The 72089-nt window shown below is 38.3% G+C and overlaps 3 protein-coding genes across 3 annotated transcripts; 1 reads left to right on the forward strand and 2 right to left on the reverse strand.

Annotated features, from left to right (window-relative positions):
• Positions 1-10077: 10077 nt before the first annotated feature.
• Positions 10078-21920, reverse strand: LOC142161782 (autophagy protein 5-like). The gene is made up of 8 exons (XM_075249458.1): positions 21618-21920; positions 20057-20181; positions 19290-19356; positions 16780-16869; positions 16106-16193; positions 15774-15917; positions 12108-12236; positions 10078-10580 (listed from the first exon to the last, which is right to left on the reverse strand). The coding sequence occupies exons 1-8, from the start codon at positions 21738-21740 to the stop codon at positions 10231-10233; spliced, it is 1116 nt and encodes a 371-aa protein (XP_075105559.1). The 5' UTR covers positions 21741-21920; the 3' UTR covers positions 10078-10230.
• Positions 21921-25971: 4051 nt separating this feature from the next.
• Positions 25972-28934, forward strand: LOC142176373 (uncharacterized). The gene is made up of 5 exons (XM_075243787.1): positions 25972-26092; positions 26992-27449; positions 27534-27669; positions 28030-28688; positions 28785-28934. The coding sequence occupies exons 1-5, from the start codon at positions 25972-25974 to the stop codon at positions 28932-28934; spliced, it is 1524 nt and encodes a 507-aa protein (XP_075099888.1).
• Positions 28935-30665: 1731 nt separating this feature from the next.
• Positions 30666-35578, reverse strand: LOC107810643 (expansin-A13-like). The gene is made up of 2 exons (XM_016635432.2): positions 34744-35578; positions 30666-31304 (listed from the first exon to the last, which is right to left on the reverse strand). The coding sequence occupies exons 1-2, from the start codon at positions 35211-35213 to the stop codon at positions 30995-30997; spliced, it is 780 nt and encodes a 259-aa protein (XP_016490918.1). The 5' UTR covers positions 35214-35578; the 3' UTR covers positions 30666-30994.
• Positions 35579-72089: the final 36511 nt, after the last annotated feature.

Here is a 72089-nt window from a genome sequence, read left to right on the forward strand (position 1 = left end):
TATTCGAGTTTAATGCCCCCCAAGTATTCGAGGTTGATCGTAGAGAGAAGCCTCGGATATTGTTGATGCAAATTGACACTGATTCATAATTGGCCTTCTATTTAAGTTAGCACGATCCATTGTTGCCTCATTAAAAACCTTGCAGAAAAACCCATTTGGGACAAAACCGATTCAAGGGAAAAAGAGTGCAACGCGTGCTTTCAGACCTAAAAATCAATATCACTTCTTGTTGGTTACCTACAAGTGTTAGTTCAAAAAAAGGTAAAAATAAAATGAACGGGGTCGTACCTTAGAAGTAGTATCGCTTCAAGTGAGTTATATTCCAGTTATTCGGTAGTTGCTTGCCCTTTATTGTTCCAAGTTTATAGGACCGCTTTCCGGTGATCTCGATAATCTGGTATGGTCCTTCCCAGTTCGGTCCCAACTTCCCTTCAGTCGGGTTTCGGGTGCTTAGTGTGACCTTCCTTAGTACTAAGTCCCCGATATTGAAGTGTCAAAGGTTGGCCCTTGGATTATAATATCTTTCGATCCGCTGCTTTTGGGCGGCCAATCGAAGAAGGGAGGCTTCTTGCCTTTCATCCAATAGCTCTAGGCTCGTGCTCATGGCCTTATTGTTCAATTCCTTGGTAGAATATTGGAATCTGATACTTGGTTCACCGAGCTCGACCGGTATTAGAGCTTCGGCACTGTAAACCAACAAGAATGGGGTGGCCTCAGTACTAGACTTCGAGGTCGTACGGTATGCCCATAAGACTTCGGGCTGGATTTCTTTCCATTTTACTTTTGCTTCAGTTAACCTCTTTTTGAGGTTTTGGAGTATGGTTTTGTTGGTTGATTCCACTTATCCGTTCCCACTATGGTGATCGGGTGTTGGCAGGTTCCTTTCGGTCTTATGGTCTTCGATAAATTTGGTCACTTTGCTGCCGATAAATTGTTTCCCGTTGTCGCACATGATTTCGGACGGCATTCCGAACTGACATATAATGTGGTCCCAATTGAAGTCAATGACTTCCTTCTCCCTTATCTTCTCGTATTCTTAGGCTTCAACCCACTAAGAAAAATAGACAGTCATAAACAATATGAATTGAGCCTTATTGGGTGCCCATGGAAGGAGGCTAACGATGTCCATTCCCCACTTCATGAATGGCCATGGTGACAAAACCGAATGCAGCAGCTCTCCAGTTGATGTATTGTCGGAGCATGTCTTTAACATTCATCACATTTTTGTACGAACTCCTTTGTGTCCTTTTCCATATCTATCTAGTAGTAACTTGATCTGATTACGTTTCAAACCAATGATTTGGTGCCTGAATGATTTTCACAAGTGCCCTCGTGAACTTCCCTCAGAACGTACTCGGTCTCTCCTGGCCCTAAACATATTGCTAGTGGGGCATCGAACGTTCTTCTGAACAAGGTTCCGTCTTCGGACAAGCTAAATTGGCTGCCTTTGTACGCATGGTTATCGATTCTTTGGATCTGAGGGCAGTTTCCCAGTCTTCAAATATTCTACATTTTTGTTTCTCTAATCCTAATTCAAGCTTGTAGAGTTTATTTCGGCATGACCTTCTTCCTTTATCGATCTCATGAATTGTACGAGTGCCCATGAGTTAAGCTCGTTATACTCGACCGATGACCCTAAGTTTGCAAGGCTATCAGCCTCGCTATTCTGATCCCAAGGTACGTGTTGCAAGGTCTACTCCTTGAATCTGTGTAATGTTACCTGCAACTTATCTAGGTACCTTTGCATTTGTTCTTCTCTGATCTTGAATGTCCCATTAACTTGGTTCACCACAAGAGGGAGTCGCATTTAGCATTGATCACCTCCGCCCCAAGCTTTTGGCTAGTTCGAGACCTGCAATCATGGCCTCATATTTGGCCTCGTTGTTAGAAAATTTCATAGTTCTAATAGATTGTCTAACTACATTGTCTATAGGTGGCTTCAATATGATGCCAAGTTCGGACCCTTTCGCGTTCGAGGCATCATCCATAAAGAGGTTCCAGATCGCTGAAGACATCCCCTAGTTTACCAACAACTCTTTTTTTACCTCAAGTCGTCCACAAAATCTGCTAAAATTTGAGACTTGATGGTTGTCCGGGGTCGATACTCAATATTGTACCCACTGATTTCCATGGCACATTTGGCCAATCGTCCCGAGAGTTAGGGTTTATCATTATATTTCGCAACGGGTAAATTGTCACAACACATATGGTATGGAACTGGAAATATGGTTTCAATTTCCTAAAGGCGCTTAGTAAAGCGAGCGCTAATTTTTCTAGGTGAGGATACCTAGTTTTGGCCTCACCTAGAGTCCTGCTAACATAATAAATTGGAAATTGCGTACCTTGTTCTTCCCAGACCAGGACTCCACTTACCTCCATCTCTGATACAGCTAAGTACATGTATAGTTGTTCATCTGCCTTCGGTGTGTGAAGCAGCGGTGGGCTCGATAGATACCGCTTGAGTTCCTCCAAGGCTTGTTGGCACTTCGCGGTCCACGAAAAGTTGTTCTTCTTCTTTAGTAGCAAGAAGAATAGGTGACTCTTATCTGAGGATCTCGAGATGAATCTCCCCAGGTCGGCTATGTGTCTGGTTAATCTTTACACGACCTTCAAGTTGTCTACGACCGTGATATCTTCGATGGCTTTGATCTTGTCGGGGTTGATCTCGATTTCCAGATTAGATACCATGAACCCGAGGAATTTACCTGATCTGACTCCGTACGCACATTTTTCCTGGTTCAGCTTCATATTGTACTTCTTCAATAAGTTGAAGGTTTCCTACAAATGCTTTAAATGGTCCTCTTGTCGCAGGGACTTAACCAACATATCTTCAATGTAAACTTCCTTTGATTTGCCTATTTGTTCTTCGAATATCTGATTTACTAGGTGTTGATAAGTGGCAGCGGCATTTTTTAATCCGAATGGCATTACGTTATACAGTATGTGACGTACTTAGTGATGAAAGAGGTTTTTTCCTAATCATTTGGGTCCATCTGTATTTGGTTGTACCCGGAATAGGCGTTGAGAAAGCTGAGGATCTCATGGCCGACTGTGGCATCGATCATGTGATCGATGTTGGGCAAAGGGAAAGAGTCCTTGGGACACGCCTTATTCAAATCCTTAGAGTCTATACACATTCTTAGTTTGTTCCCTTTTTAGGGACTACTACTACGTTTGCTAACCAATCTGGGTATTTTACCTCCCGAATGGAACCTATTTTAAGGAGTTTAGATACATCATCCTTGATGAAACCATGTTTGATTTCGGACTAGGGTCTCCTTCTCTGCTTGACCGGGTGGAATTTCAGATCTAGGCTCAGCTTGTGAGTGGTTATCTCCAGTGGATCCTTGTCATATCAAGATGGGACCAAGCGAAACAATCCATGTTAGCCATAAGAAATTGAATGAGTTTTTTTCTTGAACTCAAGAGTTAACCCCTTGCATAGGTATACCTTCCGGTCGGGCAGACGTTCGATCAACGTGACTTATTCCAGCTCCTCGACCGTTAATTTTTTGGCGTCAAAATCGTCGGGGACTATAAAAGATCCGTAAACCTCGTAATCACCGTCTTTGTCAATCCCCTATTTATCCGATTGGATCGTGGCCGGTGTCGATAATTGCTATTTAGCCTCTTGATTTATATCCAAACTCGGTTCCTTTGATGTTGCCAGTGTTGATACCAATATCAGTTCTTCGACTGCAAATATTTCCTTTGCAGCCGGTTGCTCCCATAGATTGTTTTGATACCTTCTGGCATTGGGAATTTTAACACTTGGTGAAGAGTCAAGGGTAATGCCCTCATGTTGTGGATCCATGGCCTTCCGAACAGAACGTTGTACCTCATGTCACCTTCGATCACATAAAACTTGGTTTCCTGGATGGTCCCGGCGGTATTCACTAGCAATGTTATCTCTTCTTTAGTGGTTTCGCATGCCATGTTGAACCCGTTTAGAACCCGGATCGTGGGCATGATTTGATCTTGCAGGCCGAGCTATTCTACGACCCTCGATCGAATGATGTTGGCCGAGCTACCTGGATCAATTAACACACGCTTAACTCGAGATTTACTTATGAGTACAGATATTACTAGTGCATCGTTATTGGGCTACAATCCCTTCCGCGTCCTCGTCGTTGAAAGACAAAGTTCCTTCTGGTATGTAGTCTCGAGTCCGTTTTTCTCTTGTGATGGATACTTTGGTGCATTTTAGAATTGTCCCTTGAGGAACGTCGACCCCATCGATGATCATGTTAATGATGTGTTGAGGCTCCTCTTGCTCGGTTTGTTTATTAGAATCCTTATTTCTGAAATGGTTCTTTGCTCGGTCACTCAGGAATTTTCGAAGATGCCCTTTGTTGAATAGCCGAGCCATTTCCCCTCTCAATTGTCGGCAATCCTCTGTTCTATGGCCAAGAGTGCCATGGTATTTGCACATCTGGTTAGGATCCCTTTAGATAGGATCGGATTGTAGGGTTCGGGGCCATTTGGTGTCTTTGATGCGTCCGATAGGCCTATCAAAATCGTTCTTGCTCATGATTCCTCTGTTGCTCTGACCTCAGTCACTTCTCCTTTTGCTTCGCATAGAATTCCGTCAGGATCCGTTACTTCTTCAATCTCCATTGTAAGGCTGATACCGATCCCTGTTTGACCTTGGTTCATGGTCAATATCTCTCTTGACTATGTCGAAGGGTCTAATAGGATAAATGGAACCGGAAGGAGTCCTCAGTTGATCATCTTCAACTATGATTTTCGATTGATATCGGTTATGCACATCAGCCCAAGTAATAGCCGGATACTCAATCAGATTTTGCTTCAACTACTATGAAGCCACCGAACTTCGAACGTTGAGTCCTTGGTTGAAAGCTTAAACGGCCCAATCATCAGCGACCGATGGTAGGTCCATTCGTTCCATTTGAAACCGGGACACGAACTCTCTGAGCATCTCATTATCCTTTTGAATTACTTTGAAGTGGTCCAACTTCCTGGTCTCGACCTTGATAGCCCCAGCGTGTGATTTTACGAAAGAGTCTGCAAGCATAGCAAATGAGTCAATTGAATTAGGAGGTAAGTTGTGATACCATATCATAGCTCCCTTCGACAGGGTTTCTCTGAATTTCTTCAGCAAGATAGACTCGATCTCATCATCCTCCAAGTTGTTTAATTTGATGGCGTATGTGTATGAAGTGACATGCTCGTTTGGGTCAGTCGTCCCGTTATACTTAGGAATCTCAGGCATACGGAATTTTTTAGGGATCGGTTTCGGGGCCGTACTCAGAGGGAAAGGTTTTTGCACGAACTTCTTAGAATCCAAGACTTTCAGTACCGGCGGTGCTCCCGGGATTTGGTCGAACCTAAAATTGTAGGTTTCAACCTTCTTGTCATTTGCCTCGATTTTCTTTTCCCCTGATTCTATCCGTTTTGTCAGCTCCTCGAGCATTTTTATGATCTCGGGGTTAGTCCCCAACTCATCTCCATTCGATCTCTCCGCGACCGATTCTTCTCTACGGTGATTTCCCGGGATGGATCGGACTTAATTCTGCTCGGTGTGCGGCTTTGGTTTTGTAACTGAGTTATCACCGCTTGTTGGACATGTTACATTTTGAAGATCATCCGTAGATTGATCCCATCTCCTCCATTGTTTTGAGTATTATACGCCGTTAATCGGGCACTACCATAGATGCTATTTTCGAGATCGGTAGGCAGATTCGTGTCGATAGCCCCATGCGAGTTAGCGTCCAACGGGTCTGCGATCGGAATTCTGATGGGATCAACGGGTGGTACCTCGTTACCGAGCATTATGTTGTTATTTTCGCCGTGGTGACCGGACTCATTGTCAGCAGATAAGGGTGCCAATTGTGAGTTTGACATTTTGAGCTTTAAACTGACATTAGAGACACTTCAAAGAATAAGTGTAAAATAGTATGTGTTATGGAATTTTGTATCAAATAACCCCACAATAGGTGCCAAATTGTTTGCCCTTAAAATCGGATAACAATTAAATTTGTAAGTGATTTTAAGGATATGTGGATTAATTTGACACAAATCGATGAATTGAATTGTAATTAAAGCGAACAATGATAAAATAAATTCAAACCGTGTGACTTGAACAGTTAAAGCCTTGAAAAAATGAGTCTCACTTGGGCTGGATACAATTCAAACGATATCAAATACATAAGAACAATAGCTTACAGAAAGAAAATAATGCTATATTGCTTTGGGATGCGTGTAACATCCTTTATAAATAATCAGACCCCCTTTATATAGTAGAGGAGTCCTACTTTTGGTTCAATTCTATAAAAGGTAAAAAAAAATCCCATGATTTGCTAATTAGCCGGTTTCTCATTGATACGTGCCGAGATTCCCTTTGTGATACCCGACCGGTTACGGATATTTCGCATTCCGTAATTCAGTCTGGCAATGTTTCCTCGAGCTCATTCGTAGTCAGGGTTGATACCGGGGTCACAGACTCGATGTTTTTGAGGACGGACACTCTGACCTCGTATCTTGGTTCAATGGAACCCGGGGTCGATCTTCAACCCATCGCTTTTGAATCCCGATCTATCGTGTAATAGACGGGCAATTTGGACCGTATACAACTATACCTACTAAAGAGTGTATATTCTGACGTATCTAAAAGGATAAGGACAATAACTGGAGATCTGATCTTTTTCATTTGTCATGTTGAAAGGAAACATCTTCCAAATTAAATTTGGCACGTTGGTCATTTAACTAGTATATTACATATCTCCCTTTTGTTTGGCACTCAAAGGTATTGTCTTGTCGTCAATAAAGTAAGTAAAAATTATGAGAGATTAAAATTTTAGTAAAAATAATAAAAATATTAGGTGATTTCATTTCACTTAACTAAATATTTATACAAATAAAAGATAAGTATACTAGGTACTCAATAATATAATTAAAATATATACTAACTGACTTGAACCCACTATTAAGAATATCTCTTTTTTTTATTTGAAATAGTACAGCTCAAGGGAAAAATCTGATTCACAACCTATAGATGAGGAGGTTAGGCATAAAGGCCTAAAAATGGCAAGAAATGATATAAGACCATGTGGATATATAGCTCCATGTGTCAAGTGTAATATCTTAAAGCTACCTAATATCTTGACAACTCGGGACAAATTCACATGAAGAGTTTTGGCAAGATACATAGGGTTACCCTATTAATTGATCTTATGGGCACTTAACAAAGGTCTGCCATTAAAAGCTTCATGTCCACATGCTCTTGGAACATGGTATTGCCAAGATATTGGGTTTCCCTTATTGACAATGGCAAGGAGACATGCTACAGAATTGCCCCAAAATCAACCATTTGAATTGCCATGCATGATGCATTTGACCGAAACCTACTATCCAAGTAATTCTAACACTTATTTTTTTAAAAAGGGAAAGAAAAGAAAGAAAGAAAGAAAGAAAAGGTCATGTCATTTTCTCCATAATGAATGAACTCATCTAAAACTAACTTACATTAGTGGTGCGTCTGGTATTTGGTCAGTAAATAAAAAGTAGTAATATTTTCTCAAGAGCATTTATATAATCTAAGCAAATACTACAGAGACGAATAAAATTTTCTCACGTTTTTCTCCAACTTTTTTGATAATCAGAGGGGTACTTATAGTCATACAAGCAAGCACTAATTGAATGGAAATTAATTTACTCTTAATCTCAATGTTTTTTAAATGTTCTCAATAATCCTCCACATATGTAAATAGATAGTACACCTATTTATAATATTGAAAAATTTATTTTAACTTAAAAAAAACCTACACTACAAAAAAAAAACATAAATTAGCGACAAAGCAATTCTGTAGCAAAACAAAATTCGTCGCTAATCTAATTTAGTGACGGATTAGCGTAAAATTATCGAGAAATTTTGTTAGCTACGCGCAATATAGAGATGAAGTTCGTGCTAATTCCGATTTTTTTTGTATTGCTATTTTAGTATGATCTTGAATACAAAACCTAACTAGACATGAATAAAATCAACTAGTAAATATCAAATTTTAAATAATTTAGGTTCCTACTACAACTTTGGATATTTTTCCTAAAATTCTCACGAACTTGACAATGTAAATACTTTTCTTCATCAGTTGTTGATGCACTTCTGTAACGACCCGATAAGTCGATTTGATTACTAGCCTATATTTTCGTGTTTCGAGACCTCTCATAGCTTCATTAGATGTTATACGACTTGCGTGTATGGTCCGTGTTATTTTTAGGAAAGTTTTTACGTGAAATTTTCAAGAAAATATGATTTTTGGCTTTAAAAACATTTGAGTTGACCATGGTCAACGTTCTTGGTACACGACCTCGGATCGGTATTTTTACGATTCTGGTAGGTTCGTATGATGATTTTGGACTTGTACGTACGTTTGGTTGGGGTCTAGGGTGCCCCAAGCGAGTTTCGACGCATTTTGTGAAAGATTGTGAAAATGGGTTTTTAAGTTGAAATCTTGAATTTTGATGATCGATTCTTGTTATTTGAGGTTATTTTGATGATTTGAGGTAGCAATCAAATTTATATGATATTATTACACTTGTGTGCATGTTCGATTTGGATCTTGAGGGACTCGCGCGAGTTTCAGAATGGTTTCGGACAATTTTTATACTTGTTGAAATTGCCAATTTTTGCTTTTGGTGTCCAGTGCTTCGCAATCGCGAAGCCTCTATCACGCCAGCTAAGGGAAAAGTTTTGGTTGGGGATGGTTACTCTTCGCGACGCGAGAGGCAGATCGCAAACGCGAAGTATTGGGGATTACCCTTCGCAAACGCGACGGCCACTCACGAACGCGAAGCTTTGGGAATGACCTAGGGAGATGGCAGGGGTCTTCATTGCGAACGCGGACTAGGGAACACGAACGTGAAGGCGGGCTGGGGAATAAGCCTTCGCAAACGCGATGTAGACTTCATGAACGCGAAGGCCATTGGGACAGAGCACTTCGCGAACCTGAAGAACGCCTGAAGCCCAAGTATTTAAAAGCTTAAAGTCGGGATTTATGCAATCAACACCATTTTTGAAAACTAGAGCTCGGACTAGAGAGGATTTTGAGGAGATTTTCATCCCAAATTCATAGGTTAGTAAATTTTAACTAGTTTTGATGTATTTCTATAATCACTCATTGATTTTTAACCTTAATTTATGAATTTCATGGTAGACATCAGGGGTTTTGGATAGAAACTAGAGATTTTATAAAATTGAGATTTAGACCTCAAATTAAGATCGGATTTCGAACAAATCACATAACCAAACTCAAGGGTGAATGAGTAATCAGATTTTGGTCCGAATCTCGGGTTTGACCAAGCAGACCCGGGGTTGACTTTTGTTGACTGTTTCCAATTTCATTAAAGATTGAATCTTTTTCAATCGTGGGTAGTTTTTAAAGCTTATTTTGAATTATATTTGGCTAAATTTTATCAGTTTGGAGGCTAATTCTAAAGGAAAAAACGTGGTTGAGCATAAATTTGGTTGGGGGAAGAGGTAAGTGAGTGTGAGCGCGCAATATGTATGTGTGTGCGCTTTTTCATCTGTGGAGCTGGTAAAGAGAGGAAATGAAAAAAAAGTTTTGGTGGACACTGAGAATTCGAGAAATAAAAATTGATAACCAATTTCACTTATTAATATGTATTTGTAGATGAGAAGATAAATTGATCAATATGTAACCAATTGACCGGAAATCATTCAACTACGGATTCCTTGCTCAAAGGTAGCTAGAACTTTAGCTCGAAAACACAAAAAGCAATTAACGTACTTTTTTGAAAAAAAAAACATTTTCAAGAGCTATTAAGCGTTCCCAAAGGAACAATTCAGTGGTCACAAGACTACCACAGCTTGGATCGCAGTGTCACAAGTTCAAGGAAATGTTTTTGCTAAATATGTGAAGATCATTTATGAACTAAAAATATAGGAGAAAAGATCTTACTTTTACACGCCAACGGTGTTTCTTCACCTTCTAAGATGCTCAGAACAAAGCTAAGAACTGCTTCTGTTTTTTTTCTTTTTGCGTTGTCAATATGCCTAAGCTTCGGACCTTTGCTACCTTCATGAGTTTGAGATGTAGATGTTTCGACCAATTTGCCAATAGCATTGACAAAGCTAGAGGTAAAAACACATTCAAAATATCCTATGCGCTTATTTACAGTGACTGAGATATATGCACTATCAGAACTAAAGAATTTCCAAATCTCCAGAATTGCTAATCTATGAACAATTTGCTATATGGTGATGGGTTCTTGAATTTTGACATATACACAGATATGAAGAAAGTAATCAGGGTTCATCAAATTGTTTACCACCCATGCAAAAGGAATCTCCATCTTTGGTTCAATTCCCTGAATGCGTATGAGCTTAATCTCAGCACCATCTGACACAGAGCAGGAGACAATGCGCTCATTCAACATCTCTCCACTTTGTCCCGTGCTGCTCTTGTTTGTTTCTTCAAGAGATAATCTCTGTCCAACCTCAACTTCTTCTCCAGAAACGTCATCTTTTGGCAGCAGTTTTTCCCCAAACAGCTCCGGCAGAAGCTTCGTTATTGCGTCACACAAGGTGAAGCATTTGCCTCCTGCAATCAAACCCATCAAGGAAAGGGAACAAAACATTAATAATCACAACAATTTCCAGAGTGTAAATGCAGAAAGAGGTATCTCCCCTATGCTTTTGGGTCTTGTTTGCCCCATCAAATTGTGCAGAAGCCATTAATAACTACCTTTGACTCAGAACATAATCTCAACTGTTTAATCTACACAAACTTTACTAGTACAACTTGCTGAACATTAACACAAGAACCCATGGGATAGTTCTTCCCAAATGACATTGGTAATCTTCATTCCAACGGACTCTTTGGGTGTGTTTGGTATGAAGGAAAATATTTTCCGGAAAATGTTTTCCAATTTTCCTATGTTAGGTTGGCTTAAATGTTTTAGAAAATATTTTCCTTATGAACTCATTTTGCTTCAATTGGAGGAAAATGTTTTCCTTATCAAGAGAACGGAAAACATTTTCCAAACTTTCTTAACCTTCCCCATCCTCACCAACGCACCCCACCCCACCCCCTCTCTCCAAAAAGGTTTTTTTTTTCCGTCACCACTCACCCTGCTATCCTCTCCCTCCCCTCGCAAAAAAAATTATTTCTTTTACTTTTTTTTTTGTAATTTTAAATTTTTGTTTTTTCGTTTTTCTGCACCACCCACCCCAACCCTCTCCCCCACCACCCACACGAAAAAAATTGTAATTTTAAATTTTTTTTTTTTCAGCTTTTTGTTTTTTCTTCCTCCCCCCCCCCCCCCCAATATATTTAAAGTTTTAGTTTTTTCATCTTTCAATTTACAGGGTCGAAATTTTACAAGCTCCAAAGTTATGAGTTCGAAGGTTTATGTATTTGGAAGTTTACGGATTTAGAAATTATAAATTTTATGGGTTCGAAAGCTTGTGGTTTTCGAAAGTTTAGCGGTTCGGAAGTTTTATGAAATTTGTGGGTTCGGAAGGTTGTTGGTTCAAAAGTTTATGGCTTCATGTTTATTGTATCTAAATTATTTATGAATACTCTTAAGAAGTTATTTTCCTTAATTTGCGTACCAAACACCGGAAAATGAATAAGATTACTACTTGTTTTTCAAGAAAACATTTTCTTGGAAAAATATTTTCCGTTATACCAAACACACCCTTTGTCTCAAGTTCTTTATCCAAGGGACTTAGGAGGTCACAAAAGCACCAAACACTTGAATTCTGAAGTCTTATTGCTCACAATCCATCAACATCCTAAGCTTGTCTAAAGTCCACCTAAAATTAAATTTGTGCGAGAAGAGAGCAAAAGATGTAGATTAATCATATCATCCATGGTATATTTAAGCAAACTGCTAGCCTCCTACCTGTCAACATTTCACCTCATAGGAAAAGGAACATTAAAGCTAACCCTGCAATGCCAGAATTTAATTACCAATCTTCCAGTATGGTTTTGATGTTCATGAAGTTAACGTAGGTTTGAGTTAGTGTGCATGCACAAATACAAACAACAACAACAACAACAACATACCAAGTAAATGCACAAATACAAAATGAAACTAAAAAAAATTATAGCCAAATTTCTTACCATCTCCATGGATCTCAACAGGTCTGTTTATGTAAGAGATTTTGTCCCAACTTTCAACTGCAGGTGCATCTTGCAAGTCATCAAAATCCTCATTGATAGTCCTAACATACAGTCGAACCGGTATTCTACCTGAATACAACAAAACAGAAGATAATTTGTATGGCAGTAACAAGTTTAAAAGTTTAAGAAGGAGCATATCTGTTTGTTCATCTCCCAAAAAGATAAGCAGCAAGAATGCATGAATTAAAACTCCCCCCCCCCCCCCAAACCCAACAGAAAAGGAGATTATTACTGACATACTGATGCATAGTGTGGGGATGTCAAGATGAAGAGCATTGAACATAACATCTTGTACATATTGTTGGCATGTCAAGATTGAGGGAAGCAAATTGTGTTTCCAGAACATAGAACAGAAATCACATTTTGAAAGCTTTGCAAAAAATACCACCTGCTAAAACACAATTATATGAAACAGTATTTTTCTTTGTCTAGAAGCATAGTATTAGGAATTACTACACGTTTCAATGTATTCTACTTCTAGAATAAATTCAGAATCCATTCACTTGACAGGTCATGGGGTAAATGTGAGACTTTTAAAGATATTACCAGTCCGTTAACTGTTGTAAAAGAAAGCAAGAGAGAGAAATCAATTAGCTCCATCCACGTCTGATCAGTTTGGCTACGATTTTTACTCAAGATGTGTATATCTATCATCTAAACATAGTATCCTAATTCAGATGACTTGCAGGTTTTAACTCATCAGTGTCAAATGGACTAGGGTGTATGAGCAATCCATACGGAGTACCATACACCCATGTGAAACCTATTGACGTGCACATAAAATAAAGGTCCATACTTATCCAAAATCAGCTTATTTCCCTTCAGGGCAAAGTTTTTTCCACTTTCATTATTATGTGTATCACATGTCAGCGAAGAGAATGACGAGCATCATAGTTCATTCCTATTTCAGGACCACTTTCTTCATGCATATTATGTTCGCTTTGTAACTTGTATACTGTATCCTCGGGATGCCCATTAACAAAAGTCATACTAAATCAAAAAAGATGTTCATTGAACCTCGTTGGTCTGATCTTACTTGACCCCCAATGTGATGAATACTAGAATTCTTGAAACAAGAACAAAAACCAAAAGTTGATCAGGAAAGGCAACATCTAGTGAACAATTTCTGCAAAATGGAAGATTTCCAAACAAAGGTTTATTTGACCACATTCCTTTTATGAAACAAATTAGGTATATCTTCCTTGTTCTTTTTTCCTTTTCTTTTGTTATAGGTAGAGAATCATTATCCTTTTTGCTCTTAAATCATACTATATTATAAGTGGGAAGCCCCTTAGTGTGAAGTTGATTTACGAAAATACCCATAAAATTTTGATTGACTATTTTGGCCTTCTTCAAAAAAAAAATTCTATTAAATGAATAAGTATAATTAAGAATACAAGGTAATTAAGAATTTTTACATCTTCTACTATTTATTGAGTGTTAATTTTTGCCCTTCTAACTTTCACCACTAAAACCATCCGTTTACTACTCATAATTAAATGTTGTAAAGTCTGTTCCACTACTCTAAATGTATTTCCTTTTCTTCAACTTCGCCGCTCCACACTATGTACCCATGAAGCCTTTTGCTAAACCAAATCCTCATCACAACAAAATAACCGAATGGTAACATGCCTTATCATTTGGATTTTTAATTACATTATATATGTATTCTTATTATTATTGATTAATTTCTTATGAGAGAGCCATTAGTTCTGTGCGTTGGTACGAAGGACAGTCAAATAACTATGATCAAGCATGCTCGTTGTTAGTTGGACCCATGATATTGCTAAAAAATTATGGGGCGTGAAGCATGAAGCTATCACCACCAGATGGTCAATTTTATGGGGCGTTTAATATCTGTTTTATACTTTACTTTTTTCATTTAATTTTTTAGGGCATTTCATATCAGCCTTTTATTTTAGTTTTCTTTTTTCTTCCTTCCCACTGACAATTTTGGTTTTGGTTTTTGCTATTGTTATTGCTGTATTTCTTGCTTTTGTTATCGGGTAAAAATGTTCCCTCTTGCAATCACTTCATCTGCTGCAATTTTGTCTCTCGAGTGCAAGGGATGAGGTATAAAATATAGGTTCAAAATGCATCTTGAGTTGTCCTTTTGACAATTTCTTTTGCATGGGAGCATGACCATTACTAAAATAAAATCATATTTCTCTTTTTATTTTGGTAAGTAACGGTATATCTCTTCTTTTTTTAAAGTTATTTACTGCTTCTTTCTATTTATCATTATTTATTCTTGAAGGAATTCTACAAAGATATTCCCTCATTTTTTCTTGATACTAAAATTAGGGGAAGAGTTATTTTTTTTTTCAATGTAATTTACTTCTAGGTAGATATGGCCCTTGCGGTAAGGAATGAAACCGTAATGTTATTGTTTGATAATGTTTCTTGTAGATGCATATTGGAAGAAATTTAAAGTTATTATTTGTGTCAATATATACATTATGGTTTACCAATATTGGTTATACTTTATTGATATAAGAGTGTTCTTCTCCAGCTTTCTATACTTTTTGTAAAAAAAAAAAAAAAAAAAAAGAATCACCACAAAATATATACCATCTTGAAATATTTGTACTAATGGATTTATACCATCTTGAAATATTTGTACTAATTAGCATGGGATACACGTGCAAGGCGCGTGTCCAGAAACTAGTTATAGTTAAAAGGACAATGGTGGGTTTTGGTCTATAAGATAGCTTCCCGAGGAAGACTTGACAGCCGATTTCCACAGTGTTTGAGAAGGAAATCCTAGGGTAAACTTCCCTTCCTGGCTGTTGACCAGTCCTTCCATCTTTACCAATAAACTACTGAAGCCCACTCCAATATAAAAGTAGAGCAAGAATTAGAGTCTTGATGCCTCCTAATGAAACTTCCTCATAAAAAACAAGTTAATTAAGCCTATAAAGGGCTCAATCTCCTACCCCACAACAGCACACGCAAGTTGCTTCAGCGAGCTCACCAGTGCCGCACTAAGAAAACATGTCATGGACAAATAATCACATTTCACCACTTTAAACAGAAATTGGAACAAATAATTTCTCTGGCACAGTTCACCTAATTGATAAGAAAATTATGGAAAAGGATGATTAAATTACAAGCCACAAACAGTTGGGATTAAACTAATAATTACATTGTTTTATCTTGAACTAAAAGATCAAGTCATGAACTAAGATTTTTTGATAAGTAGGTGACTAAGATTTGAAAGTGCCTTGACTGTGAAGCGATTTAAATAGCTGAACTCTTATCATGAAGGGAAACTGAAATTTTGAAACAGGAATAAAGCGACTTCCCTCCACTATGCACTAGGGCAAGCTCCTCTAACATGTCCTGGTGCTAAGTTAATCTCTCCCACTAGCTAGAGCCCTCAAATTAGAACATCATCATTACCAAGCTATGGAGCAACATTTATTACTCAGCAGTTCAACTTAACTACCTCCAAATACATCCAATCAAAAGAAATTAGAACAGAAGTTTTTGACTAACTTATTCAAAGGAAGGGGAACTAGAGAGATTTTGTGTGTGCGCCAACTGAACTTCCACAGTGTTAACATATTTTGTAGGCTAGACTGACTACATACACGTGTAACTCACCTGTTTTAGCTGGTCCTGTGCCATCTGCATTTTGAGTGCTTTCCGGTGATTTAGGAGAGGAAGAGCTAAGTTGTATTGAAAAATCATCCACCACTAGGCCAAGTTTAAGCTTAGACGAGATTCGGAGATAAGCTTCTAAATTACCTGATAGATCGAACACAGTACAGTGAGTGATCTAAACATAGATATAATAAGATCGCCTAGAAAGATGAAACCCTTCATGAAACAGTCCCCTAGCACTGTGCGTGTATGGCACTGGTGAAAATGACAATAGCCACGTGAGAAATGAACGAAGAAGCCCGTATTATAAACCCTGCAATTAAGATGCATACCATCCATAATGGAGCGCCAGAGTTCTAATTGATCAGGTTGGGACATATTCATTACATTCTTGCAGTTCCCATTGATTATGTATGCTGCCTGCAGATCAGCCAGTAGAAATATCAGAAAGTAAACAATAAGTCCAATATAGTGAGACCTCATTTCTAAAGCCAAAGCCCACCACCAATCCCCTGTGATTCACAGCTCTTACAGCCAGCATAATCCTCTGTTCATGGAGCACTCTCACAATTAAAATCCAGTGGATGCATTTGAAATGAATTGATTGTCAACCCCTACCATGCCCCCCCCCGGCTCGGACTCACATCTCTGACCACCAACATAGTCAGCTGTTCCCGGAGAATTTGCATATTATAAACCAGAAGATGCATTTGGAATGAACTTATTGTTAACTTGATACGTAATTTAGCTTCCTTAAAGGCTTAAACATGATTAAAAAACAAACAATCAACTGTATGTAAATTAAGCTAACTTCATAGACTCACTAGCAATTAGATACGTCTAACACCAAAATGGCGCAGCACCAGTATGACACCAAAATGGCGCAGCACCAGTATGACACCAAAGAATGAGGCAGGATCATACTTTTACAAGCCACATTGTCACTTGTAACATACAAGAAAGGAAGTTAACAGTGCAGAAGCAAACAAAAGAAACTATACCTAACCTCTTTTAGTGAATTGATAAAACTCCACTTTGCACTATCTTCGCCTTCACAAGGTGTTAAAATATTTCCAGGATATCCTCTAAAATGTACCTGCAGAGAGAGTGCATGAAGGTGTCTCCATTAAAGTGAGATGCATTGATGATAATATAGTAACTTGTTTTATTAAGCAATGCATGGTAAAACAATATAAAAATTTAAGTTCGCAAGGTAGTTCGACCTCTATCGTCAAAAGTCAAAACAATATCGATGATATTTTGGCCACCTTATGCTTTGATACACTCACAGAACCAATTATAATATATCATTTCTTGCATTAAAGTAATCATTCAAATGATATTTCTTCCATAGATGAATTTAATGAAATATCATGGATCCTACTTCATTCCATGTTCCATATGCATATTTGTAACACCTAAAGCTAATACTTTTTGAAATGAAATCCTATGATTAATTATTAAACAGAAAACTAGATGTAAGATCCACATTCTAGATATTGCTTTCACATATCTAATTCATTGTAATTTGATGTTGTTACCTTTCAAGAATGTTGAATGTGTTGGTTTCCACTTTAATGTCAATTTTTGAATTAGACAGGTCAAAATATACTAAAACCATAAGATAAATAGAACCTTATTTTTAGAATGGTAACACAAAATTATCTTAGCTAAATTGATGCTAGTATATTAGGATAAGCTACAGTATAATAATCTAATAATTAACTGCCTCCAAAAATTATCAAGTACTAAAGAGTAACTCAATCAATCAAGCAACTACACCTCAATTTTGAACTACTTGGCTCGACTATATGACCTACTTACATTCATTCTGTTGGACCCGGCCCATTTTGCTCCAATACTATCAAATAATTTGTCTATTAAGGCACATTAGGGTTCTCTAACATTAGAGGAATTCTCCGTCTCACACTTTCCCTATATTGACACATAAATTTCTAACCAGACTAAATGACTCCTGACAAATATCAGACCTAATGAATGTGTAACAACAGCTAAGTCTTAATTCCCACTATTTGCTATCATCTATATGAATCCTTTGCTTTTATTATGAATATTATTAACTAAATCCGCATTGATTTCAAGCGACTTTAGATTTTGAAACAAATCTCTACACAATTTTAATCTATATTGCCCCATTAACATCTTCAACCACCCAATATGACACCAATGGACCAGATAATTTGGAGGTTTGCATAGGACATGACCAAACTATAGAAATATATTGCCTAATTTATCATCATGAATTTGATTTAGACTTTTATGTTTTAGATTCATGTCATCAACAAGCATGCCAAGGACAACTGAGACAAGTTGCACATCATTTTCCAGTGTATGCAACCTGTACAACTACACAACCTTATTCCACAGACCACGCATTAATGAATTGAACAAACAAATTAATAATCAAACGAATATTACTATAAGGGAAACTTAGGGTCAACTGGTATGGAAGGAAAGGCATATAAAGTAATTGAGTTTACTATAACTTAAAGTGAACTATATTTTTACCTTACCCTTTCCTTTCCTCCTATTATTCAAACCAATCTAAGTGTCATAATACGCACAAATTGTATTGAGCTACTGGGCTTATATGATCTACCAATAAAATGCAAGGAGGGATGGAAGATTGACCCGGCTTGTATATGGTGGACAATATGGAAAGAAAGGAATCAAAGATGTTTTGAGGATAACCATAGTTCAATACAAAAACTGAAGATGAGCTGTTTAATGCTCTTTTATTTTTGGTGTAAACAGGAATATCTAGAAGAGAGTTAATTTTTGATGTTTTCGATCAATTGTGAGTCTTATAGAATCTTAGGCCTCTCTTCTGGTTTCCCCTTTGTAATTATCAGAAGGTTACACTTTTAATGTAACCATTTCCATATTCAATACAAACATATTACCTTTTCAAAAAAAAATGCAAGGAGCCATTGATCTAAATGGATCTGAAATCTTTGAGAATATAATATGGTGGAGAGAATATTCATGCCCAGCAATCTCTTATTCAGTAGTTATACATATTCCCATCCTTGCCATTCTTAGAACTATCTAAACATTAGAGTATTTTTGGCACAAAACCATGGGAGAGGAGAAAAGTGACAGATTGCAATCTTAGCTTTGTAAGAGACAAAAGGGCTTATTTTTCTTCAACTGATGAGCAAATAGCTTCAACCTCCGTTTTCTCGAAAGTAAAAAAGGAAGTAACAGAAAATGTAGTAGCTTGCAAATTTAGTTCATTAAGACACTAAAATAGACTTCATATATTGGTACCAATCACTCTAATTCTTCCTCAATTTAGTGAAGAAGATGAGGCTTTGAAAAAGATGATGTCATGGGTTGCATCCCTCCTCTTCCACTTAGTATTTACTTCCTAAGTCTTATAAAATCAAGTTAAGTTACCAATTTTCACTACCCTTCCCCTGGAAAGTCCAGCAAAGATGGTGTTACTTTCAGCTGATAGTTCCTCATAGCTTAAAGCAAAATACATCGACATACCGTCAGATTCCAAGGACGTTCAGGTTCTGCACAAAGAAGATCAAAGAGTACCCCAGTTGGTATATACCTGCATCAAGAATGCAAATATCCATAAGAACAAATTGTTAATCGCATAACAAAACTAATTTAAGGGCAGTCAAAAACACACATAAATACACTTAAATGAGGCAAACGAGAAAAGCTAACAAAAAAGGTTTCCCAACTTGATATCACCCTCTCTAGATTCTTCAAATTTATTCAAGAAACTTGTCTCCCAACTTGATATCACCCTCTCTAGATTCTTCAAATTTATTCAAGAAAACCTTCCAGAATGAATAAGTCAATTCAAGATCATCAACTGCTATACCATCCGAGATGCAGATAATGTCCTAAGGCTACCATCAACAGAAAAAAGAGAAAGTGATACATGATTGATTCATATTGTGGAAACAAATGAGATAGCTGAATGGCATGATATGGAACCAAGAAAAGACAAGAACTAAATAATGGATGGTGAGATATGGAACCAAGAAAGCTGTAAGACAAAAACAAGATGAACTGAAACAAAGACTATAGTATATTTCTGGAGCATATGCTACTTGAACGAGAAAAACATCAGATACATGTTTAATATAGAACAAAGAAATCCACATCCGTTGAGAATGAAGTCATTAATGTCATCTATGTACCACAATTTGTCTCGAGCACAAGAATATACTTGAACAACACAGCAGTTCTACACCAAGATTATGCTAAAATATACTGATTGGCATGAGGGTATTGCGTACCATTTGAGAGGCAAGCCTTTGTACTCAAACCATATGGTATCTACACCAGGAGGAAGTGAATTACTGAAGAAAGGTTTTATTTTTGTTCCTAAAAGAGGCAGGTAACCTATTCGAGGAGCTAAAATCTGCAATATAAAACACCATCAAATACATAAATTAGCTAGTGTAGTTTAAATATAAATGCACACAAACACACACATTCAAGTTTCTGCATTGGGGTAATATCCTTTCATTTATGTGTTTGTAATAGCCACGAGGCAGCAGTAAATTGAGTAGCTGCAGAAAATCGCTGATTTCACAGTCACTGTGTCCAGGATTAGGTTTGACATGGATGATAAGATTCAACTCATGAAGAAACAGATTGAAACCAACTGAACACACCGGCTCTATAGGCAATGATTGATCTTCTTTAAACCAGGAAGAAATTTGACGAGTATGGTCAACTGGAAGTAAGAGAGCAAATACTATCTAAACCAAGCTGTGCTCAATTCTCAAAAAGCAGCTATATTTTTGTTTGGGATTTAGGAGAAAATATTTCTATTTTAATGCAGAATAACATTGACTCTTTAAGCAATCATTCAAAACAGTTATATTATTCATATTAACATTCTTAAAGCCTCTCCTATAACCATATTACACATGTACATCACGAGTAACAAAGAAAGAAAATCCACTTGCTTCCTAAAAACTGGGTTTTGCTATTACCCCAAAGACTAATGTAAACCACAAATCCCAGAACCTAAAAAAAGGGCATCTCGGTGCACTAAGCTCCCGCTATAGCCGAGTCCGGGGAAGGGTCGAACCACCTTGAGTTTATGTACGCAGTCTTACCTTGCATTTCTCTTGCATGTTCGCAGTTTGAACCCGTGACCTCCAGGTCACATGGCGGCAACTTTTACCATTGTGCTAAGGCTCCCCTTCACATTGGACAAAAATTATCAGCCCTCAACATTACTCTGCAATGCCACAATTCACTAGTGAATTCATCTTAAAACTTTCTTTCTTCTTCCCAACCGATCAACAGTGATTCCCCGCATGTCTTCAACCCTTGATACATAGGTTGGAGGTGGTGGCGTGTTATCACCAAACCATCATTTCGTAAATTCAGCTTTAAACTTCCTTTCCCCCTTCCAATGGTTCAACAGTGGTTCCCTACTTACCCCAGCGTAACGCATGATCCAGCCTGAGCTGGACGCACTTTTTACCTCTAAACCAATCTTCGGCGATCAATTCAGACAAACTCTCACTCTCTCCCCTTTCCAATGAATCATCAGGGGTTCTCCACTCACTTGTCAATTCAGCTTAACTTTAGTAAATTTTCTTTAGCATTGGCACATTCAGAAACTTACACTATTAATTCCAATTACAGATTCAAAAATTTGTAATAGACTCTTCTTGTGGTCTGACCCTTCCCGAACCCCGCAGCGGGAGCTTAATGCACCGGGCTGCTCTTCACAGATTCAAAAATTTGATTAACTAAAAACCAAACCCAGGCACATTCATCAAAACAAGAATATTTCGTGCAGTAATAAAATAGGGCAAAAATGGAAAAGGAGAGTACCAGAGCAGGGGGAGGAGGAGGGAGAATAGTGACTTCGGATTCGTGAAGGTGAATCTGTAGTGGAATTGCTCCTTCCCATACGTATTTCTGTGCTTCACTTCCTCCGGCTCCTTTACTTCCCATTATTATCTTCTCTTCTCACCTCTCTACTCTACAAAGAGAAAGCCAAGAGTCGAAGAACTTTCGCTTTCTTCTTTCTTTTTATTCAATCGCAGCAATCGATCACCAATGCCGTGAAGTCATGGTGAAGCTTGAGATTTAATAATTGGAATTGGTGTAATGCCACTAATTTTATATTTTTGTGTGTAAACTTCAAGTTACACACATAATGAATTGAGCCCATTCAGGTGCAGGCTGAACCAGATGGCAACTTGGGCAAAGTGCACAAATAGCCAATTTTAGGGGATGAAGTACATAAATAGCCCTCAATGTTATCTTGATTTTTTATTCCCTTTAACAACTATTACCTCTCGTTTATGCAATACGTTTAACTTTTGACCATCAAAGTTTGCTTATGGTACAAATGGAGTCAAAAGTTAAAACCACCCCAAAATGTATCATATTTTGTAGATTTTAGGACCGCTATTTAAAATATAATCAAAACTTGCAAATTATTTAAAATTTAGCTACCTCAAGAAGTTTCAATTGAATTTAGGCTCTCAGCTCTAGTCATTCAAAACCCCAGACCTTGAAAATTTAAAAACTTTCATCCAAAACTTTGAAGTTTTAAACCATTATTCTTGAATTTTACGCTCGTGATCTGAATATAAAAGAAGCAGTTTAAAGTTTTTACCATATGGTTAAATTTTAAATATATTATAAAAATTGATTATATTTAATAACATATCAAAAAGTGGCTACTTGATGCTATTTATTATATGTGTATCACATTGTGTATTGTTTGTGTATCACAAATGTATCATATTTGTATTAAATATGTATCACATGTATATCCATGCATACCTGTGCGTTAGATACATGCGTGATACATGTTTGATACATGTGTCGCAGAAGAATTTTGAACTCGATTTTAACTATGAATTATGATACCAAATTGGTCGAAATCACCTCCAATCTTCCTCAAATTTTGTATGTTGACTCATCTATATGTTTTCAATGAATTTTAACCATACACATTGAAAATGGTCATTTTTTGCTTAGATTTTTGGAATTATATATATATATATATATATATATATATATATATATATTGTATTTCATCACCTTATTTGCTACCTCATCCATAAAATTTACTTTCCGTTATCTAATACTATATATATATATATATATATATATATATATATATATATATATATATATATATTGTATTTCATCACCTTATTTGTTACCTCATCCATAAAATTTCTTTTCCCTTGTATCTAATACTACTGATCACGCTTAAAAATATGGGAGAAGTTCTTTGCATGTGATTCTTGGAGAGAAAGAACCTTATTTATTTGGGTTTTTAATATTTATATGTGATTGACTAATTTTATTAAGCATACAATTAATGGCTAGAGGTTGGTAAGTTGGGACTTACTTGGAATATTTTTATAAGACAAACTACCAGTTATGTCCATTTATAAGTAGCTTATTACAAAAATTGGTAAATTCATCAAATATTACTAATATTAGCCAAATATTGTCAGTATTAAATTAGTTATTTGTAGCCAAAACAAGGTCAAGTTTTTGCTTTCTTTTGAGTGGGCGTCGTCACAATAGATTGGGTATATCTTAAAGAGTTTGAATCTTAGTTTTGCAATGATTTGGCGGAGTTTTGAGGTGATTTGAATTGAAAATTCGAAGTAGAAGATGAAACATGACCAAAAAAAAAAGATATGTGTATCACATACGTATTATATTTGTATCTAATGTATATCTCATGTAAATCCATGTATATCTGTGTGTGTGATACATGTTTGATATATGTGTTGCAGAAGATTTTTTTTAACTCGATTTTAACCACGAATTTTGACAACAAATTAGTCCAAACCACCTCTAATCTTCCTCAAAATTTGTATATTGAATCATCTATATGTTTTCAATGAATTTCAACTATACCCCTTGAAAAAGTTCCTTTTTTGCTTAGATTTTTTTGAATATTGTATCTTTTTTTTTGTATTTCATCACCTTATTTGCTACCTAATCCATGACACACACACACATAATTTTTTTGTATTTCATAACCTTGTTTGCTACCTCATCCATGAAATTTTCTTTCCGTCTTGTATTTAATGTTGCTGATCACGCTTAAAAATATGGAAGAAAATCTTTGCGTGTAATTCTAGGAGAGAAAGAACCTTATTTACTTGAGTTTTCAATTTTTATATGTGTTTGACTAGTTTAAGTCTATGATTAATAGCTAAAGGTCGGTAAGTTAAAATTTATTTGGGACATTTATATAAGATTCCCTTCCTAAAACGGAAGGATACCTAATAGATTATGATTTACTGACTAATATCCATATAGAGACACAGTAATGAAAAGTTTACACTAGTAAAGCAATTTAACATGATATTGAAGCTAACTTATTTTTCTTATATTTTTGGATTCCTAATGCTACTTATTAGTGATAATAGTATATAATTATTTTTTAAATGACATGATAGTAAAATAAACTTTTACACTATTTTAAATAAAGTTAAATTCAATAATTTTAAAACAATTTGTTCTTAAGAAGTTTTGTAGATTTTATAGTCTAGTGGTACACATTGCAGTCCTCGTAAGTGTAGTTGATTTTTGTTGTTCCCTTTTCTCCTTTCACTTTTTCTTCCTGATGCAATAGATATTTTCTAAGAAATTAAGTTTGTACCTCTTTAATTTCATAAGACCTTTCATTGCTTCATGTTACAGCAATTAGGTAACATTGATTTGTACCTTGTTGTAATTCTTCAAATATTTTTTGATACTTCCATATAGCCGATTCCAATTGGTTTTGGGCTGAAGGGCAGTAATTGTTATTGTTATTATTGTATTATTAATACTTTCTTTGAGGTGAGAGAAATTAAAAAATAGTCAGATTTATAAGTGGTCATTCAAAAATAGTCACCGTTTCAAAAGTAATCGAAATTTAGCCACTTTTAATGTAAAGATAAATCTGAACGAAACTGTTCAAAATCCGAAAAAATACTCCAATATAATATACTGGTCCAGCATAATATACTAGAGATAATATACCGGTGCTCTAATCTCCAGTATATTATACTGGAACTTTTTGTGTGTTGGAGCTCCAGCATAATATGTTGGAAGTTCATACACAGGTACACCGATCTCCAGTATATTATGCTGGAACTTTCCGTGTTGCAGCAAAATAGTTGCTATTTTTCAATGACTTTGCAAATACTGACTATTTTTGAATGATCAGTCCGAAAACTGGCTAGCCCATACTATTTTTATCTAGTATTTGCAATCAGTCCGACAATAATTTTGATAGAGTTTAACACAACACTTTTATCTAACGTATGTGTAGTGGCGGTGGAGCTTTCACCTATGTGTGTAAAAAACACAAAAATCAACAAATTTTAAAATTTGAACTTATAATTTAAAAAGTATAGATTGAACCCATTAATTTAATTTGTGATTCTGTCGTTTGCCTATATGACAGTCTTCAGGTGTTTTATATACAGTTACCTATAGTAAATACTAAATAGTACTAAATTATTAGCCAAGTAAATTAGTAAAATTCGTTGTCATTTGGCAACGAGATTTTAGTCTGTTCATATATGTTTTATTAGTTTACTTTCTTTGCATAATAATACATACGTGCTTCTTATTTGATTGATCTTCCAGCTGTACTTCAATATGGAGTAGTTACTTGCTTATCTGATGCAAGATTTTTGTGTAGTTACACGATTAAATTTGATTATTTTTTATTAATTTCTCTATAGCTACTAAGAAGGTAAGTAAGATAATGTTTACACTGAAACTAAAACAAACGAGGTAAATAGGAAAGTCTAATATTTGTATTTAGTAGGACTATAAAGTGTTTGCTTTCGTGTAACCCTTTCAGATTTCATCCAATTTTTGCAAAATCAGAGTTCTATTTCTTTCAAGTGGCAGTACCTTCTCTAATGACAATTCAGATAATAACTATTGAGTGAGCCGTGAAGGTAATATTAGTTAACATTGTATCTTCCAAAAGATAGTTAATACAGAGATTAGTTCTTCTCCTCCGTCTCTCTACTTTTTCTCTCTACGATATTGTCCAATTTGTTAATTCTTCAATTGCATGTGTATGAGTTTGAGTTTGTGAGAAAGATCTCAGATTCTATCATGGTATCAGAGCGATCGATTGAGATTTAGGACCAAAATTTTCAGTGTTTCAATAGAAAGCTATTGCTGAAGCTGAGCGGCCATGGAAGAACCAGAAATTGAAATTCCTCGAATAGATCACAATCATCCTTTGTACTTGAGAGAATCAGACACACCTGGTGTGGCATTGATCGACATAAAATTCACAGGTCCAGAAAATTATGGTATGTGAAGTCGAGTTATGCGAAGAACACTGTTGGTGAAGAACAAATTAGGGTTCATAGAAGGAACTTGTGTAAAAGACTCATTCAAAGATGAATTAGCAAATCAATGGAAAAGATGCAATGCAGTGGTGCTGTTGTGGATAGGAAAAACAGTAGCGGTGAAATTGCAACCTAGCATCATTTATGAATCAAATGCGACAAAGGTTTGGAGCGAGTTTAAGGAACGATTTGACAAATTTTAACTCAAACTTATCGGCTGTGGAAGATGATAGGATCATTGACTCAAGGCGCAGATTCAATCACTGTTTACTACTCCAAAATGAAGGATCTTTGGGATGAAATGGACTTGTTAGTGACAGGACCTTGGTGTGATTGTGAGGAAACAAGGCCTTTCATTGAACAATTCTAAAATCTGAGACTTTTACAGTTTTTAGTTGGCCTAAATGAAAGCTATATCCATGTGAGGAGCCAGATGTTACTCAAAACACCTGTATTGGCAGTCAATCAGGCATATGCTTGGTTATACAAGAAGAGAGCCAAAGAACCCTCGGAACATGAGAATCTAATAGTGAGGTTTTGACCATGCTAGCTGGAAAATAAGACATTCAATCAGGGATTCAAAGCAAAGGAACCAGGGTTGATTTGTGAATTTTGCGGCTACAAAGGTCACTTGAAGTAGAACTGTTATAAAACCATAGGGTATCCTCCGAATTTCAAGAGTAAGAAGAAAGCACAGATACAAGGAGTCAAACCTTATGCTAATGTTGTTGCTGCTGAGACAAGGAATACATCAAACACTTAGCACACACATGAGAACTTCTTCACGGAGGATCAATACAAGCAACCACTAAACCTTCTGAATAAACAAGACACAGGTGACTGTCCCTTGCTTATGGCAGGTATAAATGCATTGTTATCAAATGCCTTTGATTGTGACTGGATATTAGACTCAGGTGCTTCATATCATATTACCTTTCATAAGGAGATCATGCATGATATTAAGGATTGTAGTTCACACAATAATAGTGGAGTGCAAGTGCCAACAGGGAATAAGTGCAAAGTAACCCATATAGGAAGTGTCTCTATATTGGACAATGAAGTTTTGAAGGATGTTTTACATGTTCCTGACTTTAAGTTCAACTTATTGTATGTTTCAAAACTGACGAAGGAAATGAGTTGTATTGCAATGTTCTTCCCTGACTTCTGTGTGCTGCAAGGTCTTTACAATGGAAAGGTGATGGGAATTGGTAAGGTTATGTGGACTGTACCTTTTGCAGATGAGATCAATACCTACAGCAGCAATAGTACAAATAACTCAGCCCTATGGCACATGAGACTAGGACATCCTTCAATAAAGGCAATGCAGCATATCCAATAGTTGAGAAATTCAGTGGATAGTAGAGTGCATCATAATTGTGATATATGCTCCTTGGCTAAGCAGAGCAGGCTAAAATTTCCATCTAGTAGTAATAATGCTATTAGTATTTTCCAACTTATTCATATAGATGTATGTGGACCTCATAGAATACCTACATATGGTAGGAAACACTACTTTGTTACAGTGGTAGATGATTACAGTAGATTCATTTGGATATGTTTGTTGCAATCAAAGATTGAAGTAATAGTTGTATAGAAGAGCTTCTTTTCAATGGTTAAAAATCAATTTGGTGTGACTGTCAAAACATTGAGATATGATAATGGCACTGAATTCTTCAATTCTAGCTGCAATGAACTGTTTTCTTCATTATGAATTGTTCACCAGAGTAGTTGTCCTTACACACCTCAACAGAATAGGGTAGTAGAGAGAAATCATAGACACATTATGGAAGTAGCTAGAGCTATGAAGTTCTAAAGTTCAATTCCTAACAAGTTTCGGGGAGAGTGTATAAAGACTGTTGTGTATCTGCTTAACAAATGGCCTACTTCTGTTTTAAAAGGAAAGTCACCTCATGTGCTTTTATACAATAAGCCACCTGACATAAATCACCTTAAGCTATTTGATTATCTCTGTTATGCTAGCAACCTCCCAAAAGGAGATAAATTTAGTCCAAGAGTAAACAGAAGTATATTGGTGGGATACTCAACAACCCAAAAGGGCTACAAGCTTTATGATCTAAAAAGGAAAGTCTTTCTGGTCAGCAGGGATATGAGCTTTAGGGAAGATGTGTTTTCATTCAAGAATGCTGCACTGGATTCTGGTGATTTATTTCTCAAACAGTTAGAGCTGGTAGCGCAATCAACTCAGCCTAGTATTGAACAAGAATCAGCAAGTCAACTTGGTGATGATGATGCCCAGGAGCAAGTGACACATGTTGAATCAGCAAGTCAACTTGATGATGATGATGCTCAGGAGCAAGGGACACATACTGAAATTTTGCCAGAAGCTCATGAGAATCATATTGCTATATCACCTGATGCAATCTCAAGAGAAACATTGACACCAGTTGCAGACACTTCACAAGACAGTTTAAATGACACAACAATTCCACCACAACCATCAGAAACTTCCACTCAACAACCATCAGTTCATAAAATAGCTCATAATGTTAGAAAAGGAGGAAGAATATCCAAAGCTCCCATTTGGCTGAAGGATTATGTGACAACAAAGAATACTGCCACCCAGTGCCTTTATCCATTGTCCAAAGGGCTATAGTATGGGATTCTAACGACAAGATACCAGTCCTATTTGAAGGCTTTTTCAGCTTGCATTGAACCTAACTCCTTTAAGGAGGCAGTTCAGGATGACAGATGGGTTGAAGCCATGCATCAGGAGATACAAGCACTTGAAGATAATAAGACTTGGGAACTGGTTGATTTACCTATAGGGAAGCAAGCCATTTGATCTAAATAGGTGTACAAAGTCAAGTACAAAGCAAATAGAGAGGTAGAAAGATTCAAGACTCGTTTGGTTGCAAAAGGATACAATCAAAAAGAAGGACTTGATTATCATGATACTTTTTCATCTGTTGCCAAAATGGTCATAGTGAGACTTGTTATCAGTATAGCCACTTCTAAAGGTTGGCCTTATACCAAATGGATATTAATAATGCCTTTCTACAAGGAGATTTATATGAAGAAGTCTACATGAGTTTACCCCAAGGGTTTATCAAACATGGGGAGACCAAAGTATGTAGACATCTGAAATCTTTATATGGACTCAAACAAGCCTTTAGACAATGGAATATTAAGCTTACTGAAGCTTTGATAGAGAGTGGACATAATCAAATTGCATTTGATCATTCTTTATTTACCAAAAAACAAGGAGATGGTCTAGTAGTCATTCTCATCTATGTGGATGATTTGCTAATTACTGGTAGTCATCAAACACTGATAGAAGATGCAAAAATGACCCTACACAATCGATTTAAGGTAAAGGGCCTTGGGGAGTTGAGATACTTTCTTGGTGTTGAAGTGCTGAGATCCAAAAAGGGAACATTACTTAACCAAAGAAAGTATGCCTTGGAGCTTATTTCTCAAGTTGGCTTGAGTGGATTTAAACCTGCTAAAACACCTTTGGAACTTAATCAAAACTTGACCACTGTTGATTATGATGCTCATGTAGGAAATACTGATGATTTAGAGTTTGAAGATGCCACAACATATCAACAGTTAATTGGAAAGCTCCTTTACCTTACCATCACTGGACCAGATATTAGCTTTGCAGTTCAGAGCTTAAGCCAGTTCATGCAGCAACCTAAACAATCACACTTGGAGGTAGCCTTTAGAGTGATTAAATATCTCAAAAGTTGTCCAGGCTTGCGTGTGTTATTACTTACTGGTCCTATTACTAATTTGATTGCCTATTGTGACTCAGATTGGGCTTCCTGCCCTAACACAAGGAGGTCAGTCACTGGATATGTTGTCAAGTTAGGTGAGGCACTCATTTCTTGGAAGTCTAAAAAGCACCATACTGTAAGCAGGAACTCCGCAAAAGCTGAATATAAGAGCATGACAACAGCAGTAGCTGAAGTCACTAGGGTTGTTGGTCTATTACAGGAGTTGGGACTCACTATATCCCAACATGTGTCCTTGTTCCGTGATAAAAAGGCAGCTATCCAAATTGCTAGCAATCCCATTTTCCACGAACGCACTAAGCACATTAAGCTTGATTGTCATTTTGTGCATGAAAAAATCAAGTCTGGGCTCATTCTTCCTCACCATATTTCTTCTGCTCAACAGCTTGCCGACCTACTGACCAAAGGCTTACCTGCTGCTCAACATCAACTTCTCTTATCCAAGCTTGGTGTGTTTGATGTCTTTCACCCACCAACTTGAGGGGGAGTATTGAGTGAGGGGTAGTTTAGTGTATAGTTTGGTGTATTAAGAGAGGGATAATTTTGTCATTTCACATACCTTCTCCACTAACCAATGTGAAGTGGTTATATTGGTTAACATTATTTCTTCCAAAAGATAGTTAATACAAAGATTAGTTCTTCTCCTCCTTCTCTCTACTTTTTCTCTCTATGATATTGTCCAATTTGTTAATTCTTCAATTGCATGTGTATGAATCTGAGTTTATGAGGATAGATCTCAGATTCTATAAATAACATACAACAGTAATCACACAACTTGACATCACACAACTTGACAGGCAAAACTAGGATTTGAACTTTATGGGCTCGAGTTCGAACTTTACAATAGTCCATTTGAGTAACTGGGTTTGAAATCTATTATATGCATTAATAGAGTGAATCTTTTAATGCATGTACAAGGTCAGAGCTAAAGCTATTGGGTTCGGATGAACCATATCTATTACACCACATCCGCCGTGCACAGCTTTGCACTCTTGATATTAATATGGCAGTCGCTTGCCCAACATGAACAAGCACAAAAGTGCCTTGACATTGCCACCCAACTTCAACCAATCCTAAGCTCAGCAACAGATATAATTCTAGTGGACGTTTATGTTTCAAACTGCTTGCCTTGAAAGGTCTGACCAAAATTCCAGTTCTTGGGAGCAACATTGTAAGATGTCAATGTGACTCCATCACTACTAGTAATCTCAAAAGAAAGTGGCTGATTCTTCAGATCAGCATTGATGTGCCAGTTTTGGCCCCAATTCCTACCCATAGAAAGCCATCCTGTTCTGGAACCCTTAATTTTTGCTGCCACTATATCACCTGCACCTGCAACATTACTGATTAGAACTGACAAGAATATTCCAGCACCATCGAGAGTGAACCGAACTCCTCCTTCCTTTCTGCACTTTATTCTGTTGGAAATTATGAAGAAAACCGTCATATATCCATAAACTGACTGTTCAAAACAGAAAGAACTAAAGTATTACCACAAAATAGCACTTCCCAAAAACAAGGAAAATAAACAAAAACTGGCACATACAGTCATACCTCTCTATAACAGCATCTCTATATAACAACACTTCACTATAAAAACCAAGCTTTTCTGGGACCGATTTCATGTTATGTTATAATATATGTTCTATATAACAACACTTCGCTATAACATCCAAAAATATTCGGAACAAACAAGGGTGTTATAGAGATGTTTGACTGTATATGGTGTCTTGTTGGGATTTAAATCTAAGGAAGAACTGTCACGAGACAAGAAGTGGATGGACACCAAATATTACATGGAGAGAAGAGACTCTTGAAGGTGGATAGCTCATACAAGTGGTAAATTCAGTGTTAGATCTTTTCATACGGTGTAAAATTAGAAGGGGAACAGAAGAATTGCTAATGTTGGTGGCTTCCTATGACATCCAGAAAATATTGAGAAATTTGGGGGTCCTGGTGTTTTATTCTAGCAGCAGACAACTTGAAGAGAAGGAAGATTCTTACCACTTGGTACTTAATATGCGAAGTGGCAGGTGAACAGGTTGATTATCTGTGGGCGCTGGTATTTTATTTAGCAGCAGACAACTTGAACAAAAAGAAGATTCACATCAGCTGGTACCTTATATGTGAAAAGGCAGGTTAGCAGGTCGATTGTTGGCTGGTGCATTGTGAGATAGCGACATAGCTGCTCTCTATGCTGCTCAATTCTTTTATGAGCTGTGTAATGCTAAGACTACAAATGACCTGTTGTGGAGCTGGAAGATAGAGGTAAGAGTTGTTGAGGATAGGGCATTTGCAGTCCATTTAAATGCGCTAATGTGGACTATAAGGAGAGATAGAAACCAGTGCCTCTCAACAGGTGGGGAACCCCCTAATCCAGTTTTTTAAATATTTATTTATTTTTCTACTTTTGGGGTTCGAAATGTATACCAACTTGTATTGATGATTAGATGAGTTTTATCACAGTAATATTTTTTAACATGAATAAGTCCTCTTATGCATGGGGGTTTCCCTTTTTTACTTTTCCTTTTTAGGGTATAAGGTTGTAGAAATGTACTAGATTATGTTAGTTGCTAAAGAATGCAAATGCAGGAATTCTCATCATAAAATTCTTGCCACAAACATATAATGCAGATGGCATATGCATTGCTGAAATTCTACATAATGTTAATACTTAGTCACTTATGAATCTAAACGTATCAAGTTAGCTTTCCCGATCAAACATTCCTGAAGACCTTTTATGTAATTTTAGAGCCAAAATGTCAAAAGAAAGATCATACAGCTTGAATGCTTTCCAGATATCCTGAGAGGTTACAAGTTTCCACCTCATTAGGGGCGGAATCAAATTGACATTTCAATGTGATAGTACTCTTTCAACACGAGAATGCTCCAGACATTATGGAAGCTCTTCATAATACCCGATGAAGCCAACCCTACCCTACATGACTTGGGGGTGCGTGTGGGAAACGCACCAGATTAGGCCAATTAACACGGATGCATTGACTACAACTATCGCGGAGAAGGATAAGTTGGCTGGTATTTCTGTTTCGATTTTTGGGTTTTTACAAAGCAGTTAGCACATCTCTACAAGAGAAATCGATCGGAGTTAAGTTACATAGATCAAGTTACTAACTTTCTGTTCCGATTCAATGACTTCTTAATTCAATGCATAACTTAATTTAGGCCAATTTTTTGTGAATGCGTAGCATATATATATTAGTTGTATCTCATTCATGCCCGTACTCTTATCCATATTCCCAAATCCAAAGATTTAGGTGATGAAGAATCTGACTTCTAAATTTGGACTCATATCGGATTCCTGTACGTGCATACATGTAACATATATTTCTCCAAATCTGCGTTATCACAATCCATGACCATATGTACTCTGACTTTAGAAGCTACAATTTATAAAAGTAAGCCAATTTATAATGGTGCTGAAGGAAGTGTTCGTAGTATGGGCCAAGTCACTAGACATCATAGAGTAATCTGCCGATTGATACCCTCAAGCTTTCCTCCAAAACACACATATACAACAGCGCAATAAAGCTGTTTCTTGTAGAAAGGAAACGGCTGATTCAACTAGTTACCTATCCTTGTCAACGTAGTACTAGCTAATGATGATATGCAGGTAATCTATAAACAGTTTACTCTTCCCAATTCCCATCCAACATTCCACTTTTCCGATATCTAATTTGGTTTCTACCTCTTAAAGGGTCTGTTGGATTATCCTGACATACCATAAAAATCATTCGCAACGGATTCTCAAATTGCTTCTTCTCCCTGGCAATTATTGGACTACAAATTTCATCCAAATCTTCCCCAATATCTCCAAGAGTACAGTCGCTCAAATCCAGCCCTTAGAAGTCATGATCATGACCATGCATGAATATTTCATCTTTGTATAATTTGCTCACAGCCTCACACAACAACTGCTAAGGTAAGACAATAGCAAGAAGCTAAAATGTAGCTTTTCTATGCTGCTGTACTTTTTCTAATGCTCGTCACTGCAATAACAACAACAACATACCCAACATTATCCCATACCGTGGGGTCTAGGGAGGGTAGTGTGTACGCAGACCTTACCCCTACCTTGTGAGGATAGAGAGGTTGTTTCCAATAGACCCTCAGCTTAGGAAATCATAAGCACCACATTAGTGAAAATATAGACAAGAAGAGACAACACCAAAAAGCCATATAAAAGCAGAATAAAAACAACAAGATTGTAAGATGACCAACCATAAAAGAAAACAATAGTTAGTCATAAAAACCTACTACAAACAGAATGCGAGAATACGTGCCAATACTATCGGTATGACCCGTCGCTGCTTCTGAACTTTAAGTTCTTTCCTACAAGGAACTAGGAAGATTTTACTGATAGATTTTTCCACAGGCAGTGTTATATAAATATAAATGGATATTCAAACTAACTCACAGAGACATATAATGCATATCCTTCAGTAAATAGGATCATACTTCTATATTGAAATGCAGTACAGCTTTGGCCACAAATACATAAAACTGCAGAAATATTTCATGCTACTTGTACATTCTAGACATGCTTTGGATCGTGTAGAATGTCTAATATTTGGTATCAGCGCAGTCATTATAATCAATGTTTGCGAAGTTTACCGTAGATCTTGGGGAAAAGGTATAAAAACACCCCTCTAGAATTATCAGTTACACACTTATACTCTGCAACCTTCCTATGATCCCGTGGACTTTTTTGAAGGGAAATAATTAACACTCTAAACTTGACAATCTTCTTATTCAATAACCTTAGTCACTGGCGCATTAGTCCAGGGGTGCATGCAAAAAAAAAAAATGGAGAGCGAAAATTACTCTAGCTGCACGTACCTGCGATATTGAATGGGCATATTGGAAGCTTTCCAAATAGCAATTTTCTCAAAGGCTTCAATGGGCAACACAAAATGTGCATTAGGAGGGTTACAATGGCCCCCACCATCTGGTTCAAACCCATAATTGGGAGCACAAAAATTCGTCGCCGTCACAATAATTGATGTACCGGGAATGCACCACCGCAGGTCCTCCACACACCTGACTTGAAAGCACGCACCGCAGATCTGACCCCTGTCAAACAGCACAGTGCTAAGACCAGCTGTGGATTTACCGTAGCCGTTTCTCTCCAAATCCCCGTACCCGCAGGCGCCGCCCACAACGTCACGTGGGTCCGCGGCGGCGTAGTAGGTGGCCCGTGCTGGTCGCCACTCTGTGGTGGTGGAAGATGGAGACCAGTTATAGTGGGAATGGGCGAACGACGTCGTAGAACAGAGTGTGAATGCTACTAGGAATAGTAGCACTAGCATATCTGAGAGAGTGAGAATTGAACGAGTATTTGCTCAATGGAGGTGGATGATTTTAATATACTTGGGATTCTGGAAATAATCAATAATGTGAACATGGTAAAGCTACATTATTTTTGTTGAAGTTAATAGTAGCACTAGCATTAGCAGCTGTTAGTGGAGTTTTGGAGTAAAGTGAAGCAGAGTGGGGTCATTGGCTCCTTTTTTGAACTTTTAAAAGTTGGCGTTTTTCAATTCTCAGCTTGGACCATGCTTGAATTTAAGCTTTTCTAATTTTTAGCCATCTCAATTCCGGTGTACCCAAAAGCCCCATCATCAGGCTTTTCTGACTCTTTCTAATTCTCTCGTCCTTTCTCATGAAAAGCAAATCCGGTAATCTCTACCTTGTTTTTGGGCACACAGTGCTTATCAGGCTGCTGGCATTACGAAATGCTTCACGCTTATATTCATAGAAACAAAATCATGACGATGTACATTTGGGTTTTTATAAACCATTACAAGTACAACTAACCTATATATATATTTTAGGCTACTAGCATCACAAAATGCTCCGCTACGCTTATTCATAGGAGAATTATATAGTAGCAATACATACTGTTATGTTCAGAAAGAGGCAAACCCGAAAATAAAGAAGATAAAGAACATCAAATTTTTTGTTGCTCCCAAACACACACGCAAGTATACGTGGTCATACAATAATAAAATGATAAGTCAAGTGTCGTACCCACAGAGACTTGTATCAACTACCCACTAAATTCACCAAGATTATTATTCGGTCGAGCCAATTCGAGTTCAAGAGTTTAATTATACTATACTAAGTAGTAACTAAATTATCAAGCGGCAAAACGGTTGTTGTGTATTCAGTAGAGACAATATTTCAGGGTTGTGATCGATTCACCAATCCTATTATGTTCTAGTTAACTCTCCCTTTCGTACAATTCACTCATGGTTGCTAATTAATCGAACAATTGCTCTCATAGCCTTCTCCCGAAATACTACTCGCCTATTCAAAAAAGATTAACGTCTATATTCCTATGAAATCAATCTATTAAGAATGTATTAAGATTACAATATTTAATTAAGCACGGTGACTAGGTATATTCCTATCCTAACCATAAATGAGCACCCCCCCCTCTTCAGATTTAAGCTCGTGGTCTCTTCAATTCTTCTCTAATCTAAACATGATTTTCCCAAGTATATCATAGATAGTAAATAGAACCTAACTGCTGGCCAGACAATTAAGCAATTAATCACATATATGAAGAAATAACCATATAATGATGAAGTATAATCAAGGTTAAATCCACGTTAAACAACAATATTCACGGCTAAATCACAATCCCAGAACTATGGGTTTTAGTCACTCATGATAGTATCAAACAAATTTATAAGTGTTGGATAATTGAAAATACTAAGAAAAGATGAAGAAATCTTAGATATCCTCGCTCCCGGATGTTCCTCGTGTGTCTCTAGGTCTAAAGTGTGTCCAAAGTCCTCAAAATAACGTTTTTACATGTATTTATACCAAGTAGGGTTGGGCCAAGACGAAATCTCACTTTCCTAACCGAAATAGAAAAACTTGTAAACTTAATGCTTTCCATGCGTCCCCCAGTGCGTTACACTAATGCTTTTTTTTTTCCTGTCAAACCACAAAAAACCCAATCTCTGAAATTTGAAAATTTCTGACAAATCTTTGCACTATAATGCATTGCACAGTGCCTCGCACTAGTGCATTTCTTCAGTAGTTGCTTCTTCCTTGAATTTTGATGTCCAGAATTGATACTCGACCCCCGAACACGATCCCGGCTTAATCCCTTGGGCTTTTACTCAGACTTCAAAGCTCCAAACAGCTCGAATTCTTCTCACAACATCTACATAACTCAGAATCACTCCTACAAGGCATAAAACACACAATAAGTGCAAAATACTAGCGATTAAAGCTCGAACAAAATAAAAATGCAGTAAATTAGAGTGTGATAAGTGACTAAAATACGTAATTATAGCATACCATTAACACCCCACACTTAAACCATTGCTCGTCCTCGAGCAATCAAACTACACTTTATATAGACACAACCTTTTTAAACAATCATTCTAACTCATTACACCAAGAATATTTAAAATAGACTAAGCACAATAGTTTAACATTATCACCTCAAGATTTGACTCACAAGCACCATGCATTTTCACAACCCGCTCACTTACTCTAACGTAGAGGTCAAGCATTACCTTTCCTTTATGAATTAAGTTCCCTCACATAACAAAAGAGAGTAGTTCCACACTCAAAAAAATTTAAGAACAATTAGGAACTCAAGATAGAAAGAACTCTCTCACTCTCAGAAATAACATTCATATCCCACAAAAGATGCACCATAGGTTTGCCCGTAGTGTACTGCTCTACTAATCGAGCTCATTCAGTCTAAGATCAAGTAGGACTTTAATTGGTTGAAATGTACGCTGCGGGACGGGTAGGATACATTTGATATAAGAGTGACTATACCTCCCTAATCACTTTAACATTTAAAACCCCACACTTATGTCAAACCATACATTCACATTAATATACATCAACTCCCTACTTCTTTAAGCATAATTACATCAAGAGTTACCACTTTCAAGGAATATTTTTCACAACAATATAATTATTTTTCTTTCTTTTCTTTTTCAATTCATGTGGCTCTTACTTTTTCAAAATAGTGCACCTTTCTCCTTATTTCATTAGTTTCACTCAAAAGCCAAATCAACCACCCTACACTTTAACTTTTACAAAGTTCATAACAATTTCAAGTGCTCATGAGAAGTGAAAATGTTCAAATAAATGGTTAATTCAAACAAATAGGTAAGACTTGTAATGTGGTTGCCAAAGAAATATGATTACAGGCTCAAAGGGGTTAACTATGATACATAACAATTAGGTGGATAAAAGTATATAACTGGCTCAACAAAGAAATGCCTATATCACTTCCTAGACTGACCGAAACTACTAATTCTCTTTGCAAACAGACGGGGCAAGTTCTAGACATCAAATGCAATGCACAGACTAACATACAAACTTCACACACACATGGCACAAAACTCACTCAGGATTGGACTCATCAAGACACTCTAGTCAAAGCAATTAAGCAAAGTTAAGATTATACAAGAGTAAAAAACTGAGTCTAAGCGTCACAACCAAAGTACTCACTATTCTCAAAGCATAACAAAGTCAAGAGATATTGCTTCAATTCCAATCACAGCACAATGGCTCCTACTCCTAAAAAAAAACTAACTATATTCGGTTCAAACAAAACTCTTGGGAAAGAACCACGACACAAAGAAAAACCAAGGGGTAATTGCTACACTACCTACAAAGAAAATCTTTGTGTCCTTTTTATTTCGACTTAAATCCCTCAAGAAAACTTCTTAGGAGATCCATCGTCGGGAAAAGTCCCAATTTTCTGATTTTTTTATAGCAAAAAACTACTACTCTAAGAACGAGTACTACAACTAAGCTAAGATAGCACAAAAAATCACCCAGATAATCTCCTCACCCCATACTTAAAATTTTACAATGTCCTCAATGCATATAATAAATAATAAGAAGGTAAAAGAGACTCTCTGGTAGGCTAAAGGTCAAAGTATTAGCAGTTCACGGGATACTCAGACTTTTCCCAGGTATGATCCTTTGTGTGGGCATCTCACACTTAGTCTCAACCATCTAGCTTGATTTTTGCACCGTTCCTATGGCTTTGCTTCCTAAGTTTATAATCCTACAAAATAAAAACAAAAACTACAAAAATATTATAATAAAAATAAAAATAAAAGAAAATAGTAAAGCTGGGTTACCTCCCAACAAGCGCTTGATTTAACGTCATGGCACGACACATAGCCTCGCTTACTCATCAGCGAGTACAACTTTGGTCTTCTCACGATTAATTATTCCTCCCCAATAGTGCTTGACTCTGTGCCCATTCACTAATAATTTCCTATCACCATTTAAAGCACGCAGCTTAATTGCACTATAAGAGTGACTCTCACCACCTCAAACGGGCCTGACCATCTCGATTTTAACTTTCTAGGAAACAACTTGAGCCTAGAATTGAATAATAATACCTGTTGGTCCGGCTCAAAGTGACTTGGCTTGATACGTTTGTCGTGCCATCCTTTTGTTTTCTCTTTGTAAAGCTTAGCATTTTCATAAGAGTACAACCTGAACTCATCTAACTCATTCAACTGCAAGAGTCTCTTCTTACCCACGGCTTCAAGGTCCATATTCAAATTTTAATGGCCCAATATGCTTTATGTTCAATTTCAACAGGCAAGTGACATGCCTTCCCATAAACAAGCTTATACGGCGACGCCTCAATTGGCGTTTTGTATGCAGTTTTATATGCCCACAAGGCATCATCTAACTTTGCAGCCCAATCCTTCCTATTCACACTCATCGTATTCTCGATTTGCTTTATTTCTCTGTTAGACACCTCAGCTTGTCCAGTTATTTGAGGATGATATGTTGTAGCAACTATATGGCGGACTTCGCATTTAAAAAGAAGGTTATTCAACAACCAATTGCAAAAATGTGTCCCTTCATCACTAATCAAGGCACGTGGAGTCCTAAACCTCGAGAATATGTTCTTTTTCACAAATGCAGCTACCACCATGGCATCATTTGTTGGCAATGCGATGGCATCTACCCGTTTTGACACATAGTCAACTGCTAGCAAGATGTATTTATTTCATCTGGACAAAGGGAATGATCCCATAAAATCTATTCCCCACTGTTGATACCCAATTTTCCCTATATTTTTAATATTTAAAATACCTTCAAAATAACATATATATGCATACATAAGCATATCCAAGGTTTTTATTATTTTTTTCATAATTTTAAAGATTTAAATTGATTTATTTGCTCCCTTTTTATCCATAAAATTCCCAATCATTATTTCCAAGATTATTATTTTTGATAATTCTTCTATTTAATTTCTATATTTATGCCAAAATATGGCTAAAGTAATTTTTACATATTTTATTTAGTATTTTTAAAGCTAAATTGCACACAATTGCAATACTAGCCCTTTTAAATTTAATTATGTTTTATACGCATATAATTAGATCCTGTATTTTTAAATTGTTAATTATATATTATAAATCATTTTAGCCCTTTAAATTAGTTTTCAGAAAACTATTTACTATTTTTATAATTTAAATAGGGAAAATGTCTATTTAACTTATAGCCAAATTTGGCTTCTAATTATAGCCAAATCAAGACCCTAATCCCCAACCCAATTAAAACCCACCGGACCCAGTCCCAAACCCAATTTTATACCCGACCCACCTACCCCATTCATCTGGACCGTCGATCATTCATATTAACGGTCCCCATTTCCCCTTCCTAAATTAAATCCAAACGACCCCCCCCAAACCCTCTCATTTCCTCACTCAACCGACTCTCATCTCTCTATCTATCTCTGGTTCTATCTAGAAGCTTCCCCCCTCCCCTCCTCTCCGATGAACTTCACCCACCTTCTCCGGCCATCTCCTTGCCTGAATCCATGATGGTCTCACCACCTACCAGCCTTATGGGAGCATGTGTCACCGTTTCAAGGCCTTCAAGTGAACCAGAGGTCCCATGGTTTCCCATGCCATTTTCCGGCCATCCATGGCCGTTCGAGTAAGATCTGTGACTTTTCCGGTTAGATCGGTAACTTTTCGAAGTTTTCTCACTTTTTCTAGGTTCTTTGAAACCCTAACTTTAAAGATTTTCCCATCGTCTTTCATATTTGCCTTAGATCTACATATATTATCAACTTCTTGGTGTTTTTCTCAAAGGTTTTCCCGAATTTTTTCAAAGTGACTCTCCGTCTTCAAGATTAGGGTTTCTCAAACGCTCTTAAAAGACTTCTCCTCTGATTTTCAGTGTTGTCTTATGATTTAACTATGTTTAAACGGTTTGTTTATGTTTTTTTTCTTCTACCTGATTCATCGTGTTTAAAACACTAAGTATTTTTGGTTTTGTCCAGGATTCTGAAACTGTCTTTGTTTATTTTGTATGTATACTTGTTTCGATTGAGTTCTTTATGTTTAGATCCTTTTCTTTGTCTATCTTGACCGATTCTGAGTTCTTACCGCCTTTTTACTCAACTTTGTTAAAACCCTAATTTCTTAAAGATCTCCTCACTTGTTACTGTGAGTTGTAAAGACTCTCTTTATTTGTTTCTGTGTGTTGGCCTGATCTTCTTTACCCGTTAGGTTGATTTTTCACTCTGGTTCTATGTGTTAGCCATGACTACTGGACTTTGTTGATTATCATGCTTTGAGTAGTCCTTAGTTTACTCATGTCACTTCTGCATGTTTGTGTTCATCTAGTTTGCTTCTTTTTGTCAATATGTTTGACCTTGCATGTCTGATACGCATGTTCATTCTTTTCTATTTATATGACAAAGTGCAAAATCATGACTCCCTTTTGATTGATCTTGATTTCCTTAAATTACGGTCTGATTGCAAGGTTTTCTTATAAACCCCTAAATTTTACTCGTTTGTTTAAGTTGATTGATTCCATTCCCTTATTTACTGTGGCGCTTCATTTTTGTTGAATCCTTTCCTCAAATTAAGTATATTATGTACTTAGACTCAGTTATATACTCTATACTTTTACTACCCCTTATATGGTACAAAATCAATCTTTCTCAAACTGTTTTTTTTTCCTTAATTATCCCTGTTAGTATCCGTTTGAACTATAATTCCTTGATTAAAGGAGAGTACTTGTATTAATGAGATTCTAATTGTGATTACTTCCATATTTATGTTAAACCTTTACTTGTTACCTTATTTTCTACCTATTTTTCAAAGCTATAAATACTCTACTCTCTCTTCTCTAAAGACACGAACAAATTAGTTCAGAACACATACATACACATTCAAACTCTCTCTTCTTTCTCTACTACTTGTGCTACTGCTTGTCTAGCCGGCTGAAAGCCAAGGCTAGATTGTGGAATTCTACTTGCCTTACTTTTTCTGCACTTTGCTTCGTTAACTGGTATGTCCTAGTTTAATTTTAAAGCCTCAACAACAACATGCTTCTCTTATTGTCTACTTCTACTTGTGGTTCTGTTGTGAAACCTGCAGTTGAGTTACATTACTAGCATGCTATTATGTCTCCCTTTCCCTTTAAATTAATGCATTCCCTTATGTGTGTTTCAAAGCATGCTTTGTTAATCACTTACTGTGTACTTACCATCTTATGAATCCCAAATCCATGTCCCTTCCATGTGTTTATGTTCTTTCCGACTAGTTTGGGATTATGCCAGCATCAGCTATTCCTGTGCATGTCCAAACCAGACCCTTGTTGGGGTTATACATTTACAGTCAATGTCTGTGTATCCCCAAATCCCTTGACCCCCTGTGTGACTACTGATTTTGTGTTTGATCCCATCTTAAGGTGTTTGAGTTCTGTTTACTACTGTCACTCCTACTTTTTACATACCCGCGAGGGTACAAGGGATTTTTTCCAATTAAAGGACAATCGAAACGGGATTCGTTTATTTATTTCAGAGTCGCCACTTGGGAGATTTAGGGTGTCCCAAGTCACCAATTTTAATCCCGAATCGAGGAAAAGAATGACTCCATATTACAGTCTGCGCACCAAAAATCCGGATAAGGAATTCTGTTAACCCGGGAGAAGGTGTTAGGCATTCCCGAGTTCCGTGGTTCTAGCACGGTCGCTCAACTGTTATATTCGGCTTGATTATCTGATTTTATACAAATATGAATTTATGTGCAAAATTTTATCTTTTTACCGCTTTCTTACTTATTGTTATTATTTTACGAGAATTGCAACGTCGTGGAAACATATCTCGAACCACGTTACATCAATGCACCCGTAGTTGTTTGGCATATCTCGACTCGGTTGAGATTTGGATTTGGGTCACATAAATGTGCACCCGAGTTAAGGAAAATAAATTATTAAAGGCGCGCCTAAAGCAACTAGCGTCTTGTTATTTTGGGGAAGGCCGTAAAATTCGCTAAACGGCCTGTCCTCGAATTCTAAGTATTTTAATATATACATTTAGAGGGCCCCGCAGCTTGTGCATTTTTTGTTTGTCGAGGCTCGTCTCATTCATTATTAAAAAAAATTTGCAATGTCATGGAAATACATCTCAGACCACGTCACAATCAATGTACCCGTGATTAGAGACACATTTCGATTTCGTTGAGATTTGGATTTGGGTCACATAAATGTGCACCCGAGTTTAAGGAGATAACATTATTAAATACGCGCCTAAAGCGACTAGCGCAGGGTTATTTTGAGAAAAGGCCGTGAAGTTCGCTAAGCGGCCGATCCCGAGTTCTAAGTAATTAACACATACATTTGTGAGGGCCCCACAATCTATATATTTTACTAGGCGAGGCTCATCTCATTTATTTTAAATGGACAAATCCTAAAGCGACTACATCTTTTCTATTAAAATTAGTCTCTAAAATAAATAAAGAAAATCCTAATTAATTACGAGCTTTTTTTTATTTAAGAAAGCATGGCATACTAATTGCTATATTAATACAAATATTGATGAACAAGAATTTTACTAAAAAAATTCGAAATTATAAATAAAATAAAAATTTGACAACTAATATTCAAAAGAATCAAATATAGTTAGATTGAAGCTCGCATTGTTATATATATAAAAAACTATTGGAATTAATTATTCACAACCATTTGAAACTGGATTTAACCATAATTACTAAAGCTTAATAGAAAGTTTATTAGACTTAAACGTTCTTCTAATTTTGTTTGAACTCAAATCATGCCTTAATACCTAATTCACGAAATTTAGTTCAAATTCATGCCTTAGCTAAATTTAAGTACTTGTTCACAATTAACCTACTGTTGATAATCTTAGAACCTTCATAGCTAGTGAATTAACCCGTTTTGCCAAGCCGATTCATTAAAGACTAACTTATGTTATTTTCTCTTATTCCAATTATTATTCAATAATACATAACATAGCCTAAATACAATCAATAAAAGGAACAGAGAAAAAGCGAAATTAAAACTTCAAAATTCGATTCTTCATATGTATTCATGCTTCCACATTTTTAGCTTGCAATAACTAGTATTACATTCGTGTACCTGGTATTGGAAAACAAGAGAAGATGAAGCTGAGAAGCAGCAACAGTAGTAACAATGTAGCACAACAACGACAGTCCAGCAACACAGGAATAGACCAGTAACAGTAGGAATAGTAGAAAACCCAAGAGACTATAAACGACTCCAAGTATAGAGAAGAAGTAAAAGGCAGGAAGGTTCTGACTATTTCAGATCTTAAGCGAGGCAATGAAACAGTAACTATTCTTTTTCAACTTCAAAACTCTCCAAAATGAATTCTGCCCCTGTATATTCAGTGTATCCAGAATGTATATCGGGTGTATACTTCTCACTCCGCCCCCTCTTTTTTTCTTCTCTCTATCTAGTTTTTCCTCTTTTTTTCCCCCTTCTTCCTAAATTTTCTCTTCTATTTATAGCAAAATTTTCGAAATTTTCAGATTTGTTTTTTTATTATTTTATTATTTTTTTAATTAAAAGAAATCCCACTTACAAATTGCTTTTATTTTTTTAGAAAAAGAAATCCCACATTTATTTACTTTTATTTTTAAAATTCTAACTTTAATTACTTTATCTTATTTAAAATCCCACTTTTTATTTTTTTAAAAGAGAATCTCACTTTATTTAACTTTTCTTTAAAAAACAAACCACTATCTTTTCTTTAAAAAACAAACCACTATCTTTTCTTTTTCTTTTAAAAATGCTACTTTCAATTACTTTAAATTTTTTAAATTTTCAGATACCTTTATATTTATTTTTTAATTCCAACCTTATTTTACTTTTAAATTTTTTAAAACTTTTTACTTTTTTTAAATTTTCTACATTCTTTTACTTTTTTTTATTTTTTTATTTTTTATTTTTTTAAAATCATTTCCGAAATTACTATATATATATATATATTTTAAAATAAAAATAATAAATAAAATAAAATATTTTCGGATTTTTTTATATATAAAAAAAAACAAAAAATAAAACTATTAATAGTGATAATTCACTTTTTATTTTTTTATTTTTTTGGTTTTGTTTTGTGTTGGACAAAAATGAAGAAGGGGTGTTGGGTTAATGGAGCGGACCGTATCGACCCGGTTTGAAACGGACCGGGTCATGGGGAAAGTTGGGCAATTATTTGGGCCTGTGGTTTGAAATTGAAGAAGTGACCCAATCCGATTTTTCTTTGTATTTTTGTTCTCTTTTCTTCTTTTATTTTTCTAAAGCTAAATTATAAAAGTACTTAAATTATTATTAAGAACTAAATTAAGTTATAAAAGCGCAAATTAACTTCCAATAACAATTAACGCACAATTAACTAATAATTAAGCATAAAATTGTTCATTTGGACATTAAATGCTAAAAATGCAAAAGATGCCTATTTTTGTATTTTTTATTAATTTAACAAATAAACATACATAGACAAACATACAAATAGTTACACAAAATATCACAAAAATTGCACACCAAGAAAAATTATTTTATTTTTGAATTTTTTGGGAGTAATTCTCATATAGGGCAAAAATCACGTGCTTACAGCTGCCTCTCTTTGCCCGAAGACACGAATGGTTTTTGTGCAAAGATAAAGCGAGCGATTTTTGCCCATCCGAGTACTCCGTGTGAAGCATTTTTTTTTTATTTTTTTATTTTGAAAAAGATTTGACCGAACCTTTGCTTCAAAGGTTTCCTACATATCCAGGGCTAAACAGGAATCAGGTCAATGTAGTTCGGGAAGTTTTGGTAGCTGGGACTACCGTGGGACTGCAATGTTACTGTTGTTGCATGCTATTACCACTGCTTACCGATCTCTTTGTTACACCGTGCTTAAAAGAAAACAAGAAGCTAGGCTAGACTGCAACTTGTTCTTGTTGCCTTCCTTTCTTGTCGGCTTGTGTTTCCTCCGGTGCTTTTCTTCCGTGAATTTGGGGATGACACTGGCCCTTTGCTTTTCTGAATACCAGTTTTCATCATTTTGTTCGGTCCGCTGGGGACATGACTTCCTTCATTAAGCTTTTTGGCGGTTCCTCTAGGGATACGGCTCTCTTCATCAGATCTGTTATGCTGGGCATAATTTAATGTTCACAGGCCGCTTCTTTCAAGATACGTCTTTTCTTCCTTTTGACTCATGCGCTTGAACTTGTGTTGGGACCTCTTGTTGCAACTTTCTGCTTTCCGGTGCTGGGGATTTTTATTGTTTCCTGCTGGGGATTCCTGTTGTAACCTTCTACCTTCCGGTGGGTTACTGATTTCAAGATTTGCAGTATAAGACTCAAAAGTATTCCTCTTGTTATACAGGTAGGTGCCTGAATGCAAAAATATGAAATGTATGCCCGCATTATACTGGTGGGAGACCTAGAACAGAAATGAAAAGACAGAAATGTATTCCCGCATTATACTGGTGGGCGACCTAGAATAGAAATGAAGAGACAGAAAATGTATTCCCGCATTATACTGGTGGGCGACCTAGAACTGAAAGTATTCCCACATTTTACTGGTGGGCGACCTACAGCTGAAAAGTATTCCCGCATTTTACTGGTGGGCGACCTAGAACTGAAAGTATTCCCGCATTTTACTGGTGGGCGACCTAGAGCTGAAAAGTATTCCCGCATTTTACTGGTGGGCGACCTAGAACTGAAAAGTATTCCCGCATTTTACTGGTGGGCGACCTAGAACTGAAAAGTATTCCCGCATTTTACTGGTGGGCGACCTAGAACTGAAAAATATTCCCGCATTTTACTGGTGGGCGACCTAGAACTGAAAGTATTCCCGCATTTTACTGGTGGACGACCTAGAACTGAAAGTATTCCCGCATTTTACTGGTGGGCGACCTAGAGCTGAAAAGTATTCCCGCATTTTACTGGTGGGCGACCTAGAACTGAAAAGTATTCCCGCATTTTACTGGTGGGCGACCTGGAACTGAAAGTATTCCCGCATTTTACTGGTGGGCGACCTAGAGCTGAAAAGTATTCCCGCATTTTACTGGTGGGCGACCTAGAGCTGAAAAGTATTCCCGCATTTTACTGGTGGGCGACCTAGAGCTGAAAAGTATTCCCGCATTTTACTGGTGGGCGACCTAGAGCTGAAAAGTATTCCCGCATTTTACTGGTGGGCGACCTAGAGCTGAAAAGTATTCCCGCATTTTACTGGTGGGCGACCTAGAACTGAAAGTATTAAAATTGTTTCCTCGTTCTTCCGAGAAAATTTTTGACAATCGGCAGAAAATTTTCTGCCCCGGTTTTGGTGATTTCCCTGGCATCGCGTCCTGCTGCCATCATCAATCCTTCGCTTTCCTGCAGCAGACAAAAGGATTTAGTTAGTTTTAATCATGGTGGGAGGAGGTGCCTTTCCGGTGGATGATTTTTCCTCTCTTTCCCTTTTCTTGCTCTGTGCCCCCATAACTGGTTGGTGGACAAAGTTGCTTGCTGGGGGTTTCCGGCCTGCTGGGGATTGGTTTTCAATTTATCCCCTTTTCTGCTTTCTCTTTACAGTACATGCCGTGAGAGTCTGCTTTTACTCCCGGAAACACTCCCTTTAGGAGTTTACTTCCTCCAAAACTGCAGGGCACAACATTGCATTGCCTGGGGCTAGCCTTTAGGACTGTTGGGGTTACCCTGCATCGGATGAATCCCTCTTCGGTCTCTGGTAGTAAGCTTTAAAAAATCCTTTTCAAGACAAATTTTTAGAAAGAGAAATAAAAAGATAGAAAAGGAGAAAATCTTTCTGAACCAATACTTGGCGGGAAAAGAAATTCAGAAGAACTTATCTGGATGACATGACTGGTCCCCGTGATCATGACGTGCACCATAGATTCCCGACCCAGTCTATTTGTATTAATCAACTTGCCCGATGGTCTTACTTGCTGGGGATAAATGAGTGTCCATTTCTTTGCGAATGTGGACCCTTTTGTTGATCTGTCTTGTCGCCTCATAGTGCCCTTCGAGGGGTTTTCACTAATGAGACTCTCTCTTTTCTCTCAACTCCCGGCGCCTTATGGTGCCTGTGAAGGTTTTCACCGATAAGACTCTCTCATTTTATATCTCTCATCTTATGTCGCCTTTCGGTGCCTATGAAGGTTTTCACCGATAAGACTCTCTCATTTTATTTCTTCATTGAGGAATCGGGGTGTTGTCGATGTGACTCTCTCTTCTGGAGATCCCTTTGGACTATCAATTCATTTCCAATTTCATGATCCTCTTCTTTGCTGGGGATCGGCGTATTATTCTCGGCTTTATTTGCATGACTTGGCACCTCTTGGATATTGATCGGGAGGTCTTTTGGACGTCGATGTTGGTTTTGGTGTGGGGCTAAAGCAAGGCTATCAAAATGAAATAATTTGATGGGTGATCTGCTACAACTTTTGGAATCTAACCTTTGTTGGAATTTTTAAAACATAACATCTGCCCCAGTTTTCTTGCTTGGGGGATTTTATTTTTACTCTAGGTTGAGCTACGTGCGTTATGCACACTGTGCCTATTATGCATACTTATGGACATTATGCACACTATGACCGAGCCGTGAGGCGCCTACGTATCCTCTTCGAGGAATCAGGTCAAACGTAGTTCCCACGGTTTTGTATTTCTTATGATTTTTATCTTCTTTTTCTTTTCTTTCTCCTTTTTTTTCATTTTCCTTTAATGATTTTTTCTCTTTTTTTTCTTTTTCTTTCATATTTTTTCCATTAGTGATTCCAAAAGAGGGGTATGAAAGAATAACTTAAGGCTCAAAAGGGGGAAACAAGGGTTAAAAGTGTTTGGATAGAAGAAAGAACTGCCTTTGTCATTTCATTATCCAATAAGCACCAAGTACAAACAAACGAACCGATAATTGCCATAATTAAAGAAATTACTCATAATATCTCTTGACTGCATCAGAATTGATAGCCATATCGACACATCTCCCCTCGATATCTGTCAAACACACAGCACCGTTGGACAACACTCTAGTCACAATATAAGGCCCTTGCTAATTTGGGGCGAACTTACCTTTTGCCTCGACCTGATGCGGGAGGATCTTCTTTAACACCTACTGCCCTACTTCAAACTTCCTGGGGCGTACCTTCTTATTGTATGTTCTCGCCATTCTCTTCTGATACAGCTGACCATGGCACACTGCTGCCAATCTTTTCTCATCTATCAAGCTCAACTGTTCCAATCGAGCTCTGACCCATTCATCATCATCAATCTCGGCTTCAGCAACAATCCAGAGGGACGGAATTTCGACCTCCGCCGGTATTACGGCCTCAGTTCCGTACACCAACAAATAAGGAGTTGCACCTATGGAGGTCCGGACGGTAGTGCGATAACCCAACAGAGCAAAGGGTAATCTCTCGTGCCATTGTCTAGATCCTTCCACCATCTTTCGCAGTATCTTCTTGATGTTTTTATTGGCTGCTTCGACCGCTCCATTCGCCTTGGGACGATATGGGGTGGAATTGCGGTGTGTAATCTTGAATTGTTGGCATACCTCTCTCATCAGGCTGCTGTTAAGATTCGCACCGTTATCCGTGATGATTACTTTTGGGATCCCAAATCTGCAGATGATATGGGAGTGCACAAAATCCACCACCGCCTTTTTAGTTACCGACTTGAAGGTTTTAGCCTCAACCCATTTGGTGAAGTAGTCAATGGTTACTAGAATGAACCTACGACCGTTGGACGTTGCTGGCTCGATAGGTCCAATGACATCCATGCCCCATGCCACAAACGGCCAGGGTGCTGACATCGTATGTAACTCTGTTGGCGGAGAATGAATCAGATCTCCATGTATCTGACACTGATGGCATTTCCTTACGAAAGTGATACAGTCGTGTTCCATGGTGAGCCAATGATACCCTGCCCTGAGGATCTTCCTTGCCAATACATATCCGCTCATATGTGGCCCGCAAACTCTAGCATGTACCTCTGCCATAACCGTCGTGGCTTGACCGGCATCTATACATCTCAACAATCCCAAATCCGGGGTTCTTTTGTACAAAACTCCTCCGCTGAGGAAGAAACCATTCGATAAACGCCGAAGGGCTCTTTTTTGGTCTCCAGTGGCCTGTTCCGGATATATCCCCATTCTGAGGTATTCCTTGATATCATGAAACCAGGGCTCGCCATCTGCCTCCTTTTCTATGGCGTTGCAATAAGCGTGCTGATCACGGACCTGGATGTGCAAAGGATCAACATACATTTTGTCAGGGTGGTGCAACATTGATGCTAAGGTGGTTAATGCATCCGCTACCTCGTTATGAATTCTCGGGATATGTTTGAATTTCACCGATCGAAATCGCTTGCTCAAATCGTGCAAGCATTGTCGATATGGTATGAGTTTCAGATCCCGTGTTTCCCATTCACCCTGAATCTGATGTACCAAGAGGTCCGAGTCTCCCAAGACCAAAACGTCTTGGACATCCATGTCCGCAGCTAATCGCAGACCCAAAATGCAAGCTTCATACTCAGCCATATTGTTGGTGCAATAGAAGCGTAGTTGAGCCATAACAGGGTAATGACGTCCTGTTTCAGAAATGAGTTCTGCTCCTATTCCAACCCCTTTCGCGTTTGCAGCTCCATCGAAGAAAAGCTTCCAACCTGGTTCCTCGGGTAACTCCAGCTCATTTGTATGCATTACCTCTTCGTCGGGAAAATATGTTCTTAAAGGCTCGTATTTTTCATCAACTGGATTCTCTGCCAAATGGTCGGCCAGCGCCTGGGCTTTCATGGCTGTCCTGGTCACATAGACAATATCAAACTCTGTGAGCAGAATTTGCCATTTGGCCAACCTTCCTGTGGGCATAGGTTTCTGAAAGATATACTTCAATGGGTCCAAACAGGATATAAGATAAGTAGTATATGACGACAGGTAGTGTTTCAACTTCTGAGCTACCCAAGTTAGGGCGTAGCATGTTTTCTCGAGTTGAGTGTACTTGACTTCATATACTGTGAATTTCTTGCTAAGATAGTAGATGGCCTGCTCCTTCCTTCCTGTGTCATCATGTTGCCCTAGTACACAACCAAATGAATTTTCCAGGACCGTCAGATAAAGAATCAAGGGCTTCCCTGGCTTAGGCGGGACCAATACGGGTGGATTAGACAGATACCCTTTGATTTGGTCGAAAGCCTCTTGACACTCTGCCGTCCAACTTACCGCAGCATCCTTTCTCAGCAGCCGAAATATGGGCTCACAAGTTGCTGTGAGTTGAGCGATGAACCTGCTGATGTAATTGAGTCTACCCAGCAAACTCATTACCTCTGTTTTGTTCTTTGGCGGTGGCAAATCTCGGATGGATTCGATTTTGGATGGGTCTAACTCAATCCCCCGTCGACTGACGATGAATCCTAACAGCTTTCCTGACGGAACCCCGAATGCGCATTTGGCCGGGTTAAGCTTGATATCATACCTTCGGAGTCTTTGGAAGAATCTCCTTAGGTCTGCTATATGGTCTTCCTGACGCCCAGACTTTATGATCACATCATCTACGTACACCTCAATTTCTTTGTGTATCATGTCGTGAAACACATCAGTCATTGCTCGCATGTACGTTGCCCCGACATTCTTCAGTTCGAACGGCATTACCTAATAGCAGTAAGTTCCCCATGGCGTGATAAATGCTGTCTTTTCCGCATCTTCCTCGTCCATTAGGATCTGATGATATCCCGCATAGCAATCCACAAAGGATCCGATCTCGCGCCCAGCGCAATTATCGATCAGGATATGAATGTTGGGCAACGGAAAATTGTCCTTGGGACTTGCTTTGTTGAGGTTGCGGTAGTCGACGCACACCCTGATTTTTCCATCCTTCTTTGGAACTGGTACCACATTGGCCAACCACTCGGGATATCGAGTGACCCGAATGACCTTCGCCTGCAACTGTTTAATCACCTCTTCTTTGATCTTTACACTCATATCTGTTTTAAATTTCCTTAGCTTTTGCTTGACCGGAGGGTATGCCGGGTCAGTGGGCAATTTCTGAACCACTAGATTGGTGCTTAATCCCGGCATATCGTCGTATGACCATGCAAAAACATCTTTGAATTCCACGAGGGTTTTGATCAATTCTTCCCTGACATTCGGCTCAATATGGATGCTGATTTTGGTTTCTCGGACATTATCAGCGTCTCCTAGATTCACAGCCTTAGTGTTATTTAGGTTAGGTTTGGTTTTTTCTTCAAATTGGCACAGTTCTCGGTTTATCTCTTCGAAGGCTTTATCTTCGTCATATTCAGATTCATCGTCACAAACGACCTCTTGCATCATTGAGTCGGATTCAGATTGATTTATTAGACTAGGTCGAAGATCCTCTGTGCATGCCATGTCATTAGAACCAGTAAAAAGGGAACTGTTCAGAAAGAAAAAGAACAAAACAAAATTAAAATGGCACAAAAGAAGAGAACTTTATTAAACTTGCGGGATAAAAGGGTTCACACTTTTACAAAACAAAAGTAAAATTTGGATTACACCCTGGAATAATCCGAACAAAACAAAACAAACAAAACATAAATCAAAGCCTACTACCAAGACTCCCCTCGGACAGGAAGAGGAGTAACTGTCCAATTGTTGGTTTTGGCCTCAGGCCCCACAAACTGTATCTCTGCTCTGCTGGAACCTTCTCCAGCTTCTACTATACTGACATCAGCGAATAGCCGCTCGAAACTCTAATTCAGGTCCCCATACATACCAATCAATGGTCCTAGAATATTTGGGATCGGTGGCCTTTTGGCGCTTGCTTTGACAAAAGATCTTGAGAGACGTGGCACAGGTTTGGGAAGATACCAGACTTTCTTCTTCATTTTCCGCGCTTGCTTTACATCTGCTGCGGTTGGTTTGAACCCCAATCCGAAAGTTTCTAGATTTTTAGGCAGGGAGACAGGTTGGACAATCCCCTGAAGCTCGACTCCCAGGCCCTTTCCCGGCACAAATCCATTACCCAGCATTTCCGAGACCATCATGACTGTCGCGGCGGCTACCCTAGGGTGCGGGATGATTTCTCCTTCAGAAATTTTGTTTGCCGACACTGTATCGAAAATCTGGTAGACCCAAGGACCTTTGTCATCATAGGTCTCTATGAAGGGCACAATGGCGCCACCCATGGTGCATGCCGTGTCCTCGCCGTGTAGTACGACCTCCTGCCTATCCCACTCGAACTTCACCATCTGATGTAGGGTGGAGGGCACTGCTTTGGCTGCATGAATCCATGGTCGTCCTAACAGAAGGTTATAAGATACTGTGGCATCTAATACCTGGAACTCCATGGTGAACAGGACAGGACCGATGGTCAATTCAAGTACAACATCCCCTACTGTAGCTGTTCCATTTCCGTCAAATCCTCGGACACAAATGCTATTCTTGTGGATTCTTCCGTGGTTGATCTTTAACTGGTTCAGGGTGGATAATGGACAAATATTGGCACTTGACCCGTTATCCACTAATACCCGAGTAACTACCGCGTTTTCACATTTGACAGTCAGATAGAGAGCTTTATTATGCTCCGTACCTTCCACTGGCAGATCATCATCTGAGAACGTTACCCTGTTCACTTCGAAAATCTTGTTGGCAATGGTTTCCAGGTGGTTTACAGAAATCTCGTTGGGTACATGAGCTTCGTTCAGTATTTTCATCAGGGCCCGGCGATGTTCCTCAGAATGGATCAGTAATGATAGCAGCGAGATCTGTGCTGGTGTTTTCCTCAGCTGCTCGACCACAGAGTAGTCCTGCACTTTCATCTTCCTCAAGAACTCCTCAGCCTCTTCTTCGGACACAGGTTTCTTGGTTGTAGCGGGGTTGGTTCTTCTTAGCTCCACCGGAGCAAAACACCGACCCGATCGATTCAGTCCTTGCACTTCACAACTAACTTCCTCCACTTGTTTTCCTTTGTACATCACCACTGCCCTCTCGTATTTCCAAGGCACAGCCTTACTATCAACCATCGGCAACTAAACTGCGGGCTTTATTGTGACCAGTTCCCTGTATACCCCTTTTAACACAACTGCAGGTGTGGGCGGAGTCCCTGATATTACCAACTTGTTTGGCTCGGGTTTGCTTGTTATGGCGGACGGTCTCTTCCCCAATATCACTACCGGCTTGACGCCTTCTCCCTGGGACTGTACCCCTGTTCCTCCACTGGTCGGTCCTTCTTTCGGAGCGGCCTGGATCATCAGCACCCTGCGAGGGGACAAAGGAGTTTTTCCAATTAAAGGACAATCGAAACGGGATTGGTTTATTTATTTCAGAGTTGCCACTTGGGAGATTTAGGGTGTCCCAAGTCACCAATTTTAATCCCGAATCGAGGAAAAGAATGACTCCATATTACAGTCTGCGTACCAGAAATCCGGATAAGGAATTCTGTTAACCCGGGAGAAGGTGTTAGGCATTCCCGAGTTCCGTGGTTCTAGCACGGTCGCTCAACTGTTATATTTGGCTTATTTATCTGATTTTTAATACAATATGAACTTATGTGCAGATTTTATCTTTCAACCGCTTTGTTATTATTGTTTTAAAAGAAATGTGAACATCGCTTAAAACACGTCTTTGGACTGCATCACATGAAATGCACCCACAATCCGGAACATGTTTTATTTGATGTTTTGGGATTTGGATACGGGTCGCATGAAATGCACACCCATGCTTAAGAAAGTAAAATATTAAACACGCGCCTAAAGAGACTATCGCGTTGTTATTTTGGGGAAGCCGTGAAATTCGCTAAACGACCCTCCTGAATTCTAAGTAATTTTAAACAAGTATTTACTGAGGGCCCCACAATTTGTATTTTTATTCGGCGAGGCTCATCTCATTCTTATTTTTTAGAGGAATTTGCAACGTCGTGGACATGCATCTCGAACCACGTTACAATCAATGTACCCGCGATTTTAGAGACACCTTTCAACTCCGCTGAGATTTGGATTTGGGTCACATAAATGTGCACCCGAGTTAGGGACTGAACCAGTGGTTCTGGGTCTAATCCCCAGCAGAGTCGCCAGAGCTGTCACACCTCCTTTTTACATACCCAAGAGGGTGCAATGGAGTTTTTTCCAATTAAAGGACAATCGAAACGGGATTGGTTTATTTATGGAGATTTGGAAGAGGAGATTTATGTGGAGCAGCTAGAAGGATTTGAAGTAGCTGTAAAGAAACACATGGTGTGCAAATTGAATAAGAGTCTTTATGGATTGAAGCAGACACCAAGGCAGTGGTACATGAAGTTTTATGACTACTTAGTCATTTTCTAGATTTGCGGCTTCTTGCCACGTTTGGGAGGAGATGAGGGATTATTTTATTAATTATTTATCCACTTATTAGTTAACTGGGTAATGTCCTGTTATCAGTTAATTAATCAATTACCCGCATAATTTAAAAATTACCACAAATTACTTAAAATTCTATTTATTTTTATTAAGGCGCGCCTAAAGCAACTAGCGCATTATTATTTTGGGTGGGGCCGTGAAATTTGCTAAACGGCCCATCCCGGAATCTAAGTATTTAATATATACATTTAGAGGGCCCCACAGCTTGTATTTTCTATTTGGCGAGGCTCGTCTCATTTTTATTTATTTATTTATTTTTCTTTTTTTTTCTTTTAGAAATAGGACAAGGCTAAAATAACTATGTTTTGTGCTACTTCGCGAGATCATAGGTTATAAATTGAACTTATTTTATGAAGTGAGTATTTTCCCGCGGAATTAAAATTGCTACTATAATTTCAACATTACTACCACATGTATAAACGATTATTAAGACAAACTAAATAATTAACACCTTTCAGAATATGTGCAAACCCCTATTATGACAAATATTTGGATAACAACAGTTTAACATGAAGAAACAAAATGGCAAATAGCTACTTAAAATAACGAAACAACGGAAAAGAACTAGGATACCATACGGAGTTAATTATCAAAAATAGCAATTCGCAATCATCATGTATATATGTCTCGCGCAATTTCGCGTACTATCCGCATGAACTAGGATTGTATTTCAACAAACACATGTACATATTACTAAACAACAAATATGAAGGACACGGACAGAGATGACCTACTTGATATTATCGTCCGATGCGTTGGACCTGCGACGAAACCTCGGACAACAAACTTGATGTACCGGACCTCGACGAACCAAAGGCGACCTCAACGGACTGCACGACGACAGTGAAAGAACAGCAATAACCTGGGCTGGTTGGTTGTCGCGTTTGGATAGTACAGCTGGAGCAGTGGTGTTTGGACGGTGTTCAGTGGTCGTTTGATCCACTGCTGGGCGTGAGGAAACGACGGGGAGACTGGTGGTGGCGTGAAGTCGAGCTGGAGGTTTGGTGGTGTACGCCGGTGGTCGACGAGGCTGGGTAGCAGGTGGTCGTGGGCTGCTGTTTGACGGACGTGCTGAAAACGAACAGCAACAACAATGGCTGCTGCTCGACCGACGCAGCAATGGGGTCGACGATGAACCTAGGAGGATGAGGAATGGTCGTGAGCTGGTGGTTTTTGACTGTAGGGTCGAGGGTTATGGAGGCTTGGAGGCGAGGAGGGTGACGATGAAGCTGGTTCGTGAGGGATGGTGGGTTGTTGATGGTGGTCGCGAGACGGAGAGGGAGCTGGGGCGACGACCGGGAAAGCAACAGTCGTTGTTGCTTGACAGATGCTGGACGCAGTGGAGGAAACGGTTAGCGGCAACAATGGTGGGTTTCACGGAGGTGGTGTTTGGTGGTGGGAGTTGGTTGCGACGGGGGGATGGAAGGGTCTACTTGGTGTAGGGTTCCGACTGGGTTTTTGTTTGGTGGTCGTGAGGGCAATGATCGACGGAGAGCTCCTAGGTTTTTCTCTTCTTCTTCTTTTTGAAGAAGATGTACAGTACCCCAAAAATTTCCAAAAAATTCCCTCCTTCGTTTTTTTCAAAAAAAGTCCTCCCTTCTTCAAGTCCTTTGTCCGTGTATTTAGTATCCTTGCCAAGGGAAATGAGCCCCACGCGTGGTGGGGTTCGAGACTTGTGTCCCCCACGTGTGGTGGGGTTCCCCATGTGTCATGGACTCGGTTTATTATGGGCTAGGTCCGAAAATTAAGCCTAAAACTGGGTAGTTTGAACCCGAATATTATTCTTTTGCCCGGACCCGAGAAATAGGAACACGGCGTTGCTCAACTAGTAGTCCTATGCAAGCAAAATAACTACCAAAAATAAGACTAATATTTAAACAAAACTATATCTTCTTTTTTTTGAATATTTTTTCAAGATTTAAAATAGCTACAAAATATTAATAAAATTATTTTTGTAATTTTCGTTTTTATATATAAAGATAAAATATGAAGTAATATTTTTTGTATTTTTCAAAATTATAATGACTGCAAACATTAATAGAACTATATATTTTTTGTAATTTTCGAATTTATATAAAATACAAAATAAAGTGCAATTTTTGTATTTTTTCAAGTTTATGAGAAATACATAAACTAAAATTTATATATGTATTTTTGTGATTTTCTTTTTGCAACAAAATAAAGTAAAAATAGTTAAAATGGCTATATTAGACCCAATTACATATTTATGCTAAAAAAAATGTGAAAATCCTCGGGGAGGGTCAAAAATCACGTGCTTACAGCTGCCCCTCTTTGACTGGAAACACGAAGAGTTTTCCGACAAAGAACGACTAGACGTGTTTTTGACCCGATCATTATTTGGAGGGACCACACTAGGGAAAAAGAAGAAGGGGATGTGACCGAGCCCTGGTATCTGAGCTGCCTACATATCCTTGGTTATACAGGAATCAGGCCACGTGTAGTTCGGGAATGAGAGAGATGGTGAAGTGTACCGAGGTGAAGAGCCGATCGAGGTGCCGTTCCGTTGAGGTTCCGGTCCGCGGTCCTGTCATTACAACAAAAAATGAAAACTGAAAAAGACTAACTAAGCCTATCAGCTACTAGTTACAAGGATTCCTATCTTCAAGTCTTCTGAAACTTGGTCTTGAGTCTTGAATGGTGCTTCATACAGACTTTGGATTTGAACCTTGATACTTGCTAGTTGTAGGCGCTAGTTCTTGAGCAGATCGCATCCGTTCTCCACTTCCGTGCTTCGGATTCATTCATTTTTTCTTTTTCTTCTTTTTTTTCTTTTTGTTTTTGTGACTAGCTTTTGTTGACCCTCTCAGACTGTTGACTCGCATTTTTGAGGCGAGCTTCTTGTTGTTTCTAACTTGGATTGAATGTTGGGGATTTTGTTGTAGCCTTCTGCCTCCAATGGGTTACGACTTGACCTTGAACGATGTTCCTCTGTTCTATAGGCGGACCCCTAACTTCTTCAATCTTTGACATATAACAACCTCCGCTCTACAGGCAGGCTCCTGACAAACAACATAAACACAAATGAAATTTCCTCACCCAGTTTGCACTGGGAAGGTTTGTGAGTCGTTAGCAAAATCGTAACCCACTGATACTGCCGATGCAGTGCTGAGAGTGAACTAAAGACTAGACCAGGATGTGCATCTCCTACGGGTAAAATCTCAATTTAGGAAGTGAGTCTCCTAAAATAAAATATAACCTGAAATATATTCCCTTGTTATACAGGTGGGCGCCTAACTTCCATGCTTGAAATGTAAAGACTGAAATGTATTCCTCTCGTTATACAGGTGGGCGCCTGGGTTTAGGGAGAAGGTTCATCAGACTAGGTCATTTTGTTTTTTTGGTTATCTTAGGAGAAAGATTCATCAGACTAAGATTTTGATCCTAGGAGAAGGTTCATCAGACTAGGTCATTTTTGTTTTTTGGTTATCTTAGGAGAAAGATTCATCAGACTAAGATTTTGATCCTAGGAGAAGGTTCGTCAGACTAGGTCTCTATCTTAGGAGAAAAATTCGTCAGACTAAGATTTTGATCCTAGGAGAAGGTTCGTCAGACTAGGTCTCTATCTTAGGAGAAAAATTTGTCAGACTAAGATTTTGATCCTAGGAGAAGGTTCATCAGACTAGGTCATTTTTTGTTTTTTGGTTATCTTAGGAGAAAGATCCATCAGACTAAGATTTTGATCCTAGGAGAAGGTTCGTCAGACTAGGTCTCTATCTTAGGAGAAAAATTTGTCAGACTAAGATTTTGATCCTAGGAGAAGGTTCATCAGACTAGGTCTTTTCTTTTTGGTATCTTAGGAGAAAGATTCATCAGACTAAGATTTTGATCCTAGGAGAAGGTTCGTCAGACTAGGTCTCTATCTTAGGAGAAAAATTCGTCAGACTAAGATTTTGATCCTAGGAGAAGGTTCATCAGACTAGGTCATTTTTTGTTTTTTGGTTATCTTAGGAGAAAGATTCATCAGACTAAGATTTTGATCCTAGGAGAAGGTTCGTCAGACTAGGTCTCTATCTTAGGAGAAAAATTCGCCAGACTAAGATTTTGATCCTAGGAGAAGGTTCATCAGACTAGGTCTTTTCTTTTTGGTATCTTAGGAGAAAGATTCATCAGACTAAGATTTTGATCCTAGGAGAAGGTTCGTCAGACTAGGTCTCTATCTTAGGAGAAAAATTCATCGGACTAAGATTTTGATCCTAGGAGAAGGTTCATCAGACTAGGTCATTTTTTGTTTTTTGGTTATCTTAGGAGAAAGATTCATCAGACTAAGATTTTGATCCTAGGAGAAGGTTCGTCAGACTAGGTCTCTATCTTAGGAGAAAAATTCGTCAGACTAAGATTTTGATCCTAGGAGAAGGTTCATCAGACTAGGTCTTTTCTTTTTGGTATCTTAGGAGAAAGATTCATCAGACTAAGATTTTGATCCTAGGAGAAGGTTCGTCAGACTAGGTCTCTATCTTAGGAGAAAAATTCATCGGACTAAGATTTTGATCCTAGGAGAAGGTTCATCAGACTAGGTCATTTTTTGTTTTTTTGTTTTTTTTTATTATTTTTATTTTTTTTAACAACAACTTAGGAGGAAATGCATCTCCTATGGGTAAAATAAACTTAGGAGGAAATGCATCTCCTATGGGTGAAAGTAAACTTAGGAGAAAATGCATCTCCTATGGGTAAAAACTAAACTTATGAGGAAATGCATCTCCTATGGGTAAAATAAACTTAGGAGGAAATGCATCTCCTATGGGTGAAACTAAAACAAACTTAGGAGGAAATGCATCTCCTATGGATGAAACTAAAACAAACTTAGGAGGAAATGCATCTCCTATGGGTAAAAATAAACTTAAACTTAGGAGGAAATGCATCTCCTATGGGTGAAACCCAAAACGAACTTAGGAGGAAATGCATCTCCTATGGGTAGAACTCTAATGATTTCAAACTAGGAAGTGCGTCTCCTATTAATGAAACCTTCGCTTTCTTTTTTTTTTTCTTTTTTTTTTAAATTATTTACTTACCTGTATTGTCCTCCCTCGAAACTGTTGGGGATTATTTAGATGGGGATGACTTTTACCCTTTTTTTTTCTTTTTTTTTTTCATTATTATCTTTTTATTCTTCTCTTTTTTTTTCGCATAGCTTCTTCCTTCGAAGACTACCTCCCTTGAAAGTCGTTTTACCTTTCCCCGAAAGGAACCGCTGAGGATACCGACTTTCCAACCTTGTGTTGGACTCCTCGCAACTGCTAGGGATAACACTGTTGGGGGGATTATTTACTTACCTGTTGGGGGGTAAAATGTTATCAGCTGGGGGTACTTGACTTCCAGAAAATTTTCTAAATGGAAGGAAAATTTTCTGCCCCAGTTTGATAATATCCCTTATGGCATTCCGTTCTGGCATCAATGCCATTTCCGTTACCTGTTTCAAATCAAACAAAATTTGTTAGTTTAAAACATGGTGGTTGGTTGTGATACTCCTGCTGGGATGGCTTTTCCCTTTCTCCTTCCTTGCTTTGTGCTCCACAATTTATTGGGGACGATGACATTTGCTGGAGATAATCCCTTTCTGCTGGGGGTATCCCTATTCTTTTGTGGCATAGCTCGGAAACTGGCATTTTTCCGACTTTTAGTCTTGTATGAATTTCCCACAGATTCATGCTCACTGCTTTCCTTGCTTTGTTCACGGGCCTTGGCCTTGAGGTTTATAGCCTTGGTTTTGGCAAGGGTATCCCTCTTGACACTCGTCAATCCTTTTGTTGATTCCCTTTTGCTGGGGATATTTTGTTGACACTGGCGCTTGTTCCTTGCTGACTAAACCACTTGGATGTACTAGTCAGATCTCCTTTTGGAAAGCTGATGGCCTATTTTGAAGTCAATTCACACTTGTTCTGACCAAGCAGACTCTATTGGGGATTTTTCTATGAAAGGTAAAAGATAAAAAGGGAACAGAATAAAAGGACAAAAGGAAAAAGACGACCTTTTAACAAAAGAAACTATAAATAAAAACCTATCAAACGCAGATACCGACTCTAATGTTCATGACATGCGTATGTGGCCTATCCTTTACCGTCAATCATCTTTCAAGATCTTCAATTGGCGATTCCCCATCTGATTCTTAATCTTATTCGACTTGTAGTGCCCGAAGGGTTTTCACTATCAAGTCTCTCTCATTTGTATCACTTTCCAGCTGGGGGTTTGGAGTGTCGCTGGTGTGACTCTTTCTGCTGGAGATTAGAGTCCTTTCTGCTGTGGAACAGAATGTTATGTTCGCCGGTAAGACTCTTCATTTGTCTGACTTGACATCTTTTGAAGACTGATCAGAAGGTCTTTCTTTGGACCGTAATGTGGGTTTTGGATAGGCTATAAAGAAAGGGTATAAAAGGCTCAAAAAATACATTAATTTTGGGTTATTAGTTACAACCTTCGGAATTAGATTTATTTACAACAAACGCAACCTTTGCCCCAGTTTCTTGCTTGGGGATATTTTAATTGATTTTTTTTCATTTTCTAAAACTATGATCGAGCCGTGAAGCGCCTACGTATCCTCTTTGAGGAATCAGGTCAAACGTAGTTCCCAATTCCTCTTTTTCATTTGATTCTTTTTTTTTGTTATCATTTTTCTTTCTTTCTTTTTCTTCTTTCATTTTTTCTCTTTTTCGTTTTGTTGTTTTCTTTTCTTTTTTTTTTTCTTCTTTTTTTTTCATGCCATGCTTGCATTTTCTAGTCGTTTTTACTGATTCCGAACGAGGGGTATGAAAGAAAAATAAGTAAGGCTCAAAAGGGGTAACGAAGGATAAAGTGTTTAGGTAGCAGAACAAAATGCCTTCGTCATTCCAGTCTTCAAAACATGCCAAGTGCAAACAACACAATTGAACACAGATTTATAGTCTCTTCCGATGGTGTTGGTCTTGACAAATCATATTCATATTTGCTTTTTCATTTGTCAATTCTAAAGCACCGTTGGGCGACACTCTTATTATCATGAATGACCCTCATGCCAATTTGGCGAATCTTGCTTTTAACGGTTTTATTTGTGTTTTACTTGCCCTAGTTCCACATGACTCGAGCTCTGAATAATCTCAAACCGTCCTTATTTTCTTTAAATGGTCTGATCTCCTTTCTGGGATTTTATGATTAACTTTAAAGACTAGGCCCAAACTGTGTGCGCATGTCATGTCCCTAGAATCGGCATTGAATCAAAAAATGATAAAAGAACTAAACAAAAAGATGACTGGAAATAAATAAAGGACCGAATTTTTTATTAGATTACCGGTGAAATGGTTTGAAGAAATAAAAACAAACCGAAACAACCAGAATAAAATCCTAACACAGACTTGACAAAACTTAAACAAACTGATATGACAAAAGGAAAAGATAAGAAGGTTTGACACAGGACAAAATCCACATTACAACCTTAATAATCCGGACAACAGAAATGACAACAAAATAAGCCACCAACTGCTTCTTTCTTGTTAACCAAGGAACGGAGCGTCCTCCCATTTTATCAAACTTGGCATCGTAGCCACTGAGCTTTGCATTAGTATTGAAATGACTTCAATATCATTACCCTTAGTCAACAAGTTCCCAATAGGACTCGAATGCTTCTGTCATCAGGCCTGATCCCCGCAGAGTGTGCATCATGAGGTGCAAGTAAAGGATTCCGGGTGTCATTGTCCGGCTTACCACAAAACAACCACCTTAACTTTTTTGCAAAACAAACAGGTTAGAATGGACTCAGTCGGTCCTCATTATTAACAACATCTTTTTTTCTTTTTCTTTTTCGATGTTTTTCTTTTTATTTTCTTTTTTTTTCGCTTTTTCTTTTTCATTCTTTTTTTCATTCTTTTTTCATTTCTTTTTTTCATTTCTTTTTTTCATTTCTTTTTTTTCATTTCTTTTTTTTGTTGTGGTCGAATCTTATGGAGATTGCCTACGTATCATGACCCCGCATGAATCAGACCTTGTGTAGTTCGGCCAAATAAACGATAAATAATAATAAAACATTTTTTTTTGAATTTTCAATTTCATAATAAAACAAACTTGATTACAAAAGTTTAAAAACTAACAATACTAACAGATTTTGACAAAAGACAACAAACGGTCTCGAAAATCAAATAACCCGCATACTCTAAAATATTATAAACTCAAAACAAAAGGCCAGCTCCCTTTCTCCGTTTGACAAATGCAACCAAACGGTTATTTTTGCAAATGTGGCCCCTGGCAAACTTCACATGAATTTTGAGGCCGGGGAGGATTATTTTGACATTTTACAAACTTGTCCATTCTTTTACGAAAATAACCTTTCGACAACTGAAAGATTCTCTAAGGCTATTTCGGCAAGAACGGTTTAAGACGCGGCCGAAGCTGGCTCGGCTTATTATGACAAAATTCAAACGGTATTCACTTGACCGCCGACTCTTTGTTTTTTTCTTTTCAAATTACAATAAGAACCTGGTGTTGCAAACACGGCCCTTCAGCGCCTCGGGGACGAAGATTTTTAAGGCTGTGTGGGTCCATATCTCAAAATGACCCAAAGGTGGCTGTTTATGCTAAGTCAGCCTTCCGGCGTCCCTTTCGGGAACATCGGCTATTTATGACAAAACAGCATTACCTGACTTATTTATAACTCTTTTTATCGATTTTCAAATTAGAAAACTCAATACTGCAAACACGACCTTTCAACGTCTCGGGGACGAAGATTTTTTAAGGCTGTGTGGGTCAACTGGAAAAAAAATCCTAAACATGACCCAAAAAGTGGCTGTTTATGCAAAGTCAGCCTTCCGACGTCCCTTTCGGGAACATTCGGCTATGTTTTGATAAAACAGCATCACCCGACTTCTTTATGACAAAATTAAAATTTTGACATTTTTTTTTGTTATTTACTTGTTTTTGGCTTTTTAGCAAAAGGTGGGGTTGGACCCGATGAGGGTTGCCTACGTATCTCACATCCGGTGAGAATCAAACCCGCGTAGTTCGGGCAAATAAACTATTTTTGAGAAGACCCTTTTCCATTTTCTATTCTTTTTTTTTATATAACAAACAAACAAACTATTATTTTTCATTCATAACAAACAAACTAACTAACGTAAAACCTAAAACATTCCTTCTTTTTCATTTGTTTTTCTTATTCTAAAGAAAATGTTTTTTTTTGGAATTTTTACCTTTAATAAAAGAAATGCTTGAATTTTTAAAGAAGAATCAAAATATTTTTGATTTTTTTTGGATTATATACATATTTATTTTGGAACAAATAATAAAATCACGTTCAACGCCTGACTCTTTTTATTTTATTTTTGGCATTTTCATAGACAAATAAAATAAATAAAACATTTTAAAAACCAGACTCTTTTTCATTTTCATTTTCATGGCAAAACAAACTATTTTCTTTTCTATATTTTTTGACAGAACAATGATGATTTTTTTTCTATTTTTCCTTTGCTTTTAATATAACAAACTAATAAGACATTTTTTTTCATTTTCAAAATTTCGGCAGAGTTTCGATACTACTCGGACATTCGTTTTTTTTTCTTATAAAAATAAGTAGTTATATCTCTACACTGTTATTTTCTAATTTTTTGGAGAATGATGACAACATACAAAATCTTTTTGAATTTTCAATGCTCTTTCTTTTATATATATATTTTTATTTTTTTATATTTATTATTATTTTCAAAAAAAAATGTGGCATGGGAGACATAATGATTTCCAAGACTTCTTGGATTCCGCAAATGTTCCCCATGCGCTTTTCCCAACATGTGAAGCATGGGGGACATAGGGAATTCCAAGACTTCTTGGATTCCACAAATGTTCCCCATGTGCCTTTTCCCAAAAATGAAGCGTGGGGGACATGTGGAATACCAAGGCTTCTTGAATTCCACAATGTTCCCCATGTGCTTAATTAATATAATAGCATGCTTATCTAAAAAAATCGTGCAAATTTCTTATTTAACGTGATCAGCATGATAAGGAGTGTCATTTGTCCGCAAATATCATTGGTCCGCCAAATGACCCATTCACCCTTGAATAAATACAACATGTAGCACATAGGATGCCGAAGATGGTCTATTATTTTCAGGTTGCTTGTCCTAGACGGACCCAACCCCTGTGTTGAGTCCCCTAAGTCAAATGCACATGATGCAAATAAACGTTCCTACTAGGTATGCGACATGTGGCTTTGTTATACTAGGTTCAAAAACCTGGGTCGGTGTTCTAGACAGTGTACCCGAGCGGACAACTCGAGCTGAGGAAGGAGCTCCTTTCCGGGAACCAAAAGGCCAGCCGGCTTAGAAACTTTCCGAGCCTCTTTTATTTAAGGTATGACACTAACAGAATAGGGAGTCTCAACCAGTAAGCACATCCCCGGAGGTAAGAAGAGAAAGGTTTCGACACAATTTATTTACAGTTTAAATAATATCAAAGCGGTAAAAGCAGCATTTAGCACATTAGGCTCAAACATGTAAAAATCAGATAATAAATAAAGCCAAATAATAACAATTATTCTAAGCTCGAATTCTTAACCCTGAACCAGTGGTTCTGGGTGCTGATCCCCAGCAGAGTCGCCAGAGCTGTCACACCTCCTTTTTCCGCACCCGCGAGGGCGCAGGGGGAGTTTTTTCCTATTAAAGGACAATCGAAACGGGATTCGTTTATTTATTTCAGAGTCGCCACTTGGGAGATTTAGGGTGTCCCAAGTCACCAATTTTAATCCCGAATCGAGGAAAAGAATGACTCCATATTACAGTCTGCGTACCAGAAATCCGGATAAGGAATTCTGTTAACCCGGGAGAAGGTGTTAGGCATTCCCGAGTTCCGTGGTTCTAGCACGGTCGCTCAACTGTTATATTTGGCTTATTTATCTGATTTTTAATACAATATGAACTTATGTGCAGATTTTATCTTTCAACCGCTTTGTTATTATTGTTTTAAAAGAAATGTGAACATCGCTTAAAACACGTCTTTGGACTGCATCACATGAAATGCACCCACAATCCGGAACACGTTTTATTTGATGTTTTGGGATTTGGATACGGGTCGCATGAAATACACACCCAGGCTTAAGAAAGTAAAATATTAAACACGCGCCTAAAGAGACTATCGCGTTGTTATTTTGGGGAAGCCGTGAAATTCGCTAAACGACCCTCCTGAATTCTAAGTAATTTTAAACAAGTATTTACTGAGGGCCCCACAATTTGTATTTTTATTCGGCGAGGCTCATCTCATTCTTATTTTTTAGAGGAATTTGCAACGTCGTGGACATGCATCTCGAACCACGTTACAATCAATGTACCCGCGATTTTAGAGACACCTTTCAACTCCGCTGAGATTTGGATTTGGGTCACATAAATGTGCACCCGAGTTAGGGAGAATAAATTATTAAAGGCGCGCCTAAAGCAACTAGCGCATTATTATTTTGGGTGGGGCCGTGAAATTTGCTAAACGGCCCATCCCGGAATCTAAGTATTTAATATATACATTTAGAGGGCCCCGCAACTTGTATTTTCTATTTGGCGAGGCTCGTCTCATTTTTATTTATTTATTTATTTTTCTTTTTTTTTCTTTTAGAAATAGGACAAGGCTAAAATAAATATGTTTTGTGCTACTTCGCGAGATCATAAGTTATAAATTGAACTTATTTGATGAAGCGAGTATTTTCCCGCGGAATTAAAATTGCTACTATAATTTCAACATTACTACCACATGTATAAATGATTATTAAGACAAACTAAATAATTAACACCTTTCAGAATATGTGCAAACCCCTATTATGACAAATATTTGGATAACAACAGTTTAACATGAAGAAACAAAATGGCAAATAGCTACTTAAAATAACGAAACAACGGAAAAGAACTAGGATACCATACGGAGTTAATTATCAAAAATAGCAATTCGCAATTATCATGTATATATGTCTCGCGCAATTTCGCGTACTATCCGCATGCACTAGGATTGTATTTCAACAAAACACATGTACATATTACTAAACAACAAATATAAAGGACACGGACAGAGATGACCTACTTGATATTATCGTCCGATGCGTTGGACCTGCGACGAAACCTCAGACAACAAACTTGACGTACCGGACCTCGACGAACCAAAGGCGACCTTAACGGACTGCACGACGACAGTGAAAGAACAGCGATAACCTGGGCTGGTTGGTTGTCGCGTTTGGACAGTACAGCTGGAGCAGTGGTGTTTGGACGGTGTTCAGTGGTCGTTTGATCCACTGCTGGGCGTGAGGAAACGACGGGGAGACTGGTGGTGGCGTGAAGTCGAGCTGGAGGTTTGGTGGTGTATGCCGGTGGTCGACGAGGCTGGGTAGCAGGTGGTCGTGGGCTGCTGTTTGACGGACGTGCTGAAAACGAACAGCAGCAACAATGGCTGCTGCTCGACCGACGCAGCAATGGGGTCGACGATGAACCTAGGAGGATGAGGAATGGTCGTGAGCTGGTGGTTTTTGACTGTAGGGTCGAGGGTTATGGAGGCTTGGAGGCGAGGAGGGTGACGATGAAGCTGGTTCGTGAGGGATGGTGGGTTGTTGATGGTGGTCGCGAGACGGAGAGGGAGCTGGGGCGACGACCGGGAAAGCAACAGTCGTTGTTGCTTGACAGATGCTGGTCGCAGTGGAGGAAACAGTTAGCGGCAACAATGGTGGGTTTCACGGAGGTGGTGTTTGGTGGTGGGAGTTGGTTGCGACGGGGGGATGGAAGGGTCTACTTGGTGTAGGGTTCCGACTGGGTTTTTGTTTGGTGGTCGTGAGGGCAATGATCGACGGAGAGCTCCTAGGTTTTTCTCTTCTTCTTCTTTTTGAAGAAGATGTACAGTACCCCAAAAATTTCCAAAAAATTCCCTCCTTCGTTTTTTTCAAAAAAAGTCCTCCCTTCTTCAAGTCCTTTGTCCGTGTATTTAGTATCCTTGCCAAGGGAAATGAGCCCCACGCGTGGTGGGGTTCGAGACTTGTGTCCCCCACGCGTGGTGGGGTTCCCCATGTGTCATGGACTCGGTTTATTATGGGCTAGGTCCGAAAATTAAGCCTAAAACCGGGTAGTTTGAACCCGAATATTATTCTTTTGCCCGGACCCGAGAAATAGGAACACGATGTTGCCCAACTAGTAGTCCTATGCAAGCAAAATAACTACCAAAAATAAGACTAATATTTAAACAAAACTATATCTTCTTTTTTTTGAATATTTTTTCAAGATTTAAAATAGCTACAAAATATTAATAAAACTATTTTTGTAATTTTTGTTTTTATATATAAAGATAAAATATGAAGTAATATTTTTTGTATTTTTCAAAATTATAATGACTACAAACATTAATAGAACTATATATTTTTTGTAATTTTCGAATTTATATAAAATACAAAATAAAGTGCAATTTTTGTATTTTTTCAAGTTTATGAGAAATACATAAACTAAAATTTATATATGTATTTTTGTGATTTTCTTTTTGCAACGAAATAAAGTAAAAATAGTTAAAATGGCTATATTAGACCCAATTACATATTTATGCTAAAATAAAAGTGAAAATCCTCGGGGAGGGTCAAAAATCATGTGCTTACACTTCTTTCGGAGCGGCCTGGATCATCATCACTGTTTGTGAGGGTTTTCTCAATTCTCCTCCCTCATACACCAACTCAATCATGTGAGTCTCGTGGTGCGCTGGCAATGGGTTCTGGTTGATGTTAGGAGCTTCCGGTGTCTGGACCTCGATCTTATTGGTATCAATAAGATCCTGTATGGCATGCCTCAATTTCCAACACTTTTCGGTATCATGCCCCAACATCCCTGAGCAGTACTCACAACTTATTGATCGCTCCAAATTCTGGGGTGGGGGATTTGGTTCTCGAGTCTGGACAGGACTAACCAAACCCAACTGCCTCAATTTGTGGAACAAAACGGTGTAGGTTTCTCCCAACTCTGTGAAAGTTCTGTGCTTCCGCAGCCTGTCATTCCTAGCATCTGGATTTCCCCGAAAGCCTGCCCCTGGAGGGTTTCTATATGCCCTTGGTGGAGGATAGGTGTTTTGGGGTGGTGCATATGTGTTCTGGGGAGCCGGCGCGCGCCATTGCGGGCGAACCGGAGGCTGAGTGTATGTCTGGGCTTGGTGTATGGAGAAATGTGGTTCTCGGTGTGGATAGTAGTGCTGTGGTAGGCTGTATGGGTAGTTTGGCCCGTGGGGCCTAGGTTGATTGTAGTGGGGTTTGCCAGACCTGGCCCAACTGCTTGCCTCAATCGTGGCAATTTCTTCTTTCTTTCTTCTTCCCAACGCACCTCCCGTGCCGCTATGAATAGCCTGGGTCGTAGCCTTGAGTGTCGAGTAATTCAGGATTTTGTCAGACCTCAGACCCTCTTCTATCATGACCCCTATCTTCACTACCTCGTTGAAGGATTTTCCGACTGTTGTCACCAAGTGACCAAAGTAGGTTGGATCCAGTGTTTGCAAGAAGTAGTCCACCATTTCTCCCTCTCTCATGGGAGGATCCACTCTAGCTGCTTGTTCTCTCTAGCGGAACCCGTACTCGCGAAAACTTTCCCCGGGCTTCTTCCCGGTCCTCAATAATGTGAGACGGTCAGGGACTATCTCGAGATTGTATTGGAAATGACCTGCGAAAGCCTGCGCCAGGTCATCCCAAGTGTACCATCTGTTGGAATCCTGCCTGGTATACCATTCTAGCGCAGATCCGCTCAGACTTTGGCCGAAATAAGCTATCAGCAGCTCATCTTTGCCGCCTGCCCCTCTCATTTTGCTACAGAATCCCCACAAATGCGCCATGGGATCACCGTGCCCTTCATATAAATCAAACTTAGGCATCTTGAACCCAGCCGGGAGTTGGACGTCCGGGAAAGGGCATAGATCTTTGTAAGCCACGCTGACTTGGTTGCCCAATCCGTGTAGGTTCCTGAAGGACTGCTCCAGGCTTTTGAACTTCCTCAATACCTCATCCTGTTCAGGGGCTTTAACCGGCTTTTCAATCTCTGCCGGTACCTCCAAGTGCGGGTTGTAGGCCTGTGGTTCGGGGGCATGGAATGTAGGCTCAGGGGGATAGTATTGCGTATCGGGAGCCTGAAACAATGGCTCGCTGGTTGATCTTTGCAGGGTGGCTGATGTGGGTCCCATAAAAGTGGGAACATTTGGTGTTGGGAGAGGTTGATGGGGTGGTGGAGCTTGGGAATCATGTGGGCTTCTTTCCTGATGATAACGGGGATTCGGGAGGCTTGTTGAAGGGCCGGAGTGAGGGTATTCCGGCATGTGCCCCAGTGGCTCAGGGCTCTTTTGTGCTTTGGCTAGAGCTAGCTGCATTGCATTAATCTCTAGTCCCATCCTTTCAATCTTTTCCATTGCTTCTTTTAACAACTGGCTCATCGGCCTTTCTTCCTCGTTACTATTCTCTGAAGTAGTCATGCTTGTTGCTACTGGTCCTTTGGATCTGGTTTGGTAAGAGTGTTTTGCCAGAATTCTTTAACAACTAACTTGTCTGGAAACAGACAACAACAAACTTTGTTAGCGTTAGATTTTAACAGATTTGATCACAACACATAGATGATGCAATGTTCCTAGGCAGTTAACCGTTTCTACATGCTTTGCTTCAAACAACATGCGTCATCCCGGCTTACTCATTTGTCCCTTTTTTAAAGTACTTTGGGAAACCCTGTATTTTATTTTATTTCTCCTTTTTTTCTTTCTTAAAAGCAGTCGAATCTTATGGGGATTGCCTACGTATCACGTCCCCGCGCGAATCAGACCAGGCGTAGTTCTGCCATAAGGTAAAGACACACAAAATTCTTTTTGGAATCATTAAGTTCATCATCAAAATTTGCTATTACAAATTACTTCCAATAAAGAATAGCAACAGTACAGACTCCACAGTTTTTAACTTGATTTGGCTAAAAGAAAAGAAAACAACACATGGGAAAGCACAAAGCCTGAACAGGACTCGACCGAAGATAAATTTCCCAACTTAGGGGCCCACGAGGCATCATTCGGCTTTTTCGCGGCTCTAGGTGTGAGGTCTCTCTGCAAGCTTTTCAATTCATTCATGATCCGATGGACGCAGCCCATGATGGAAACAAGGAGGGTTTTCCGAGGCATTTGCTCACATGCTAGGCATCTCATGTAGATGTAGTGCCCAATCTCGTCGATCCTTCCTCGAATGTTGTCCCTTTCAACGAACAATTGCCTTATTTGTCGGTTTTTTAATCCTAGTGCTTGCGCATTGTCGGCAAGCTGATCCTGGAACATCTCCATTTGTCTTTCCATGCAGGCCATTGCATCGTAACAACGTCTTCTGTCAGCCTGGGCATCTCATGCTTGTTTGCTGATCCGATCATGCAGAGTGGAGTTCATTTTCCTTAATATCCCGATGCTCATTTCATATTCCCTTATGACTTGTTGCAGGTGCTGCCTCCGGGCCATGGTACTTTTTGCCCACTTGGTTCGTAATCTTGCTGTGCTAGCCTTGGCTCTTTCCAAGTCTTCCTGGCTTTCCGCAACCTGATTTTTTAACCCTGC

Source organism: Nicotiana tabacum, chromosome 3, assembly GCF_000715075.1.
Source record: "Nicotiana tabacum cultivar K326 chromosome 3, ASM71507v2, whole genome shotgun sequence".
Classification (NCBI taxonomy): Eukaryota; Viridiplantae; Streptophyta; class Magnoliopsida; order Solanales; family Solanaceae; genus Nicotiana; species Nicotiana tabacum.

What these genes read in the sequence shown, in the direction of transcription:
- LOC142161782 (XM_075249458.1), bottom strand. Translation starts at nt 21,740, where the DNA reads ATGGGAAGTAAAGGAGCCGGAGGAAGTGAAGCACAGAAATACGTATGG. An exon ending in CTCCTCCTCCCCCTGCTCTG is followed by an intron (nt 20,182 to 21,617) that starts GTACTCTCCTTT and finishes TTTATATTGCAG; the next exon opens with ATTTTAGCTCCTCGAATAGG. An exon ending in CTGGCGCTCCATTATGGATG is followed by an intron (nt 15,918 to 16,105) that starts GTATGCATCTTA and finishes TCGATCTATCAG; the next exon opens with GTAATTTAGAAGCTTATCTC.
- LOC142176373 (XM_075243787.1), top strand. Translation starts at nt 25,972, where the DNA reads ATGGAAGAACCAGAAATTGAAATTCCTCGAATAGATCACAATCATCCT. An exon ending in TAGGACATCCTTCAATAAAG is followed by an intron (nt 27,450 to 27,533) that starts GCAATGCAGCAT and finishes TTGGCTAAGCAG; the next exon opens with AGCAGGCTAAAATTTCCATC. An exon ending in TACAGTGGTAGATGATTACA is followed by an intron (nt 27,670 to 28,029) that starts GTAGATTCATTT and finishes CTGTTTTAAAAG; the next exon opens with GAAAGTCACCTCATGTGCTT.
- LOC107810643 (XM_016635432.2), bottom strand. Translation starts at nt 35,213, where the DNA reads ATGCTAGTGCTACTATTCCTAGTAGCATTCACACTCTGTTCTACGACG. An exon ending in ATGCCCATTCAATATCGCAG is followed by an intron (nt 31,305 to 34,743) that starts GTACGTGCAGCT and finishes AATTTCCAACAG; the next exon opens with AATAAAGTGCAGAAAGGAAG.